Source organism: Poecilia reticulata, linkage group LG2 (assembly GCF_000633615.1).
Source record: "Poecilia reticulata strain Guanapo linkage group LG2, Guppy_female_1.0+MT, whole genome shotgun sequence".
NCBI lineage: Eukaryota > Metazoa > Chordata > Actinopteri > Cyprinodontiformes > Poeciliidae > Poecilia > Poecilia reticulata.
In genome coordinates, this window is record NC_024332.1 from 3,110,602 (window position 1) to 3,182,690 (window position 72,089).

Genomic DNA, 72,089 nt, shown 5'->3' on the forward strand with positions numbered 1-72,089 from the left:
AATAGGCAACTTGGTTGCAAACAGAGATTCCCTAATCCTCAAAAGGTGCATCTAATTAATGAGAAATATGTTTTTAATTCAATTAACTGAATTTTTCTGTAGTATTTTAAGTGACTGGATAAGACTGTTGCGCAACAAGATAAATGATTGCTGTAGGTGAAAGAACAGCGGGGAAAACGCACATCCCTGGTGTTCACCGGATGAACACGGGCATCAGAATGAGAAATTAATTTCTTCCTCTCTTCTTGATCTCCATTTCAATCTGACTGACAGTGACAGAAAAACTCAGAGAAGTGGAGACAGAAAATCGAAGCTATTTACCGRCAGAAAGCCAGACAAACTRAAAATGACTGACGGGCTTGGAGGCGGGAGAGCAGACTTTGTCAGGCCTCTGGAAAGTGTTTAATGGAACCGGACTGGACGGAGATACCGGTCCCATTGGTAGGAGTCCAGACTCTGATAACCAGCCGGTCAGCCTCAACTGAAGAGGAGMGTCAAAAGATGCGAGGGAACGGAAATGGAAAAGGTGGTGCAGATTGGCATTTTTTTTTTTTCCCCCCACAGGAAAATGATGCACCAGTTAGATCGACAGGTGGAGCAGCGATCTAGGAGAATTGTGCTATTGTCATCCTTCGAGCTCTCTCAGGCAGCTTTAAAGATGCAACAGAGCCAACAGTTTAGTGCCAAAAAAAAAAAAAAAACTAGAAATGTCTTCTGGGGAGATAAAGCTACTTAAAGCTTTTATCACACAATTACTTCCATGCGATATGACTTCCGGGCTGAAAATGGCCCTCGCCGAGTAGCTGCACTTCATCTGAGCGCTGATTAAACACTTATCTTGTTAAGGTGTAAAATCAAGCGTAAGTAATGAGATGTTACTTAGAGGGAGAACGCTCTAGATACATAAAGATGTCCATATTTTTTATTTATTTTATTTCAAAACAGTTTAAAGAAGGTTGAACAGGTCCATATCGTTGTCGGGAGTGACTCGTTGCTAAGTAAGCATTAAAAATGCTTTCTAATTTGCGACCTCGTATATTTCGGATTTTAGGACTCTTGGTAAGACCTTGAATTCACCGGACCGAGCATTTCTCTAAGCCAAACTTGGTCATTTTCGAACCTCAGCTTCCCTAAACTGTCCGCTGTGTTCCTCRGCACCGGCATCRTCAGAGGCCTTCCCAGAACAGCTGGCGTCCAAAGTTTGCGGCTGTGACGAWACAACGGGGAAAAAGTTCCAGCGGTATGCAAGGATTTTTGCAAGCCACTGTAAAAAGGCGTCTCGCAAGCATATGGCTAATATAATCATAAATTGGTTGTTTCAAAGCTAAGCAGAAACAAAGGCAATAAGAACAGTGGATCTGCTGACTAGGCCACATTCCAGGCTGCTCATCCATCGGCGACATTTCAGTTGCTTTGTTTTTTTTCTAAATTTATCTTGTTAACAATTAATGATACAGTAAACCTTGATCTAACAGACTGGTCCTGTGAAACTATGCCTCTATCTGCCGGCAAATRTTTTCCCCTCTACTGAAGTTATGTGCTGGCCATTACTTGGCTCTAGAGCTAMAATAGGAAAAGATAGTGGGCATTATAGCCTTTAAGCTTGTTAAGAAGTTGTCATTATCTTATAAACTTATTGGCGCCAAAGTTAAGATATGTAAAWTGCCTTATAGTAAAGTTATGCTAATCCCACTTTTTTTWWAACTTTTTTTTTTAAATAAAACCCTTAATTCCTTGTAATTAAATGTAACCAAAGYAGTTTTAAAAAGGCATTTCACTTTTCACAAAKCATGTAGGAAACTTTTAATTAATAGCCAAAGACTTCGGTTTTGCTCARACTGTATCCCATATGAGTCGTGTATATTTAGTCATCATGACTCAAATTGAGAAAGAAAATGTGTTGGTGACATATCTGCTGTAGGTATTAATGTTGTTATTTTTTAAAATAATAAAATATTGTTTTAATAAAACCACTCACTTCTRGCTTTTTAGCTACTCTCCAGCAAAAAAGAAGATTACTTATTTTTAAGTCTGCCAGTTCTCTCATTCACAATAGAACTTAACCTGCACAATACACACACACGCAAACACACGCACACACACACAAAAAGTGTTTTATGGTTGTGGCACATCAAGGTTGCCTTTTGGCACTTGCCGAATTGCGAGAGACAAAAGCTTGCCAAAATTTTCAGAGGTATGAGCTCCTTTATAAGTCRTTATATTAGATGTAATGAAAGGCTCATTTGGAGAATAGATGGAGGTTCCTGCAGGGCGAATTTGTTTTGGGAATGTGTCTGCTGCAACATCCCCAAAACAATCTATTCTTCAAACGACTGACTTCATAATGTTTTTTTTATTCTGAATACACTGTAAATCCCATTCTTCCYCACTACATCATTACTCACTCAATATCCAGCATTTGTTGTGTGCCGATAAACATACAAATTAAACTGGAGCTCGTTGCAGTGAAAAAAAAAAAGAATAAGAATGCAAATCCGAAGGAATCTGAATGAGTTAAATTCGAATCAGACGAGCTTTTTCTCATAATTAGCCAATTGTGTTTGGAGAGCGAGAAAGTTAAATCTGCTTCTTGCTTTAAATAGGAATGTCTAGAGGCATTTAAAACAATGACTTATCTCCAATACACCGAGCACGTCTGGAAGACTTCCTATTAACATAGGATAACTGTGTGTTTGTTTTGGAAAAGACGCASATTGAAATTTTTTCTAAAGCTTCCCTGTGTCCTTTTAAGTGAAGAAAAAGTTGCATATATTTACAGGTTTCAGCTTATGATGTGACCCTGAACACTTACCTTCGTAATATGTCAATATGGACATGGAGTTGCCCTGTGTTTCATTTAAATCTTGTTTAAGTAAAAAAAAAAAATTGTAAACCACAGGGTGATTTATTTATATCTGAATAAACCTAAAGGAATGCCTGGCTAATAGTTTTATAAGTTTCTGCAGCATTCAGAAAGGTGCCATCTTAGCTGAACATCTGACATAAAAATCAGTCCTAGTCTTAACAGGTGTTTAAAAKTTTGCATATATTATTTCTACACATTTAAAAAAATAATAATTAAACGAATCAAAAAGATTTCTCATATGTTCCAGCAGAAGTGCATTTGATCCAATAACTTTTAATCTGTTATAAATTATGCCACAAAATGCATTACAAAAAACAGTAGCAGTAGTGGATTTACWACATGAGCCGATTCCTTTTGAAAAACAACGGGGGGCTAATCTTGCCTTTAATATCAAAAGAGGCAACTAATTGGGTGTGGACCTCGCCTCCGAGAGAAAGCGCGGACACGTGGAGAAGAACCGGGGACTAGCGTCGGCAATCTGGCAGCGTCGGTCATATCAGATGGCGGGGACGGTCGGCCAAGTAGCCTCCGTTGTCCGCGACATTCACAAATAGCGCAGTGCAATTTCATGAGCCAATTAGGGACAGCGGCGAAGACGAGMTGCCTCCACCCGCTGCGCGGCATTAAAACTTGTGTGTTTTGCTTTCCCTTCTTTCCAACTACAGTTCAACCATCCGTCGCCCTGARGGATCTTTCTGGTCCTTGCAGACATGAGAAACGGCCACATAGATCAAAGTGCGGAGCAGAGCCGGGGGGGRAGATGCATACATGAGGCTGAGCCTTGGGCTGCTTTACAGCAAAGCAGACTGCTATTACATATGGGTCTCCTCTGGCTACTGCAGGCTGGTAACAGCTTGATATATATATGAAAAATACATTTTTTTTAAAGCTTGCATAGGTTTTTAAAGTGCATTGCATCACTTTGAAGTGCAGAATACAACTGGTTACAGAGCTTTGTCGAAGCAAAYGCAAAGCTACATCCATATTGCAACTACAAACTTTTCTTTGTGTGTTTTAGTAGTTAAAGTTTGCCTTTGATAAAAAGCTGCATTTTTGTTCAGCCCCATTTACTCTSAGCCCTCTTAAAGACAATCCASTGCCTTCAAAAGTTACCTAAGTAATGCTGTTTATGCAGTTTAACATTCTTTTGAACTCAAACCTCTTTTTATATAACTTCAGTAGTCAGTGGGTAAAACTAAAATGCCAATATTTCTTAAACCCTCTTCAGTTATCTAGTACATTAATCTATGTAGTTTGCTTAAAATCTAGGTGTTTGACTTGTAATGTTTCAATATACACCACTGGGGGGAAAAGGATAATCCTCGTATTAGTGCGTGACAAAAGAGTGCAAAAGAATTAAAGTACTTTTTTGTTCTTGAATACCAGACGTCCATCAGCTTTCAGTGATCAGCGATCTGCACAAATCCAAAGATCCAAAGTGCTAATTGGTCGTACATCTTCATTTATGAAAAGGTTAATTAGCCTCCCATTATGTGGGTGATGGAAAGCTGTGATGGATGGCGTAATGGCTTTTACTCCAGATGTGTTCTGCTGCCGTTCACTGCAGCTTGCATGATGTATGTCAAGATTTCCCCGTTAATCGACTGGGTAGCGCAGCGCCACCGAGCAGTTTGGAGTCCAAAATACCAAACGGCGCTTTYATTTCCCGCCGCATGTTTCCTCATCGCACGTAACTCCCAGAACAACAAGAGATCTTTAAATCAGGATCTGAGAAAAGCTGTCTTGATCAATGAAAAATGGGAGAAAAAACACTTAAGAGTTAATCTCTTGTGAAAATGACGTAGTGCACAAAATACAGTGGAAATACACAAAAAACATCACAAAGAGCGAACACAGGCATTCAAGGTGTCATCTTGGATCTTAACGCAGCAGTTTATACACAGTCTAAGAAACAGCTTGAAAATCTATGCACCAGGACAAGATGTTTAACCCTTACTACAATATCGTCATAAACTCTGCTTTAAATGCTCCTGGTTTTACTGACACCATGGCAACATATGCAGCCCAGTAATTGGTGCACATTTGACACATTATGGGAAAAGGATAACGGAGAACAAGAACCACGACCGTGTTGAGCATCCATCCAGAAGTGAGCCAATGACAAAGATGAACATCGTCCAGGCAACTGGTCAGAAATTTGCACTTAGTCATGATAGACGTAAAAAAAAAAGTAGCTCTCTAGTGAGGGTATATTAGCAGCTAGTTAGTACTAGCCTGAACTGTCTAAGACCAACTTACATTTAAAAAAAATTGTAAGACATTTTAAGGCCTTAATTTTAGATGCATGTATTTCAGACTTTATAAGGATTCGGGATGTTGGTAACAAAATGAGCCCCGATGAGGCTTGTTCCTGGATGCATCATGATCACATGTAGCGAGGATCTTCTGGTGATCAAAGTTATGCCCCAGCTTTACATTTACATACATATTTGAATGGCAAGTACCTGAATTTGATACATATTCATTATCAATACATCTCATCCAATGTGAAATAGCAGATGAGGGCATCCCTAATCAAAATGATTCATTCAAAGACTAATGCAGCTGTAGAGAGTAAAGTAAAGTATTGCTTCTTTCTTCACTCCCTTTGGGATGGCACACCACTGTAATAAATACAACCTCAGTCAGCCTTGCCCACATGAAGACTTACATATAAATCTGCTGGCCAAGAGGTTGGCAAAAACACAACTCCCTTCCCTCTGATCACCTTAATCCACATGACATGTTTAAAATTTGCAGAGGCGACTTAGATTAATCAAAAATTCTCCCCTCTTACTGCTGGTGTTCGGCAGAAACAGCCCCGCATGCCGTTTTTGTTTTTTTTCCCCTTGCCCACTGTTTAGAGAACCAGGCCATAAACCATACGTGATTGTTGGAATTACAATAATGCAGGCAGTTTGTAATCCCTGCCAGAAGGGGGCTGCTTAATCACAGCAGTGGGGTGAGATATCACCGTCAACAGACATTTGTCTACGATATTTGTAATCTATAGTCTCATTTGGAATCATGATCACTTTAATAACCAGCGCATACAACAAGTACAGACAAGGAGAAGGAGGGTGGTTGGAGGGGAGGGGGGGAGAACACATTTTTCATGCAACACATACTTTTCCCCTGATTAAAATTACCATAACATCCTGGGGGGGCAGTGAGCTCTTTGCCATGTATTATTTATATCAAACAACCTTTAAGCACTTAATAGAACCTTTAGCAAATGCACACACATGCCTAGGTGCAAAAGGAGGAATTAATATGCACGATGTGAGATAGCGCGATTTAATTGTTATTTATTTTACCAGTGCAATTACAAAATAATTAGCATTAGGCCATGGTGTGATTGAGCAAATATCCTGACCTAGACTCTTATCTAGAGATGAGTACGGTAATCAGTGCAAAACAAAACAAAAAACACTTGACTACTTCTGGAAGAGTTCGGAGACCACGTTGGTTGATTGATGATCGGTCATAATGCTAAACGGCACAATAACAGCGTCGTTGTTTATTGCCCTACCTGGTGCTGTTCCTCTCTTAAGGACATCCTAAGGGGCACGGTGCGTCCAACAATAACAAAAATCTTTCTTTTCAAATGGAGCTTGTAGCCTTGAAAGCAGAAAAACAGAAAAATAAATCAATAGCCACACAATCAACCCCAGGTGGCTTCAACATTTATTTGAAGCACAAAAAAACAAAAAACAAAGACAAAAAGAAAAGAAGTTATTTAAGCTGCTTTTTTCTTTCAGTTTGTGATCCAGTGTCTTGTCCTTATTTTGGCTGCTTTACTTCCAATTTGTCCAACCATGACTTAATATCATCTACATGTTTTTTTTTTTTTCACATTACAACCTCAAACTTCAATTGGATAATGAGCAAGTCTTGAGCATGTAGGTATTAAATTCCAGCCTAAATCTGCAAATTTGCACACTTTAAAATGGCCGTTTGAAATACTTTGCTATGTTTTATGTATGAAAATCATGACAAAAATGCTGACTATGATTTTACAGTTAAAAAAGAAGCAATATCTACATTTCATTAATATATATATATAACCATACATGCATTGCACCCACACGAATCGCACTAGACCAACCTTTCTGCTCCCTGTTTTAATAAGCTCCATCTTATCTTGGTTTTTATCGCAAGCAGTCATAATAAAATCTACTGCGAAGTCTACGGCTTAATTGGCGATAATTTATTACTGTATCACTGGTGACTGAATTGGCTTAAATTGTCCATGGGCGAGTTTATGCATAAGTGAAGCCTTAGAGGGATCTTAATCAATTTTCAGAGCTGGAATGATGTTTGACAAAGTATGTGGAAAGTTAAAGAAAGAAAAAAAAAAACATGTACAGTGGAGAAAACTGGAAAGGATTTCTGGAGGGAAAAAAAAATCATCTACAAAAAAAGTATAACAAAGCACCTGAGAGATTTGGCCCTTCAGTTGATTTATCTACTGTCCCCGTCAAAGTCTCTGCAGAGATGACATTAGTGTCGAGAAACGGAGAAAAGACGTATGCCATATTGCACAAGGGTGTGACTAAAACTGGAGTTCTTGCTTTTTGACCAGCCAATCACATATACGCCAAGTTTCTGCAGAACTTCTCGGTCGAAACAGAAGCTTTCCAGGAACAAGTGAGACACATTGGAATGTTTCTGGAATAGTTTTAACCTGCCGGTGCTCCATGTGCTCATCTGATCAGAGTATTCAGAATGAAACACGCACACAAAACCCAACCTCTGCATCCTTTTACTCCCTTCCTCCTGGTTGCTAAATTGCATACCAGATTTTTTTTTTTTTTTTTTTGACGGAGTGACAAATGCATTTTCTAAAAAGAGCCTTCGAATTGTTTTGGTTTCCCAGTACTGGTGTCGTTTTTATATTGCTTTAATTTTGACACCAGGAAGTTCATTTGGTGACAAAAGTGCTGGGACAAACTAATTTGACTTCTCCAAAAGTAAAGCCATTAAGTAGAAAAAACAGAAGTTGAATATGAAATTGAACACAGTTTCAATCTCATCAACAGGAGGACGTACGACAAGAGGTACATAAAATACTTTTATTTCTGATGATAAACATTACCATATTTAACTGCTTTGACCTTCAAGTTTTTCCTGATAACTTCATCAAAGACCTTTAATTCAAATACACAGTGGTAGTCACACAGTTAAAGTTGTTCTCCCTGAAGGCAGTTTAACCTTGAGGTAGTAATTAATCACCCCTAGGAAAATTTAATGACTTAAATAAGAGGTGAGTATCCTCTGAAGTAAAGCATATGTTCCTCCTGGAAGCGCTGTCATCAAATTTAATGGGATGAACGGGAGATGTTTCTTTATCTAATGAATGTGGTCAAAATGAAGTCAGGTTGATAACGGATTCAACTCTGGTCTCTATGGAGATTCAGCAAGTATAAATAAAAACCATCCAGTGAATCCAGATTGCGTGACCCGTTTTAGACTTTCAGTGTGTACTGTGCTGGTTTGTCATTAGGGGCATCTAGGGTGAGTGTGGGAACTCAGTTTGGTATCCCGGTGCCACCATTGACCAGGGCCGGATTTAGAGGGATGAGGGCCAGCAGTTTCGGGTGCCCTGTCTAGAAAAACAGAGACAAAAACAAAAATAAAGATAAAGGTATTTTATTAGGTAGAGCTAAACATCAGCAAGCTTGAAATGTGGAGTTTTTACAGGCACAAAAGTTATTAATGGTGATTGATACATTTCTGTCCAATTTTTGCTTGACTCCAGCCGAGGCTAATTAGCATACTTTCAAACTGAGGCCTTGCTCCTCCTGCCAGCTCTGTTCTCTTTATTTAGCCAGTTAATTTCCCACAGCCAGTCCGAGCCAGCCTCTACCTCAGTCAGTCAGCTTTGGAAGTTGTTCATGCTTTTTTTTCCCCACGGTTTAACTTTTTTTTTTATTTTCCAGCGTGTACAGTACAGCGTGGTAAACTGATGTATTTACTTCTGGTCTGTCATGCAGTGCTAAGTGTGTGATAATGTTGTGCGGAGGGAGTGCATTGTGGTCCGCTGTCGAGTTGCTTGAGGAGAATTCCTCCTATCAGCTTCCGACGCCTCAGAGGAATCCCCATGAAACCCGGTCTATCAGTCCATTCAGGATCTTTGACTCGCTAACTGATGGTGCTGCCTCAACAGAGGGCTGTGAAGAAAATCTTTACTTCACTACAGATTCAAAAAAAAACATCTAAAACCGCAATAAATGAGGAATTTCTCAAGAGCAACGTTCTTAGTCATGTTCCCCACCAAGCAAGAGATGACTGCTGCCAAGTGTGTAAGGTGGTTGGTTTCAAAATGTCGTAATAGAGACATATTTCGTTGTCTCCTCACTTGAAGTCCTTTTGTGCATTGTGTTCGATTCAGACGACGTCTTCTTTTCATACAAAGTCCTACAACGTAATTTTGCTGACTCTCCGCATCTACTCCAATCGTCTTGTTCCACAACTGCAGAGTTGTCGGGACTTGCATCCTTCTAACATCTGTCGAAATACTCAATGTGCATAATGAGAAGGAAAATGGAAAAAGCCCAAATTGTCTAAGTCTGGAACAAAACTTCAGCCTTGAGTGTGATAGAAACACTGGTCCTTTTAAGCTTCATGTCTCCCACAGAAACTCCAACGAAAAAGATAGAGAGAGACTGACAGACAAGGGGGGGAAGTCTAAGTGTTTCATGATGTAGCTGAAGGTGTTGTTGAAGCTGTCCTCAAGGTCCATGACTGAAGTGCAAGGTGAGATTGTTAAGGTGTGACAGGAAAGCTGTTGGTCCAGAAGGGCTTTAGTTCTTTGTGACAGGAGGCATGTGAGGAGACAGTAGAGCGTTCTCCTGAAGGGAACCCGTTTGGGGAAAAAAATAAATTTAGCCACTGGGGTTGAATGAGATTCAATTTGGTTCGCGTAAGCCTTTATAAAAGTACATCCTCAGATTCAAAGTCTACGGCGCCAAATGGATGTTGGCGAGCTTCATATTTTATTTTTGGGAAAAAAAAAACTTGAGATCTATCATGGTTTGGTTTACGGACCAAAGTGCAGAAAACCAACGGGAATGTTTTTTGAAATTTTTAACAAGGGGATAAAAAAAATAACTCATTTGCCCAGAGAAGTAGAGAGAAAATATAACGTAGGAATAGATAAAACACAGAAAACTAACACAAAAGCCCTGCACATAAGGTATTCAACAGCTAAGGAAAGCCTGATCAAAATGCAAGCAAGATCAACAGAAAAAGAATAGATGAGAATGAGTCCAAATAACAAATAAAAAGACCAAAAATGTGAAACCAAGAGAAAGCAAAAACCAAAGCAATTCTGAATCCTGACAAAAACATTTCAGTGGGGGAAAAACTATGTCACACTAGTTAAACTATTCCAACAGAAATGAAAGTGAAACTTTACTTTTGGGGTTGATAACGGTTTCCGTTAACTGCATTTTGAAATTTGTGTTGAACATTTTTCTAATCCACAGGAAGGCAAAAAAGTGTGAGTTTTTCCATTAAATTTATCGTAATTCCCTCTAATTATAGTCTTGCGGCTCGGTTCAGATGGGAGAATGCCGTTGTCAGTCCAACAATCCTAAATTGCAAACAAGCTGTTGCTGTAGTGGCTGTGCTTCAACTGAACCTGCCAAAGTGGAGCTTATATAGTTAGTGGCTTTAAGATTGTTTAGAGTTTTTTCTCTATTTTTATTTTTTTCCTTTTCAGTCAAGAAAAACTCCAAAAAACTTTCAATTATCTCCACAGTTAAGCATTAGAGATGTGAAGATGTAGCAAACCGCAACGGTTTGGAGAGACGAACAAATGATGAAAGTCTTAAAGCAGATTTCTATTTTTATTTATTTATTTTTTTCCCCCCACAGACTCACCGAAACAGGTACTGTAATACAAATGGACAATGGAAACATTTCCTAACCATCCCATCCCCTTCAATTTAATGTTTAATGTCAAGGCCACATATAATTACCGCGAGCTTATCTCGTCATCGCCTTGCAGCGGGGAGCCTTCAAAGCCCGATCAAAATGCATATATGCTTTTGATCCAATATCTCTGCCCCCTTTATCATGTTTCGGCAGGATTATTGGGATCACTGTCTGTCGGAAGCAATCTGAGGACCCAGATGGAAAGCATGACCAGCCAAACTCTGTTTTTCTGCTTGGTTAATCCGACAGCACCTTCTGAGGAGATCCAATTAAATCTCTCCTTCAAAGAATATGTGACTGCCCGGGCATAGAGGAGATGAGATGAGAATGACGGGCGGGGAAGGAAGCAGGGAGGGGGAGAAAGAAAAAGGATACTCCAATGGGAGGGCGATCTTGTGTTTTAATCGTAGTGGATCGCCGTTACCCGGTTGAATCTGGTGCCGTGCACCAGGAAACCGCGTTCTGGACAGTGGGAGATTAAAAGTGCTTTAAGTGTGTTTTTTTTTTATGAACACGGAGGGCAAAAATGAATGCATGGGAGGTACGAGGCCGCGCGGATAAACACATCATATATCTGTTGATTAAGGTGATAAGATAAACACCCTTTTAGATGAGATTTGTCAGCGCCTGTGATTACAGGGCAGAACACAAATTTCACAGTGACACACTGGATTAACACCATAAATTACTGCTTGAGCCTCGGAGAGCGAGGGCCATCTTTTCTCTTGGCGGCGGGGCGATTCATTCGCAGCACATTCATAATGCCAATTATGCGTTTTGTGGCACACTTTCAGTCGTGATGCTTTCTTGGAACGGTTTCGCCGGCAAATTACTCGACTTCTGGAGCGACTCATAACTGGGCCGAATGAAAGTGGGGAAAAAATAAAAAAAATAAAAACTAAGTGAATTGTTTTGGTGTGCTCTCTTGCAAGATTATGGCCTAAACTTCAAAGTTTATTAATATTGTTTTGCAGAAATTGTTTGGTAAAAGTGTCCACATCCATTTAATATTTCTACAGTACTTCATATTTTATTATTATATGGTATGCACAAGCCCACAGTATTGTAAAATTATAAAGAGTAATATGGTGTCCAAATCTATTTTCTATTCATCTTGAGTGAATTAACACTTGGTAGAACCATGATTTTTTTCTGCTGTAGCAGCATCTAGTTTGAGGTTTAACTCAGTAAGTAGCCCTGTTGCTCTTGTTGATCAATTCAGAAATTTGCTTAGACATTGATTATGCAAGTGCTTCTGGTGTGCTGGAGGGAAAATTGCTCCATGTTGTGAAAATGGCTTCACGCAGGGCCTGCAGAAACTAAAACAGTCTTGGTAAATATCCGTTGCCATCAAGACACAAATACTGTCTTTCGACTCAGGTCAAGGGAAGACATAGAGTGGTCCAAATACATGATATATTCATTAAAAAAATGTAAATATCAGATACACATTTGAGTTACTAAGCAACCTTAAAGTCAAAACATTTACCAACTAAACCCTATACTTAAACTACCAACATGCTACTTAAAGCTAAATTGGCTTGGTAGACATCTGATTTAATCAAGTAAATATTGAGTTATTTCATAATTTCAGCAGAATCCTCAGTGTTACTATGAATGATGGGAGATGCAGTCCTCCCAACAAATGTCCAACGCCTTGCTTTTGCATGTCCACAATCCTGCCACATTTGCCATCAGCAAGTCATTACAATGTGAATGCTGAACAAAAAAATAAAATAAAAGCCAGATTTGATCCAAACCGTTTCCTTTTAGATGAAGTTTTTCAATAAATTGCTTCTTATTTTTCCGCTTTAAAGCTTAGCTACTGACAAGCTGTACAATCAAATGCAGGTAAATCTCTGCAAATTGGAATATGTATATTTCATGAGCAGGCAATCATGTGGGTTTTTTTCCACTTTGTTAAGCAGCAATGGTTAACAGTTGACTGCTGTGAGTGTGCGCGTGTGCGTGGTATTTTCCTGTCAAGCTGTGGATGATGAATCAAATTCAGAATGTTTAAGGGGTTTGAGCACAAGGTCAATTACAGCTGGACGCGAGTCTTAAGTTTGCAAATTTGATAAATGCAGATTGATGTATTTGTAATTTTTACTCAATAATTCTAAAACGAGAAGTTGTGTGAAGTTGAATCCGTTCAAAATATGATTTTGCTACAATGTTTAAGGACTTTAAAGCAGCAGAGGTGCTGACTTCCCACATAAGAGTTTAGACCCTATTTTCTCTATCATAGTGGGGGGTGAAGGGGAAAAAAAGCCTCTTAGGGCTTAAAACCGATTTAAAAAAAACTTTTCGTTTTTTTTTTTCTTCTCTCTGCTGGAGTGTACATAGAACTCTTCGCCACACTTAAAGAGATCTTGAACACGAATATAATGGTGTGCCATCACAGTGTGACAGCTGCTTCGAACAATGCAGTGTGACATCCTGCAGAGTGGATAGTCCACCCTGGAAGTGATCCCTGACCAAATCTCCAAATAACCCGTAATTTTCGGTGTGGAGTCTCGAGCATTTGTCCTGGTTATCCGTGGCACCCCGAGACATCTTATGTCTGCCTTCTACTAATGAGAAACACTCAGAAAGTGCTGCTGAAGATGTCTAGCTGTGTGAAAATTACCCCCAGCAAAAACACTGGAAGGCCATACTTGGTGCTTAATATACAGAGCTATGTATGTTAAATTCATTTCCTTAGCAGAGTACACATTACACAGAGGCAGGGAGGATTTCTAATGGTCTTACTGACTTTATGAAGTAGATATTTTACATTGCTTAACTACCGGTACTCTCCTCCTTTGAGCCTTCTTGTTTGCATAAGAAGGCAGCAGAGTGTTGCTATTAAAATCTGTTAAATGATCAAGTCCAAAAATGCTTGCATATGGAATAATTGTCAAATAAAAGCACAAAATCAAGTTTCTGCCTCTAACAAAAGTATCCCAGAGTAATTCTTGAGAATCTAAAGCGTGTATAAGTATTTTTGATTTTCTTCTATTGTAATTGGTTTGTATTCTTTTCTCATTTTCCTCAACTTTGTCAAATAAGTAATTGTCTGAGAAGGTTAACATCTGTTGTCAGTTGATTGGCCTATTTTCTTCCTGGCTTTTTCAGGTGTTTTTAATGCCATTGTTTATTAAGTGTGTTGATAACAGCCTCCGGCTGAAAGGATGTTACCTTTCTTGCCTAAAAAAAAAGAACAAAATCACTTTGATTCCTAGTAAATTTGATTTCTATTGTGTTTTGAGATTTCAACACTGTGGTGATTTCACTTATGTTGCCATTTTCCTCCTTGGTCACTTAAACTATTTAGTTCTGGCAAAAAAAAAAAACAAAAAAAAAAACTTCTTATTTTTATAGACCGCTACAGATCTTACCACCATTTTCAAGAATACAATAATACATAAAATAATAATTACCTGAAAAGAAGGCTTGCTCATCTCATCCCCCTCATCTACATTAAATTGATACAAATTGCCTTTTAAGGTAGATAAAAATACAAACAAATCCCTGATTAGGGCTGTGAATTAAAATGTCGAACTCTGAAAACGTCAACCAGCAACTTAGCAAAAATACAGCAACAAAATTCCACGTCCTCTGTCATGGAAATGCACTTGTTTGATGTCCGTGATAACTTTGATAAGTACATGTCAACACGAGTTAAAGAGGACCTGATTATTCCTTGAAGCACATTACAAATCGGGGTTTGGAAAAACGACACACGAAGCTTCCGGACTTCGTTTTGGTCGCTTCCATCCATTGTGGGCATTAGCTGTCGCTCCTGTTTGGCGTTCATTCAACTCTGCACTCCAGTTTTGCACATGATGTTTGCTGCAGTATGCTGCATCTGTCAGTCTCATTGAAGGGACTGATTGTGTCCTCGGGGGAATGTCGTTTTAATCAGATGCCCGACATTCTGCTTGTGGACGGTTGTTTTTCATTTTCCTTCACGTCCATCGAATGCCATCACCTTTGAAAAGTAAAATGACTAATTGTAGCACTTCAGACATTTTTATCACATATGCTTCGTAAGAGAAAACATGTTTTCTCCCTGATTAAATCGGAGTGAGCGTTAAATGACACACAAGTTGTAAATTGTCCCATCAGAAACCTACAAAACCATGGCAAAAATGTGCAGTTTTGTTTTCCTTTTCCATCATATTTTTTTTTATTTCAATGAAAAAGCTTGTTCACCCCCTTACTATTTATTTGCATTCCGGTTCTCACTGCTCCAGACTTGCTTATAAATGTGTCCCCATTCTACAAATGCGTAGCTTGACCACTTTTGTCCTTTTCGAGTCGGCCTATTTCAGGGATGACCAGCTCCAGTCTTTAAAAGCCAGCGTCCTGCATAAGTTAGACTTTCCCCTGGTTTACCACACCTGAATAAAATGAAAGGCTCAGTACAAGGACTCTGTTGTATCTCCGCAGTATGTCATGAATTTCTGCAGTCGTTACTCAGCCGCGTTGCAGCAGGGACCAATCTAAAACATGCACACACCTGCTGTTGAGGAGCAGAGTCGCTGCTCAGCCTTGTCCACTCAACACATGCTTTGTAACTGTCTGGCAACTAATCGCAAGAAATCATTTAAATGGGGTGTATTACATGTTTTCCAGGCACACAGTGCCATTTATAGCACAAATAAGTTACCATTTCACCTTCTGTTGCCATGAAAATGCTGTATATCAAAAATAACTTTAAAAAAATTTGCTCCACGTCATCATTGTCCTCAGATGGCTATAGAAAGAAACCAAAATACTCAAAGTTGCCTCCGATTTGTTTCCACACCTGTTTCTTCAAGTGTCGTTTTGTCTCGATAATCTTTTAATTCAGCCAAGTCCTTTTTTTTTTTGCACCTCCACCTTGTTCTTTTCTCAAGGCCCTCTCGCTATTGTCGATGGGCGCCCTCACCAGTCATTGCTTGTTATTTTGCAAACCTCAAAAATACTTGACGAGAACAATGAACTGAGCAGAAAAGCTGGCGGTACTTGCCACATATTTTCTAAAATTCTTACCATTTTTATTCCCATAAATTGAGGTCAGGAGACATAATAATTTAACAGCATAACTGTTCAGACTCAAACAGAACTCAGTGTATACAAATATACAACCTTTTGTATATTCTTGACCTTGGTGAAAACGTTTAAATAGCTAACTTCACCGCAGGCTCCACACATAAGCAAAAGCTCTGTCAACACCGATGCGAGTTGTCGTCCTTTGCTAAAATATAGATTAGATGGAATAGAAGGTAGAGATCTAGGCGGCTGCTTTATGTTTAATTATATTCAGCTAAACCTGCAATGAGCTCACAAACAGAAAGCAAAAGGCAATCGAGAGTCTTATAAATGCCGTCATTTTTATGAATTACTGATTCGTAGCGCACTGTTTGGAAATGAAACTAACCTAAATGACCACATGCATCACAGGTAAACAACAGGAACAGCGGATGATCTGTCAGGTGAAATGGAGCAGGGAACACACTTGAAGCATCATCGCGCCGGCTAAGGATGTATGAGTTTTATGCTTGCTCGTGCGAATACTAATTGGAAGCTTGAGAAAGGAGAACATTTAGCAGATCAGTCATGACAAGTTGAGGGGGGAAAAAAAGCAGTACCTGTAATTGTGGGATGAAAAAAAAAAACTATTTTATGATGCAAGTAGACGTTTTACAAAGTGTGCTGTGCATATTTATCAAAATTTAGTCAAGACTTTACAGCAGCCTGTGCTTCTACAAGTTTGGCTAATATAGAGTCTAAAATTCTTGCCTGTCCTTTGCAAAATATCCCAATCTGAAATGGATTGAGAGGAGAGAATCTCCAAACAGAATTTTGTTTTTTCCCCAACATGCGTCAATTTCCCGAAAGAGACTGTGATTTGAAGCCTTCTTTTGTACTGTAGCGCTGGTTTTATGATTAAAAGGCGGTTGTGTCACTAGCTTACTTGTCTCTGCTGCAGAAAAGCTTTTCTGTCACATTCAATCACAATGAAGCAAGAAGTTTGTGGAACATGGAAAAAACAAAATAAGTAAAAAGTTCAAGCACTTGCAACAGGCGATGTGTTTGGTGAGCAGGTAGACGACTCTAAACAGGCCCGGTGTCTCAGTTTGTCTCACTAACTTTCCCGTTGTTGCGGCATGAAAGGAAATCTTTATTCCAGCACGAAAATGCGACGCCGTTTTTCTTCTCCGCCCCAGCTACACCCGTCGCTGCGAGGCTCTCTTCACAACCACTGAAGTGACACTGGAACATTTGCATGACAAAAAAAAAAGGAAACATAGGGTCTTATAGATATTCCTCTACTATCTGAATTTCCCCCTTAGTTCTTTTTTTTTTGTGGGCCCTGCTAACCATGGGACAAATAATTGTAAGGAATCTTGCTCCTTCTTGCTCCTCTTCTTAGCAGTAATGATGCTAAGCCTTTTGAGGTGAAACCAGGCTAGGGAACCAATTAGGGATTCTGAGTTTAGCCGGCTTCAGAGCGGGAAAGGTAGGAGGACCGATGATGTACTTTGTTAGGTAATAACACAGAATTTAGCCTTGCTGACGATCTCAGCCGGAGATGAATTTGGAGGAACTTTGTGTAATATTTGCGGGCGGGAGAACGGAACCTAGTCGTACTAACTACTTAATCCCAGAGATATCAGAACAAGACAATGGGAAAGAACGGGATTTTTGTCGTCTTGAGGTATTTAATCCTCTAAATCAAGTCAAACACGCAGCCTGGACTTCCTCCTCAAAGAACAAAAATCAATTACTGATGCAAAAACATGATCAGGGCGCCTGAAAATCCTTGGAACAAATGGGTCAGCATCTTGCCATGCATGAATAATGATGCGCCGCTTGGACTTTCTGCACTTGTCTTCGCTACCCTGCTGTCTCCTCTTCTTCTTCTTCTTCTCCTCGTCGACTCCCTCGCTGCCGATCGCTTTCTCTCTTCCAGGCGCGCAGAAATGAATGCCTCAGCTGCGAAATTTCCATGAGACTTGTGAAACGAGAGCTCGAAACAAAGACTGCAGCTGTGTTTTTGAAGTGAGGGAAGCCTTTCTCTCTCGGGAACAACTTGTGGAGCTGTCGATTTTTTTATTTATTTTATTCCCCCCCATCGACACCACCCTTCTCCTGTTCCTTCATTGTCGCACCACCGGTTTCTGGTTGGCTCTCTTTGCTGAAAGATTTGCCCTCCTTCCATTTTCACCCATGCTCATTATGTCCGCAATAAGGCCTGTGGCTACACACACAGGAAATATTGATTAAAGCCAAAGCGAAGGAATCAAGAGTACGAGAATGAGTGGCAGGGGGCCGACAATAACCAATTGGACTTAATTTCAAGTGTACGTTGTAGTTGTCGGGCACAATCGGTATTTCTTCCAGAAATTACAACAGAGACAACCAATTGGGATAGGAGAGACCTAATAAAATACCGGAAAAATGCCAGAAACGGCAACAAGTTCTTTCTCTTTTCTTGACAATATTCATCAGTATGATCACCTTTAAAAAGCTACATATTGACACAACCAAATTAAACGCGTATTCAACAAGAACCAGCAGAAAATCAACAGTTATTCCTACAACTCATGCCCTGCCAATAGATTGTGTTTGTGCAGCAAAATTCAATAACTGAAGTTATTGTTTTCCTAATAAGATGAATGCTTAAAGACATTTTACTTAGAGAACGCAAATTCTGTGTTTATACTCGCCTAACTTTTGAAAACCTTTGAAAATAAACTTCTCTAGCGCAGCTCGTTTGACATTTTTTATAGCTTTTTAATAGCTATATTCGGTATGAATTCGATAGCATTCGGTATGCTACTGAATTTGCTCTTAGCCACACAACTGCAGTTTTAAAATAGTGTTACCTTGATAATTAGCAAAGGGCCAACTTACTTTTTTTTCCCCATTGCTTTTGTTTCTATGTGAAGACTGGCAATATTTCTTTCATGACAACCTCCCCCCCAAAAAAAACAAAACAAAAAAATACAGTTCAAGCTATCTTTGTGTCAGCAAGTAAACAAGTACATGGACCATTAGCCAGCTGTGATGTCTGGGAATTCACTTCGTCTGTTTTATATTTAGACCCATCTGATTCAGCAAAGCATAGCTAATCCCCGGTAACATGAGATTAAAGTAGCATACGAGTTGTCCAGTCCTAATTCAATTAACTTGAACAAAAGATGGGAAATCAGCTCATGTGGTGGAGTAATGCTAAGCCGATTTAAAGCCCACAAGACATTTTTGTTTAATGCAACTTCAATGAGATGGACTTTTGTAACATTTTTATCTGTATTGTAAAAAAATATATATTTTTAAACTAAGTCTTGATTTTAGGCATGTCATGTTGATTATTCAGAATACTATGCAACCAATTTGGTGACGAGATCACACTTTTTAACCTCAACGTAACTTAAGGCAGGTTTCTTTTTGCCTTCTATACTAACATGATGCGTTATCCCAACTTATTACTTTTTTTTAAACACTAATTTTACCTATTCAGACTTAACTGTTTATTTTATTGTGGTATAATAACCAAGATGTAGTCATGTTATCTAGTTTTTTAAGTTGTTTTATGTAAAGGCCTTCTAAAAATATGAACCCTTACCAGGCATACTTTAAATTGTTACAAGATTTAAGGTAAGTTAGAAAGTTTCACAATAGCTTTTATCAACTGACTCATTGATTTTCAGATCGATTTCATCTTTTTTTTCTCCTTCATGTCATTCATAGAAAGGTCAGAGGTGACAAATGGTTCTATTCCTGGCAATATCTGTTAGAAATCGATACTGTTCCCTGCTGTTCCTCCACCAAATCAGCATATTGCAGAACGTGCGGCCTTGCTGTGGGGAAGGTGGCGGTGGGGACAGCCAGGCTTGGAGCAGAGGCGGAAGAGAAGTGAAAGATCTTCAAAGCGTCTGCTTTACAAGTCTGATGTGTTCTCGCTAGCTGTGCTAAAATCCTTTGTGTCTCATTAGGCTGCGATTTTTTTGGACCGGGCCTTTGTGCGCCGGACAAATTCTGTTTGAAATGCAAGCAGGGAGATGGATCTCTCGGCTGCCAGCGTACGCTGTGGGCTTCGGCTTTGTTAGGTAAAAAAGGAAAAGGGATCACGTGTCGCCACGATTTTTGTTTATTTATTTAATGTTTTTCATGACAATGATTTATTTTGGACACAAATTTGATAAACCAGAGGTGTGCTGTATTTAACTAGCGAAACAAAAGGACGCACATTTTGTTGTTATTCAGCATAATGAAATATCCATCTTCACTTGTATACAGTCATAAAGTACAACCAGAAACATTTTTGCTGGATTTTCTAAAAACATGCTTAACATGAGTTAAAATATGCAGAAATTAGGCACATTTTGATTTTAATTACTTCTTAATTCATGTCCACTAAATGAACAGTGTTGGTAAGTAACTGGTGTGTTGATATAGAGTGAAGAACTCGAGCTCCAATTAAACTGGTCAGACGTTGTGAACTTACCCTTTAGATCTCCTCATTGTTCATTTGAATCTGGTCTTCTCTAATTGCACAAGGCTGGCTGTGCGTATATTTTCATTCAATATTAAGACTTAAGACACAGTGTGAAGTTTTTCTTCTCTGATTTTCTGAAATCCAACACTACAGCATTTAAGAGTCCAGACTGCACCAAGAATACATCTAAAGTCATCTGTACGAGAAGTTTTTTTTTGGTTGGGTTTAGATCAGAATGAGAAAATTTGCTCATTAAGGAGTTGTTTTGAAATGCAGCAGTCAGTTCAGTTTTGCAAGACTTATCTTTTGAGCAGGAATACAAGTACATGAAAGGGTTACGTTGGAACAAAGAGAAACGCCATCAATTCCTCCAAATTTAACAGCTGACTGAGTAAAGAAGAAACAGAACTGCTAGTCTGCAGATAGTCACAGCTAAAAAGAACAAGAAGGGATTTAAAAAAAACTTGCAAGGATGTAATTAGCTATTCACAGAAAGGACCAAAGCACCCTGAAATGTAATATTTCCAAAGTCAAAACTTTCCCCAACATGTTCTCATGAGGTCTTTGAGCAAATTTGTTCTAAAACAGCAAGTAGTTTTGTTAAAAAAAAAAAGTCAGTATAGCAAAATCCTTAGTTTTTGCCTCAGTACAACCACATCTATTGGGAAAACTTGTTTTTTCCAAATAAAAACATAAAAATAACAATCCAACTTCAGACAAAAACACTGGAAATGTTTGATTTCTTACACATCCCTGAACTAATAGTTGCAAAATCACGACTTGAGAACTTCCCCAAATCAGTCTTCCAAGGAGTCGAGCAAATTCTAGAACCCTGAATTTGTAGATACGAACCAAGACAATTGGACCACATTAAAGTTACCCTGTTTTTTCGCTTTATACAGTGTATCTGATGTCACTGCACCAGTTTCCTACTCTGTTATGTTATCCTTGTTGGTCCAGAACCAAAAAGATGTTTGCTTACTGGTGTGTTTCTGGTTATTGTCTTGAATTTTGTTTCCATTTGGGATAAGTTTTCCTGAGTAGAAAATCTTTTTCTCCGCCAATATCAACTTTCTTAATTCACACCATATGTAACTGCACACACCTCTGTTTCGGCTTGTGATCCAGTCACAAAACGGCAGCATCTAAGCCATGACATTTGGTCTCTTGGTGTTCCATTGATCTACAACGCTCACGAGTAAATTTCAAACCAAACACAGGGATTGATGTCGCTATTGATGTTGGACTGCCGTTATTTAAAACAACTGCATGTTTTCGGGGCCGTTTTCGAGCTTCTACCGAGACTCCACGCTCTTGCCGGATAATGATTTCCATTCTGTTTCGCTTCCTCAACTTTGTTTTAATGAGCCATCTTCAGTTGTGGCCCTGCTTTTCACCTTGCAACCCTCACATCTTTGCAGGTCCTTACAGCACATTTCTCTACAGTATCTCCGGCACACGGTGACTCATTTGCCATCTTCAAATTAAAAAAAAAAAAAAAGTGGATGGAAATCAAAGCTGCGGTGAAACAGCCCAGGCACACGTTGCTACAAAAAAAGAAATCCTCTAAATGCCACACAAATCATTTATCATGAACAAACTTATACACGCTTCACCCAGGCAGCAGGGGAGGGCTGATTTGAAATATAGATGAGGGAGGAAAGGAAGCATGGCATAAAATTTGCATGAGCTTATGAATCAAATATCTGTGGAGGTATTAAGGAGACAGTCGGGGCGATCCTCTCCAACCGGCTGTCTTCATTGGGCGAAAAACGCTTCGGCCGTTCCACACCGACGCTGTACTTTAAGGATACCTGCCGCCGCAATCGGGCACACAACAGAGACGCTGACGACGCTGAATGCTAATGGCGAGCAGAAGAATTCCAGGATGAGATAAATCACTCCAGAAAGACGTCGCGTGACCCGCTCGACTTATGTAAAAAAAAAAAAGGCTTGCGTATGTTTGCCGAGGGCGTTTGCGGTGAGAGTTTATTAAACTAACACGCTGCGCTCACGACCATCCTAATGTTCAGAAGCATTTTTCTCTGCTGTCAGTTCCGTGACAGATGTAAATTAGGCTGGAGACGCTGGAGGGACGTATCTTAGAGCCATTTCACAGAAACATATGGTTTCTAAGAAACCAAGCAAGAAATATCATTAAATTGAGTGAGCAAATTACAATAGATGGAGTCGTCTTTTTTTCTTTTTGTAAAGAGAATCCAAGCATGATTTTGCAAATGGAAATACTTTCTGCGAAAGTGGGTTTCTTTACTGATTTGATTTTTAAAAGACGGGCTTTGTGGTTTGCCAAATTTTTATTTTTTTTGCCTCGCGTGAACTTCCTCTTTTGCTTAGCCTTGATTTATCTGCGATGTGGTAAGTTCATTAGCCGCAATCACTGAGGCTTGTCAGAACCGCACTAAAGTGATTTTGTTAATGACTCTGGAGATGGATCATCCTGATGTATGTAGGCGTCTCGAAAGGAAAACAGGGTAATGTGGCTGCTCTCAAGACTTGGGCCTCCATTGGCTCAGCGAATGCTCTCAGAGAACAGTCAACACCTTCTCATTATAGTGGGAAAATAAACAAAACAACCCACACACACAGAACAGCAACAATCGGCTTGCTTGAACAGCGTCGCTTCGAAGAGAGAAAACAGAATCTCGGAATATTTGACTTCTTACTTCGCTTGGTAGCCGTTTTTTTCTGCTTCGTAACCGAGAGATGTTTGAACTTGAGGTCACAAACGCGGCTGAAGAATCTCCTTCAGGACTTTCGGGTCAGAGCCGAGTTCAAGGCTCCGTCAATTAAGGCCTTCATGGAGAAGTAGCGGAGCGGTATCAGACAATCACACCGAACAAAGTTTGGCAGTTTGCCTGTGGTCATTTCGTGCTGGACGTAACAGAAAGCACAGCGATGCACTTTAGTCTCATCAATCCACAGAATGTTTTGCCAAAATTCTTGTGAATTATCAAGCCATTTTATCAATGTGAGACGGGGCTTTGAAGGGTTTTTGGAATGCATTGCCTCTCTCTATTCTGTATTGTTGAATCATGTCGACCTTAACTCAATCAATCGAATTTTATTTGTATAGCACAATTCAGCAGCAAGGCATTTCAAGGTGCTTTACATAATAAAATAAATAAATAAAAACAGCATGTGACATTGAATAAACAGTAAGAAAGAGAAAGAGATTAAAAAAAAATAATAATTTAAAAGATAAAAACATTCTTTTGTTACGGATTTAAGCGCCTGTCGTCGCCGGACTCCGCCGTCCGTTTAATACGGGTATTATCCACAGGCCCCGTCGCCTAACAGGACAAGGTCTCCAACCTTGCAGCACTTGAGGCCTTCAGTGCTTTAAAATGCTGCTCTGGGTTCTATTTTGACTTCCTGGTTGAAGCATCTGGTTGTGGAGTAATTGTGTTGGGGCCGCCACACCTGGGAAGGTTCATGACTGTTCAATGATTTTTCTATTTGTGGATAATGACACAAGTGCTGACTGGGGAAAAAAAAAAAAAAAAAAAGAACTGGGTCAGTTGTCTTGGACCCTTACTAGAGGGGTGTCCAGCCATCACATAATGGCCAACAGTTTTATTTTATTTTATTTTTTAAACAGGGCTGTTTGTTAGGAGAATCTAGGACGGATATTGAAGTTATATAAAATCTTTACTAAATGCTAGGTGGGCTACCGTCTGGTGAATGGCAGCAGCTGCCCTGCAGATTATTTTTGACAACTCAGCATGTATGACAAAACGGCTACAATTCATTGGATTATTACGATTAGCCTTTTCATATTCATAGCCATCACCTASATGCAAATTGGTTTTTGGATGCCATSTGAAAAAACAAAAAGATAAAAAAGTAAGATTTTTCCTTTATGTTTTTATTAGTTTAACACCATCMCAGTCGACTCCACTTAGAKGATTTAGCTAATTYATGTGTTTTTACCTTGACAGAATATTTTATTCAATAAACTGTTTAGAAAATTATCCTGGGTGGTTTTGGTTTTGAAGGAGAACTACGGCTGCTACGCAGTTCGTTGAGGGGCTTTGCTACAGAGCGCGTCRGCCTCTGMGCTACATTTCTGTAATATTCATATACCAGGGACTCCCACTACACCAGCTTCACCATTAGGCCACCTCATTGATCTCCTCTCTTCATATAATAGGGCCGCAAAAACAGACACAATCCAAATAGCTCCCAAATAGCGCTCCTAAGGAGCTTAGTTCTGCTGCAGCCACCGTTGCTACAATTAAAGCATTATTTAGCCGAAACAGCGATTAGGACGCGCGCAGCTCGACTTGCGGAGCAGCACAGTATGGGATGCTGTCGTTTCCCGTGGCWGCTGGTGTGAAGACGGATCACGTGAAGAAAAAAGTGACAGCATTCTGCAGAATATGTTGATGTTTTGTAATTTTCTAGACAGAAAACAATAGYAATTCATAAACAAAAATGCAGAAATCCTTAAATGTATGCATCTTGGTGAAAGGAAGCAAGCCAATGTTATGGAAAATGTGGAAAGGCTTGGGGCAGTTATTGATTTTTTTTTTATTTTGTAACACTGCAGAGTTTATCAACAGTTTGATTTTCATTTACGGCCTCGTAAAAGTCTCCCTRTTAGGAAACTGATTAAAACTTGACAATAAAGAGACAATTTATGGCATCGTACTCTTCTTCGAAGCACCTTGTAAAGTTGTGGCATGAATAAAATGACCCAAGTGATTCTAAATATTTGCAAAAAATGTTTGTTTCCCCRACAGAAAGACAGAGTGATGTAACGGGTCCTTTGTGTTCCTAAAGGAATATAGGGGGGCAACAGAGATGTATGTTGCWACGAATAATTAATATGCTTAAGGTTTGTTATTTTAACTAAGGTTTGTTATTTTAATTTTGAAAAAAAAATACAAGGCTTATAAAAATAAGATCCCAAATAACTGTAAACATAAAATGCTAATCAACAGGGTTTCTGGAGCTGCCTTATTCTTCGTTAACAATGAACTGAGATTTTTTTTYYCCCCCCACATTTATTTCCATGTATGGCTGACTCTCGGGATAATTCCTGTAGAAAGCGCACTTTCACCAAACTTTCCGTCAAATCGGAGAATGAGACTTTTGCATGGAAGACCAGCTGTCATAGAACAGAGCAAGTGGAGACGTCGACCCGCCGACAGTCCAATTCAGCTGCAGTTTGGGCCAAAAGCATCACCTTGCCTGGAATGTAATTTGTAATTAGATGCACAACAGAAACTCAATAGCGCATGATTGCAGCCCCCCGTTTTAAATGTGTTCAGCTCAGTCGGTTTGACATGTTGGTGGTGGTTCTTCCATTTCACCTCACCACAAGCGTATCAGTTAGGGGTTTTTTATTTTTATTGTTTTGGAACAGTGTGGTATTATGCCACTGCGCCTWATTGAAGGTTCAACCGTCTGAAGGCTAAYGGTAATGATTCAATCTTTTGAGCAAACAGTAGCATGTGGATAGGGTTTTTACAGAGGACTGTTGACATGGATGTGCAGATGTGTGCTGAAAGCTTGTGGTCTGCTGGTCTGCACTGAAGGTGGGCGAATGTGATGAATGTTCATTGATGTTTACTTTGGACTCACCAAAAGCTTATTACTGCTTTTTTTTGTCTATACGGCTCTTAAAAGTATTTGAAATTTTAAGTTGTACTGGGTGAGTGTGGAATTCAGGCATTTTGAGTTAAGGCTTTGAGAATTAAACAGTATGATACATAATTGCAAATCAAAAGATGTGACGCATCGAAGATCCTCTGAAATTCAAAGGTGTACAGTAAAAACTGAGTCCTGTTTACATCACATTTCACTTGTAAAAAAAAATGTTTAAATTGAAAACCCATACACTTAGTTGAGAAATATTTATTTATATTTGAATTAAAAGGCTGAATAAGTTTGGCCCTGACTGGTCATTTCTCAGCTGTGGACTTTATTCTTTTTTTTTTTGTTTTTATCTAATTCATGTTATACTGTCATGAAGTCATGACAGTTTTTACAAATGGGTACAATTAAAACGATAGGGTATGAAAACGTACAAGTCTACAGCTTTAATCAATCTATTTTTAATTGATCCCAAACGTCACCAGGCAAATATTCATAAAACAGCAACTGACTAAAAACTAATTTTCCTTGGCTGATGATTTAATGTGTATTTTTGTCACAATAGCTGGTTATGTTCACATTTTCCTTAATTAAATGGATCAATATCTTCTCTTTCTAGTCATTATTCACAAACATTTTAACCACAATGCTGGGCTGCAGCATCGACTTATTTTTATTTCTGTTGAATCGGAGTGTAGCATTAGCGTAGGGAGGCTTTTTAAGGCTAGCAGAGTTTGAGTGGCTTGAAAACAACATTTTGAACACAATAAAACACAATAAGTCGGTTGGAACATATACCCAAACAAATTACTAACTGTGCTCAGAGTCCCAACAAATGTACACCCCCCAAAAATAAAATAAAATAAAAAGGTCAGTGACGCAAATAGACAAATCAATTTCTGAAAAGGATAAAAAATTTACTCACTTCTCACAGAGGACTGCTCCCATTTCATTTTCTGTCTGATAATTTCATTTTCCATTAGCATCTACGTAGACCCAATTCCTAAAAATAACTGGAGCTTATGCACATTGCATTTATAATTTAAGCAGTTTGCACAGTTTTTCTTTCCTGATCTTAAATGGCAGAAATGGATCATTAACAGCAATTATTTATCATTTCTCCTTAGTGTTTGGTCAAAATATTGCGTGAGTTGCTCTGTCAAATTTAACATCTAAATTTAATCAGGATGTTAAAGAACAACAATGATGCAACGAAAGCCACCTTTCAGAGGAACAACTCTGAATTGACATGGAAAGTTGCATTTTGCCAACATCAGCTGTGTGACACTGCATGCCGAGGTGCGCTTTTTTTTAATTGAGCCGTCAGCGACGCCAAGACCTGGAAGCGCGACGTAAATCCAGCGCGGCGTTTCTCCGACTGGRCATGCTACGGCATGGCAGAGGCTTCCTGTTTGTTTATTCACAGCGTTGTCAGCTTGGAGTCTTCGGAGCACTCTAGCCAAGAAGTGGGAGCAGCCGAGCGTTCAAATGTTTACATCGACGGGGAGCGATACCCAGCTGACTGGCGGAATGTGGGACTAAGCTCAAACTCACACTGTGAAGACGGGTGCTGGGATTCAACTCAAATAGAGACGCTTTCGAGCCGAAATACACACTTAGCAGGATTGTGAGTCAAAATGTGTTCCCACGCCGGTAATAGGTGTGGCAAATGTGGCGTTAACAGCTAGGCGGCTATTTATTCATTTCATAAACAGATGCGTTTCTCACAAGTGTACACTGGAGTCATGGTCAAAACAAAAATCTGAATTTCAASAGCCCCATTAGTGACCTTAGCGGCCCTATTTGTGAGACTGTTTCGAGTACAATTTATCAACCTGATGCGATGGTGTTCTAAACTAATGAAGCCCTTTAAATTAGACGGCAAATGTCTTTGATGCAGGAAAGAAGTCATACAGTAGGGTTAAAAAAAGTGATTTTCTGAAATAATTTTCACTTTCAAACTTGATAAACTTTGCYMCTCTAAGATTGCATCAATGATTCATCCAGAAGATTACAAAAGAAACATCYTAAACCTTACTTGCAGGAAGTTAAAACTATGAATCCTGAAGGAGAATGTGTGTCAACTTAAACTCACCTAAGTAGCAAGACATCAAGCTGGGCAACATCAGCAATTTTCTAGCTAAATGGAAGAAATCTGTAGGAGAGCAAATACTTTTTCACAGTCCTGTCGGGGTGTACATATTCCACTGCTGGGTTTTTGCGTCAAGCTAGCACACCTTAATTTACCAAGACATTATTGGATACTTGCCCCGACGCACCAATCAATAAATGTAYCAAAGTGTGAAGTGTGGACAACATATTTTTTCCTCTGCTCATCAAAAAAAGCAGATTTCCCGTTATGCAATGTAAAGTCAACAAGCCGTGGTAATGTCATCAAGTCAAGCCTCGGTTAAGAAAAATTTGATTTTTTTTCCCCCTTCCATTATGAATACATGTGTTGAATCATAGATTCAATCTCAAAGAAAGAACACAGTAAACACGCACACGCAGCAACGCTGAAGGAGCGCAAGGGCATGTTTAGGACTAGAAACATCAGACRTGACGAATACATTAGCCTACACGGCTGTGGTCACTTTGTGTGTTTAACAGATGGTTTACAATGATTCCTTATCAGGCAAGTAAATTGCAGGGGAGTTGGTACTCTCTTTTTTTTTGTGACAATCCTGCTGCAATTTTCCATTACACAATGCCCGCCAAATARAGCGTCCTTTTCTTATCGCCTAGAGTCCTGGCGAGAGTTTTTAAGATGTTCCCTCTCCTCCATCTAGTTCTTGTTGAGCCGTGAAGATAACAGCCACGCTCCTCCTCCTGACTGCCCCGCTCCCGCTGACACATAATCACAAGCCCCGACAGAAGTGTGTATCTCTAAGAGCAGATTCTCATGCTTATAATAAGAGAGCACGGTACACATGAGGGTTGATGTGCATTTTCCCTTTGATTGTGTCCTGGGCAGCTGCCACAGCACCAAGTTCCATAATGTATTTTCAAAGGGAAGAGGATGAAGACTCGAGCAAACCCAAAGACTGAGATGAAAAGAAAACGCACATCACTGCGCGGAGATGTAGGGTTCTTTTTTTCTTTTACAAGTCATCTCTCACCATGTTCAAAAGTTGGGTAATATTTAGGGCTAAGTTTACACTATAATTAGCTTCCGTTCAATGGGTTTYACAAGGGTTCTCGTGTACAAGACTATCAATAGCGGGTAATTGTGAAATGGGAGATAAAGGGATAAAAAAAATTCTAAAAATTTTACATATAGAAACTGAAAAGCATGGCATACACTACTCTTAAGCACCTAAATGCAATTGCCTTAATCAAATTCTCAAATGTAAGACAAGTCTCCACCTTGACCCACTGTTCAATAAAATCCTTCACTTGGATGAAGGATTCTAAGAAAACACATGTGAAGCCTCATTGGGACTTSCAAGAAACCAGAAAGAAAGAAATGCAACTTAATGTGAATAAAACTTGAGTAAAATTCATCTGCGGCCTTTCTCAGGCACAGATGATTAGGTACATCCTTTTGTCTTTGTCATAGAGCTAGGCGCAGTGAAGCCAGCCCTCCCATATCACCTTTATGTCAAAAGTGCAGAGTCTGCCCTTTTTAGCATGAGGTAATGATGCTCTCCACTTTCAGGCCACGTCTCTGCCAAAGTTTCCCTAGTGAGTTCAAACTCTGGTCAAGCTCAGTTTAAACTCCACACAACTGGCATMGCTGAAACAACCYAATAGCTTCGCCATAGAAAACGCTTCTTCCTACTCTAAGAGTATTTAAATAYTTCATTGAATATTATTATTATTCATATTTGTTTTTTTGGTTATTGCAACAAGGCTTGCTGACCTGATGAAYGGGATTTTTCTTAGATGTTAGCATGAAGCTATTTTGTCCAATGCTGAACTTCTGCAACATTACTTGAAAACCAATATKTGCAGTGATTGACTCATCAGATTTTTGATTTCCTTAGTATGCACTCTAAACCATACCTACAGGGTAGTACTTGAGGAAAATGTCAATGGAACAGTCAAAGTCCAAAWCAAAATTCAACTGAGYGTCAGAACCAGGACTCAAAATGGGCCACTCAAACATCTCCTTCCTTTGAGCTTTTTTAGAGAGAATGGGCAAGGACGTTTAAGARGTACGAATACTTTTCCAAGGAACAGTGAATAGGGGAAGTGTTTTGTTGACGTATTGTTTTTTTCCCCACTCGCATCGCGATGCACAAGGTCCAGACACAGCTCAAGGTAATGCAATAACGCTCTCGGCATGCTCACAAGCACATTTTCCTTATTTCCTATGTATGTATTCCCTTTCAGTCGCCCAAGCTGCCAGGGCTGGCTCATCTTAACAGAATTTCTTATTCCGTTTGTGAAGTGACAGCTAAACTTATAGCAACATTTAACCACTTGGAGAAAACATCAATACAGCATCATTCCCGCTCCTGCCAAGGGCTCCCTGTACCTGCCTTTATATAGATGGAAATGTCAAACAAAGAGGGGAGATTTCCATCTCCATCGGCCTCGGTCGTTCTCTGAACCAGATAAAAAACAACACGAGCAGAAACAAAGTGCTTGTGTTGAAGCGAAGAAACCCGCAGGGGATTTTCTATACTGTCCGGACTCACGTGTGTCTACAAGCAATCTTAGGGGGGAAAAAAATTCCCTTGACAAGATCGTATCAAATTACTCTTCCGCAGATAGGATTACAATCCGGCATGTGCTGAAGCTAACAGCAAGCTAAATAAAATCTCAGCTTGGGCGCGTTTGCTKTCCGATGACCYGTGTCCGCTCTTGGGGGGGCAATCAATTGAAAACTGTTTTATGACTTAATAACCTTTTACTTCCGCTTCATAGATGAAAAGACATGAATCAATGTTGTGCTGTGCCTCAGCTTGTTTTACTGGACTCTAATAAGCTTTGTTATGTTGCGTGACTGGTGGAATCACTTCACCTTGTTGGTCACTTTGCACTGTTGCAATGGGACAAAATTATGAGAGAAAAAAATAATCATTGCACATTTTGCTAAAAAGTTGCAAAGTAAACCTCCCTTTAAAAAAGAAAATGCCAAGACAAAACGGAAATGCATAAACTTTTCATTTGTATTTCAAACAGATTTTTGGCTCACTACAATCGCAACAGAATTTACACAGTGAGATGTTTAAAGATGAGTTATTACATGCAGCATACAATTAACCGAATGTTCAAATGATTCCTAGAAATTCCCTCAAATTTTACCTCTTGGTCCAGTCTCTCAGTGCATAGTGGTTTATGATTTAATCAAATTTTYTTTCTTATGATCCTCAATTAAATAATGAATGGACTCAGAAAACAGCCTCATTTTYCCTGTTTGCCTACAAACAGAGCTTCATGCATCTGCTTCTTGCCAGGACACAAGATTAAAGTTTGATTTGTCAGAATCTCGTATTATCCCTCACACTTAGTGAATGTGCGTGAACATGCTTTCTGAATTGATTGCCTTCACGGCTGGAGTGGGTGAAGCATCCAGAGGCTTRGAGTTGTATTGTGAAGAGACAAGCAGGGATATTGATTAAGTGCCAAGGCAACAACTGGGGATATTTGACTTAAATATTTGGACTATTTAAACTGCATTCAAAGACATTGTGTCATCCTTGGAGATCGACTATTTAGTCTGTTTTGCAGATACACAACCATCAGCTGTCTGTAAAGCAGTCTAATAGTAACAARGGTAAAGCAATAATTTTGCATTTGTGTCTTAAGAGTCACAAGTYCTGGGACTTTTTGCTCAACAACGCTCATAAACGTCCTTTTCCTGACATACACTTCACTTCAGAAACTTGGCAATCATTTTCAAACCACAATTCATAACTCAATATCCTGTGAAATCAAATTTTAAGTCTGCAGAACTGCATTAAGTTTACTGGTTTAGGTCAGTTTAGTCACAAAGACAAAGATCAAATCAGTTATTTGAGTGGCTTGTTCGTTTACTCATGCCTGGTGCACACACCTTTGTTGTTCTGGCTTGTAGAACAGCTCTCTTTTGGTCAGTTGTTTCCTAAAAKGTCTTTGTGAGAAGCAAACCCAGAGAGAGGCATTAATTTACACCGACATAAAATGCTAGTGATGCATTTGACTTCTGATCCAAGACTGAATGTCAGTTGACTTTGTACCATTTAAAGCTCTGGGACCTGCTGTCTCCCAACATAATTTCTCTGAAGTGGTCAGGGTTATGTGAAAAGGAGAAAAAAAAAAAAAAAAAAGAGTAAAACTTATAAAATGTTTATGCTGCTAGGCAGGAAGGAAAACTCCCTTGGTGCTGCCAGTCACCACTGCTGGCTGTTGTTTGAGTTCTTTCCAAGATGGCCAGGCCTCGCTCCGGCTCCCCAGCTGTGTGCAGAGGAGAAACCTACATGTTTCATCTGCCAATGGCGACTCCTGCACCAARCTCTTCTATTTTCGGACACTGCAATTCCGTCAGGTCTACCTTTACATCACATGTAAAGGTAGACCCCATAACGACGATCCCCAAAGYATTGTGTCGGTGGCAAGAATAAAGTTTTAGAAAGTTTCCATTTAAAAATTTAAGTCTGTGGACTTCTAAGGCTAGAAAATGTATTTAAATCAATTGTAACGATTATACTCTGTCTGCAAAACCTCTGACCACTGGCAGCTGTAGTTACCGCTAATGAGAGGCAATTGAATAACCCCTCATTATTTGACCCAGGCGCCAGCGACCATCGGGCCAGTTTCACAGCTCGTCTCTTATGCCCTGTTCAAACATGTCAAATCTCATTTAGTCATGTCACATCGGCCTGCATGACGAACACAGGGGGCTGGGGGGAAACTAGAGGGACCACAACGAAGCTACACATTTCACACCGTTTCATCAGTGTGTCCGTTTCCACCGACACGCTGGCTGGAAAGATGATTCTCTACTTTGTTTAGCTGAAATTGACACAATAGATTACATTAACTTTAAGCAAGGCCGTGTTCTTGCAAGGTATTGCATTTGAGGACGTTGACAATTCTCCTCCTGATATTTAGGGGGATTTTTTCTTTCCATAACATACAATGAAGGAGCACTTTTGAAGTCCACTTTAAATGAAARTGTAKATTCTTTWTTTAGTAGACATTCTATTAAATAATGTATTTAAATAATGTATAAAAATCCATTTGAATGTTGTGTCAAATGCCTATAAGGCCGTAACTTAATCATCTTAATGATAATCTCTCTAAAAGACTTATTTTAAGGTTAGTATTTTGGCATTTAGTGAATAGAAGTACATGTATAAAAGGTGCAATTGAATTAACACACAGATTCAATCTTCCAGGATCAGATTTTAATTTGGATCATAATCCATTAGCTCCAATTAACTTTGGGTCAATAATTCCMATTTTATAACAGAATAACAGAAGAAAATATTTCAAATGAATACTGACCACTTAACTTTTCTTGCCTTTTTGTAAAGAAGCCAGGCAAGCGGCTCAATACACGAAAGCATATTGGCACATTTGTCTTCCTTTTATTAAATACATCTTCCTGCAAAGCTTCTCACAGCTACACAAACACGTCGCGAGTTCCAAGCATGCAAACTTAATAATGCGTGCCGACGCACCTGAATGCAGGATGAACGGAAGAAGCCAAACCGTGTTTGGAGAAATGTGCAAGACCCGACAGGCAGCCGCATTAGGCCAGTACGGGACGTACTGTATCATTGATTAACATTCATCATGCTCAATCTGGCTCAAAGTCCTGGTCGCCCAACCTGCGATGCAAATGCGAAGCAGCCTCCCCTCATCCGCCGCCACACAGCCGTGTTTGCAGACAGGGGTTAATGGGAACAGAGCGCCATGTCATTGTAATGCCATGTACTGAGAAGACCTGCAGCCGGAAAGTTCAGAACAAGTGATGTTTACCCAGCAATACCTCAGCAACATGTCAGAGTGATTTGCCGCTGCTGAAGGTCAGATGGTAGCGAATCAGTGTACGTCTCCCTAAAGGGAAGGCATGCAAATGAACATACAGCTGGGGTCAAAGCCATGTATGGCTCATTAGATTGGCCTACATGTGTTTAAGGAATTGTTTTCTCTTGAGTTATTCTGAAGCATGGTGGAAYGTCCGCTTAGAAGCTTTATGGAAATGCAGATTTCATTTTCCCGCAGGACTTGGCTCCAGTCCACGCTGCCAAATGTACCAATACCTGCTTTAATGAGGCTGGTACCATTGTGCTTGACTGGCCAGCTAAATGGTGAGACACAAACCACTTAAAGTGTCTACAAAGTATTTCTCAGACAAAGATTAGACATGAGAAGTAATGATGAGATGATTGTTTTTGTTTGATATTTTCAGGCGAGTTTTAAGAAACATTTTACACAATGATGCCGAAGTGAGTTGAACGACTATGACATCAAAGGAGCTAAAGAAATGTTGGGCAAGCATTCATTATTTATGCAAAAATAAAATTAATATCGCTGCACGTTTTGTACATTTTARACATCTGTTGCAAATGTTAAAAACAAAAGATACTGAACTTAACCAAGTTCTCCGTCTTCTGATGTTAAAGTCAAATAAAATATGTCAAACTTAAAATACCACTGCAGTTCAAAATCAAAATTCTCTTCTGCATGCTTGACAACGAAATAGATTTGTCAAAAGTCACTGATAAAAAGAACTGATAAAAATAAAAGAAAAATTAAAAAAACATGATCCTTCTTCCCACCTTTTCATTATTTTAAGGGCCGTCCTATTCCCTGTTCTCTACACACGATGACCGTCTACACTGCATTATGTAGTGAATACATACATACCTGCTGACTCCTTTGTTCTTACAGTCCCYTTTTGATCAGTATGTCCCTCTGATGCTTTGGAACCTGTCTGTGGTCCATGGGTTTGAATAACAATAATGAATCTTAGAACAGCTTAAATTTGTTTGGGATTAATTAGAAACACTTCATGACTTCAGTATCAAGYTAAACATGACAAATCAAACTGAAAAKGCTACACAATGATACTAGCTTTACTAGCAATCACTGTAGGACTTAATAATTATAAAAGAAACATGGACRGTGTGTGTGGAGTACTTCATAATGTGGGGACATGTGAATTTAGCTTGGAATTTTAAGTGCTGAACTATAAACATGAATTATTCCGATTCAATTTCAGAAAGCTTAACTTAAACGTAGTTTGGTGAGGGCTAAACTTGCGCACTGCCAGTCTAATTTAACTTGTCATAATGCAACAAACCAATGCAGCCAATGAAAAAAAGAAAAAAAAAGGTTATTAAAAAGTACATATCACACTTCTCTGAGTTGCTCTCAGGTTATGCTATGCACACTCGGCCTTTAATCATCCCAAGCAGCGGTGAGTGCTTGTTAGGCGTCGTTTGTTCTGGGCTTCACCAGCTTCAGCTTAAGGCCTGCTGCTCTTAACGGCTCGTATTCGTTTCCACGTCGCACAACGTCGGCCGTGAAAAGAMAAATCGATTGCGCATTTGGAAGTAGCAGTTCTATGCAGGGGAGTAGCCCATGGATTTACAGACAATTACCTGGAATCGCTGCTTATGTGAAGCACAGGCGTCGCAGTATTGAACCAGTAACAACCGACTAATTGATTTGTGGATATTCACCCCTATGGATTTGACAAGTTACTATATGATGCATGTAAAAAAAAAATAAAAAAATGAATATTTAATAGCTTTGCCTCCTACACTGAACTCATGCTTAACTGAAATGTAGAAAATAATTGCCTGCACTAAAGCCGTCTTTGACTGCATGCACTTATAGGACACATTGGTGAAAAACATCCAATATTTGGTCTTGTGCAAGTCAAAAAACATCTTTAGGCCAATTAATTAAAAAAAAAAAAGTATATACRTTTTTTTTTTCTGCTGCTGCAGATACTGTTAAGACGTTGCATATAAATGGAAAATAAGAGACGGGGCAGGTGGTGCTCATTTCCATCCACACACTCACAGGAGAGGTTATGTAGATCCTCGCACAGAAAACTCGGTGCACACCAGGTTCACGCTGAAAAGTCGGGGTGAAAGGTAGCAGGTGCTAGTTTGCAGTCGGGGAAAACAATAACCCAGACGCATATTGCTTTCYGAGTCAGTGTTCTTWTTTTTTTTTYCCCCTCCTCCTTTTTGGGTTAGTTTTATGAAGAAATAAMAAWWWTWTTTTTTTTTCCAGATRACAGCAGCTTAATTAGTCTCAGAATCTTCCCCCAAAAAATGAAAGATTTTACTACCATTAATCATTAAGATTAAGCAGGCRCACACACATTTTCTGAAATATTGATTAGATAATTTTTACATTTATTTCCTCCGCATAAAAGCAGTTGAATAAACTGCATTTATTCAATATCTACATTGTAGAGTTAATGTATGCGTAAGGAGGGATTGCGTTCCCTGGATTCTTATTTTCCAAAACATCTATTTTGTTTCAGGTATGCAGAAATCCCAATCAATATTGTTTGCGTGTTGTATTATATTAAATAAACAGCACCTTTTCCACGCCTTTCGGACTGTGCTGTAACCTGCGCATCTTTCGACGGTATGAACACAGCCATGCAATTAAAGGAAATGTGTTTCTGCTTTAGTTTCCCTCATCAGGATTTCTCTGAGTTTAATTTGATTTTCTGAAATRGAAWAAAAAAAAGCAGCACCTCAGCCAGTACAAAGATACATTTCGAATAATATACATTTGCGCATCAGAGCTGTACAGAAGAATCTGCTGGTGTTCGATTTTATACCAGACAGATTTGCAGTAGATGCAGATCATTTATGACTATGCAAAAATATTAGGCAGTTTTTTTTTTTTTCTTCCCCCACCCACTTTCCAAAAAGTACTTCCATAGTAGGACGAATGGAAAAAGTCAGGTAAGCTGGGTTAAATGGCCTCTGAAGACTGCCTGACTGATTTAAAACTCAAAGGCCACCTGCCTGGTACCCTTAGGCCTGTAATTGCCATCACTCCACTGACAGCAAGAAAGAAAGAAAGAAAAAACACACACACACACACAAGAGGGGGATTATCTTGTGGCAAAAGGTTCTTGTGTGCAGTGGAAGCACACAGTTGATTGCATTAACGTTCCCATGGAGCCCACCCTTGTGGAGGAATTAAATATAAAAGCTGCGGTCACTGAATGCTGAGCTTTTAGATGGTTCCACTTAAAGGCTACTGTTAATCAGAGGTGAGCAAGTCACATGTCAACACGCGTCGAACGGGAGTAGGTTTCTGATTGGATAACACGTTTTTTTTGTGTTTTGTTGTAGAGCATGCGATGTCTAGAAATGTCTTCTACAAACCACATAAACTACCTACTCGGCATTCTACAAGCAGAATGCCGAGTAAAGCAACAATGTACCAGTTATTCTAGTGATCGAATTAGTCTATATGAAATCTAATAAAAACAAGTCTTCTGCTCGAAGTGCAACTCTGATTTAGGGTGTTTTTACACCTGGTAGTCCGATGGAGTCGGTTCAATTGGAGACCAGAATCGCAAAAGTTGTGGTCCACTTTYACACCGGACCTTCTCAAATGAGCCAAAAGCCTTGGGGAAAAAAAGGCTTTGAAAAAATGTTCCCCATAGAATTTGCTTTTCTGGTCCGCATCAGAGTTCGATTGCGCCTCCCCAAACGAACCAGACTTTCTAGGCAAATAAACCAAAGTTGGAATAAAGCGAACTAAACAAATATTTTATAAGTGAATCCCTCACATATCATGGTCTCTTTAATTGCTCCATTTCTACACCGCTGCATTAACAGCATGGTTCCATCTCTCCCAAATGAGTCCAGTTAATGAAAAGGGTTCTCTTTTCAGGTCTTTGGGTAACCGGTCCCACATGATGGAAATTCAAAGAGCTGGAGTGTTTCTGCTGGCGAGGGTAGGGCCTTTTGTTTGGGACTAAAAGTGGTTTACAATGAAACGAAAACTTCCACGTCTCTTCAGTATCTTTTTTAAACTTTCATTCCGTTGGATTTTATTGCATTTGACCTCAACACATCATCATTGAGAAGTTCTTCGAAGAGGGATCAATTTCAAGTTCGGCGTCGTTCATATTTTGGTTTATTTTATGAATATTCATTTTGTGGATCTTGACATTTAGCAATTAAAAAAAAAATGTGACTGGCATAATCAGGCACCCCACTTGGCAGCTGAATTTTCTGCACTTTAGGTTGCAGACGTAATTGGCTCAAGTTCCTACTACAAAGGTAAATGTTTGCACTCAGAAATGCTTAGTAATAGATAAAAGCAAAACCTTCAAAAAGAAGAAAAAAAAACAAACATTTGACTTGCATTTATTTTTTGGAATCAATTTAGAATTATATAGRTCTCCAGGAAATAAACTACATTCGTATGATTTTCTGTTCCTTCAGTACAATATCTCCAAGTCAAAYTAAATGGAGAACACTGATAAATGTTCCCGATTGAGTTTAGACCAAAGACCAAAAATGTCTAATTAGTAAAAGGTATTGACATACCCATATCACCGCCATAGAAGTGCACAATACACCACTGTTGAGTTACAGATCGATTGGCTCATAATCCCTTTGTTAGCATTCATTTGCTAAAACACGCTGTATGACAAAAATGTGCTTTGATCAACTCCGCCAGCTGCAGCGTGTAAAGCCCAGAAGGGGAAGCGGGGCAGAAAGCAGACTAGTGGATTTGCCGTCGTGCTTCTCCAGCCACGCCTCCCGTCTCTGTGCCTATCTCGCTCATTCAGTCCCACTGGTGGAAATAAACAGCTCTTTTTATATCGGGAAGTCGACGCACAGCTGGTCCGCTGTCACGCTGTGACTGATTTTTTTTTTTTTTTTTGCCTCCGTCGTGCAACTCATTGTCATCAATTATCATCTTGTTCCCAGATGACCATCTCTGCTTCGTGTAGCCTCTGTGGGGTTTTTGTGACGGCAGAAGGCAAAAATCATTGCGAAGCATTCGAAACTCATCCCATTTATATGCAATATTTYTGCCGTTACAATAACATAATTGGATTATCACAAACAAACAAAAAATCACTGTTAATGTCAAAAGGTTATTGTTAAATGGCATCATCTATTTTGCAGGGACTGTCATTTTATTACACAATTAACTATGTTACCTTTAAATATGAAAGCTTTGTGCATATCAAAAGCATGTTAAAAGAAATTTGTGTTTGCATCATAGCTGTAGCTACATGCCTTGAAAAACATTACATTGCAATGGCAAAAAGTAGAGAAAAGTTGCAATCCAGACTCAAAATGTTCTAGTTATTAAGTAAAAGCATGGGATTTTAGATTTACGGGAAATCAGGAAGGATTTCATTTTCCTATCCGTTGTTCGATATTCAGAGTTATCCATAATTCCCTTGATTTTAAGAAGAATCCTCCTTTGGAGTAAAACAGAACAGAAGCAGCCTTCTTTATCTTTATAAGAGTTATGAATCAGGCTTTAAGTGATCAAAAATCTATTTTGACAAGCTGAAAACACTCAGCCGCAGATTGAACTTCCATCAAGTTAGACAGAAATAAAATATATTTCTGTTTTAATTTGGGTGATCCCCATACAAAAAAAAGGTGAGGAGAACCAAGGGGATGCAAAGTAGTGTATGCGACTCCGGCTCTCGGTTCCAACAGGAGGTTCAACATCTAAAATGTACTTCTGTCATTGATTTTTATTGGTCTCAGTGACAGCACCTCTAAATTGTTATCGATTGCACAAACAAAAAGCAAAATAGAAGAAACGAGGTCAGACATTTGTCTTTAGAGACAAGCGGGCATTGGACATTTCGAAGATGTTAATGCTTGTGTTTCAGCAATTGAAGTCAGAGGAGATGTCGATGCAGCATTTTTTKTKTGTGTGTGTGTCTCCATGTGTGGGTCCTTAATTGCAGGTGTGAAAAAAAGTCCCACACTACAAAGTCATTTGGACCAAGACTTCTTAAACAAAAAATAAATCAACTATACTCAAAACGAAGCTGAATAAAAAGTATTTATGGACTTGTTTGAGAACTTTCATAGTGTAAAAAGCAGCTTGTTAGAATTACATAAAGMGGGAGCTGGATGATAAATGGCAGGGTTTCCCCCAGTGTATTATAGGCCTGGCGGCCCGCCATGCTTTACTAGCGCCACCGCCAGGCTAAGCCTTTCTTGTTTTTTTKTTGTTGTTTTYTTAGGAAAATAAAATAAAAATAAAAATCGCCTTTKTTTAAGTCGGATTGCAAGTGTTTCTGTTGCTCCAAGCGTTTCACTATCAGWGCAGATTTATTCCTAAAAGATATGTTTATAGTTTATGCATTTAAAGCCGGACCAATCTCTGCGCGTTGCCTCGCGCGCTGYAGCAGCTGGATGTCTAAAGTTAACCTCAGCCCGGATCCCACGCTCCTCCTTTCACTCGAACTGGACACAGGCTGACCGCTATGGATATTTACATCAACCCCCTGTGAGGAATTATGATTAGTTATGAGGAGTTATTGATTAAGGTAAGAGTTTAAACCCACCGCGTTATGTCAAATTTAGCAGCAATGATAATCTCAATAAACAAATGCTACATTTATATATCTGTGGTCTATGTTAAAATATTAGCATTTATGGGGCCCCTGAAGCTCTGGGGGGCCTAATGGAGCCTCTGACTTAATTTGGATTCAACAGAAGTGGACATAATTGATATTCATTTTAATTACATTTTTTGATTAGTTGTTTTTAAGACTTTTTGTGGACTTATATAGTAGTTTACCGATAATGTTTTCCCATAACATATAATTACCCAGTGATATTTTTACTTTTATTGTCTACTTAACATCTTTTAATACAAAAACACGGTGGACCACCTCGGCGCCCCGACCACCGGGCTTAGCAAGTTCTCTGGGGGGAAACCCTGAATGGAAAAAATGTATTTCTCCTGTAGCAATTTCCAAGATCTGCGGCATATCATTTTTTCAGCATGCAATAATTTTATTTCTTACATCATATTTATTTTTTTCCACAAAGGGTATTTCAGTTACGTAGAGTATTTGTAATTAGGCTGCATGCTACATATGTAATATTTAGAAAGCATGCAAGTGCAATGTCATGAAAATGTGGCCTCAGTTTAACTCAAAAATTAACACCTTATATAGATCCAGTACATAAAGTGCACACAAGTTTTTATTTAGGTTAGTTTTGATAATCCTGGATAACAGCTAAGGAGAAGCAAAATTTAAGGGTCTCAAAAATGATCAGCTTCAATAAATGTTGACTTTAGTCTGAGTGTAACTAACGGAAACCCAGGTTGCTTTAGCAAATCCCACTCAACAATCTCAATTTTGGCACTAATATCTCACCATATAAAAGATCTTCCTGTTTCTGATCTCACTTGAATCTTGAAACTCCAGCCAATCATAGGTCAGTTTATGCCAAGACTTATGGTTTTATACACACCGTAGGCGCTTTATGGAGAAAAGAACACCTGCAAACTTTAAATAATTGAAACAATGTTTTAAATAAAAAGACAATGAAAGACTCTGAAATGACATTTATGTGAAACGCTTCAAGGCTGAGACATCCATAGCTGTTGTGTGCGAGGCACAAACACCGCAGCGATAAAGTGACGGATTCACGGTCAAGAAACCGCTTCATCACGTCAGCCCAAACGACAGATAGTCATCCTGACAAATGCCCGTTTAGCTGACTCGACTCATGACCTTGCTAAATATCAGCGAAATTACAGAGCGCATCATTTTTCTCCCTGGTCAGCGCCTCAAAATGCCATGGCAGCAGAGACCCCAGGTTACCGAAAGCAGAACTCCTGCCTGGCCAGTGCGTTCGTTACGAACCGCATCAGATGGCACGAGTGGCCTCAAGTGCAATTTCAATCTCTGTGTCCTTGCCTCTCAATTGACTCATCCATGAACATCGCGTTTTCTCTGGAGGGGATACAGCTGATGAAACTTTGTGCTCTGCAACAGGAATGCGGACAAGAAAAAAAATATATTTTGAAGACAACTTGCAATCTAACTTTAAAAAAAAGTAAATCTATGATCCAGTCACAGACATCCTGATCCACAATTACATCGCAAAGGGTCAAGTGGCTCTTTAAAAAATTATTTTCAGTTATAGCTAGTAAAAACGTCCGCAAGATTCAATGACGACCAAACCCGTCATTGTTCTCAACAGGCCTACGATGCTGATGGACGCTTTGAGCAAAATAAACCTCTGGTAATCTATCTTGTGTCTGAATAGTCCTCTTACTCATCTCAAGGTTACATTGTGAAATAATAAATGTGCTTTCATTTTAATAAAAAAAAATAAAAAAAACGAGTAAGATCAAGCAGGCGAACCGACCTCGGTGAAGTGTAGCTAAAGACTAATAGATGGAGCAGACTTGAGAACAGTGGACAGTTTATATTTGCCACTGAATAGTCCCTTTTCTCCATAAGTACTAATTTACTTTATGCCATGTTTTTTAGGTTTTTTTTGAGAGAGAGAAACACAATCTTTGACAAGAGAACCGTGTCACCTTGACTTACTTTGAAGAAGAAGATGTTGATGTCTCTCACGTCGCAAGACTCGTCATGTGACAAGTTCCAATTTGGAGCTTTAACAGGTAAAGACACCCCGACTTGTTCAGGCACATCCTAAAAACACGCATTTAGCTCGACACCTGTTGAGAGAGCAATTAAACAGACCGGTGCTGTTTTCACATAAAAAAAAAAAGGCCCAGCTGGTTTAGCCTCGCCAGGATGCTGATGGTGTTTAACATTGTGCTGAATTCCCCATTAAAGCTTAAACATTAATGGGGAGACTGAAGGTGTCACGGAGAAATGCAAAATGTCAAACACAATAATTACTGCCTCGGCGCAGCGGTGACAGGCGGACGTGCTGCGCAGCGGTATGTAAGACGACAGCCGACTTTGACGGCGCTCGGCAGCCAGGGATCGATTCCTGGCAGATCTTGAATTTAATCTCTTCACGTCTTCAACTTTCTGTACAGAGACGGAAAGACGAAAATGAGCTTGAAGATTTCTCCGTGACATACGTCTGAAAGAAAGAAAAAAAAACTGCAAGGATTATTTCAAAAAGACTTTGTTTAGATCACCGTTTCTACACCATCCATTGAGTGAAAACTTCACAGAAGCTAAGCAATTTTAAACATCAATTAAAAATGTTTGATGCCGTATTACTCTAGGTTTCTACAGGGTTTAATCCAGTCTGATGCCACTCTAATCAAAGACATGATAATTATTTTGAAATTACAAAACTTTCTTTACAATCCTCTCAAAACTAAAATCATTGTGAGTTTTCTACCACATTTTTTTTCCTTCCACATAACTTATCAATACAGTTTGTGGATGATTCTCTTCTAAAATAACATTCATGTCAGTAGTCATTCCAACACATTTCTGTATCAAAAATCCTCTTTTAATTACTCCTGTAACTTTCTAAAACTGAATTTTGGGTTTTTATTGGATGAAAAAAAGTCATGAAAAGCAAAGAAATGGCTGAGATTTATTATTGTGTGTAAAATAAACGTGAATAAAGTTCACATTTGAATTTAAAATAAATAAATAACTCAAGGTTGTTCATGGGTGATGAACGGACACTGTCGTCCGAATTCCCAGATTCAATTCAAGACTTCTCTTTAAATAGTTGAGTACTAATGGCAAATCAATAATCAAGCTGAAGCGTGATTAAACATTCCACATTTGACTAATGACGTCGTGCTCCGGGTTGCTCACGGCATCGACACCCTTTTCCCCTCAGAAACACGCTCGGCGGCTTGGCAACACTGACACGCATTCACGTTTACCGGGGAACACACCTGCAATCTTCACCAGCAGGACGGACAGGGCCAGAGGTCCAGCAAATCTGCATATAAACATCTCCATCTATTTTCAATTTAAAGACGCAATCGATTCGGGGCCTGTTGGTATGCGTGGCAAACTGGCAAAGGGGTTTGTGTTTGTTGTTCGGGGCGATGGAGCCAATCAAGTGGCTTTGTACAAACACATTAACACAAATTAAGCAAATTATACAAAAAAAAAAAAATGGTCATACAGCGGTGGTCATTTAGGATATAGGGAAATTACGTGAAGAAATGCAGTAAACAAAGAGTCTCTCCTTTCTTCTGTATGGATAACATTTATCTGGTGTCACTTTAGCGCCAGTGAAGGCGATCAATCCCAATGAGTGGGCAGATTAGCAAAGACTACATCAATGTTTTATGTTTACATGCGTCATTAAGTGTGTTAAACAAGTTGTAAATTATTTAAGGACGTAACCTAAAATATTCATTCTTTAGTCGGACCAACACCTTGCTTTTTTCCCCCCCACAAAAATGTCTCAAGAAATTTTTGCAAACTTAGATGGCTAAAGTAAAAAGAAGAARCAACACATTTATTTCAAACTGTGAAAAAGTAACACAGCCATTGTTAAATCTTGAATTTAACAATTTAAATCTTTAGTTAAATGTGAGTTCAACCTCATTTTAAAACCACAGAGGGAGCCATTAACTATAAATCGAGAATACATTTAATTGTGGTAAATCTTCCTCGGACGGCCCAGACAATTGTAATTACTCCTGAAACGCATCAGAGACACATCAAGRAGGTCACAAATAAAGGAAAACACACTTGCCCAATCACCATTTCTAAGTATTTCTTTGAAAAAACAAAATAGGAGTGCCACTACTGACACACAGATTTTTGACACAGGCACCATTTGGAAGTGGTTTCCATTATTTTAAAAAGATTTCCAAACACTAAAAGCACTTACTAGAGTCCAGAGTTGTGAAACTGTTCCTTTTCCAAAATAAATAAAAAAAAGACCATAACCCGAGAAGATCCAACTTGTCTTACGATTAATGGCTCATGTTGGAGGCCCCTGCTTTCCTATGACAAAGTAATGAACCGGAGACACATGGCTGGTGTTTACTCTGGACGCGCTCGGGGACCTCTGTGCCTGCCTGACAGACGACTTGACCAGAGCAAAACACAGAAGATGACTGTGTGAATGAAGGAAGCACATACAGTGGGAACTAGACACTTAAAAGACAGAAAAATCTGACAGCGCAAAGGCCAGTGCTCCGATTTCCTCCTACACACAGCTCGTTAGTGGCACAGTCTGTATTACTCGACCACTTTTTACATCGAGTTCCTCTAGATAGCTGCTGCAATGAGGCAAGTCAAAACCAAACCATTAACAGATAACGTATCTGACTAATTATTAAAAGTCAAAGGTCTGGTTGTAACCTCTAAACCTGCTTCATAAACATAAAGTTAYAGGACAGAGTTTCTTCTGGGTTTCAATTGAGAGTGCAGAAAGTCCAGTACTTCTATTTGTTTTTTAAAGGAACAATGGAACACTGAAACATATTACAAAATGATGAGCCGCTCCTATAACGTGGGCCTTTGGTGTCCTTTTCTAGCTTTCCTCCCCAACGTCTCCCTTGACACATAGCCCAGAGCAGCCGGTTGCAGCTCCAGCTTGTTGCCCTCTCACCTTTGAACTTCTGTCAGCTAAACTGTCTATTCAACAGGTCGCAGCCCTGCTGCTTTCCAGTAGTGGGTGGATGGCCCTAGAAGACCAACATGGGCCCCAGGCAAGGCAGGGAAGTCTTTTCAACTCAGAAAAATTAATATGTAATAGTAAAGTGGTCTTAGTTAGGTCCWAGCTGGAGGGCTGAGATTTTTTTCCTCTAGTCTATTAAACCATTGCAATTTAGAAGTGCAAATACCCTGATTTTGAAATAATAAAAAAAGCCTATACAAATCAACTGGACACAATGTAAAAAAAAAAAAAAAAAGTAACGCCTCTTATTAAATCATGACAACTGCGGTCAGCTTTACTGACCAAACATCACTGTAAACTTGTCTGTTGACATAAAATAGGCTAAAAATTTCATAGACCACCACATTTGTCCMAGGCTAAACAAATTCAATGACACACAAAGCCATTTCTATGGCTTTAGGTCCCCAATGGTCATAAACCCAGGCACAAAAAAAGAGAATGTGGAGCAGAGGTGAAACTCCAAGTGTGGCTAGCTTATGGGAATTACTTAGTACTTTATCTCAGTATCTTTATGTAATATTAATCCTTTAGAGGATCTGAATTTGAGTATCCTAAAAGGAAAAAAAATTTGTATGTCAATATTCCACTGWTAAATGTAAGAAAAAGATGCCATGTAGGTGTGATATCGTCAATCTCTTGCTTCTCCAGCAACTGATTACGAGAGGTGTTGAAGACACTCAAACTCCAGCTCGTTAAATTCACACTCTTTGCTACTCTTCTGACGCGCTCTGCACCAATCTCCTTCGTCCGAGTCTGACTGGCTTTCAGACCAACTAAAGAAATGGGGCGCATCGCACCAGGAAATGAATCCTGCTGAATGATGAGCTYCAGTGCCCGCTTGAAGTATCACGGAAGGGATGATTGAGTTTGGTCACCAACCTCCTGGACCTTATTGACTCAAACATYCTTGAGCGTGGAACAATGATGGTTCCGCCATTGTAAATGACTTTATTGATTCTTGCTGTACCCCCAGATTTGTCATTGCTCCCGTCCTGCAGAACAAAGCGCCAAAGATGTCTGCTAAACCTTAAGCTTGGTTGAAAATCTCCTGCATTTGATTGCAAGTATTGGTTTGGGATGTGACAATTCCTCCATTTCACAAGCTGCTGTTCCGTTGCAGCGCCATATTGTTGTGAGGCATGTCTACCAGCTGTAAAGAGTAAAATTTTTTATTTGTCGATAGATTTTTTACATGAAAATGTACTTGTAAGATAGTTTTGTGTTACAGCAAAAATACTTGGCAAGATTTCTGCTTTTTCCGTGTTTATTCGGTTTTAGCAACCGCAAATGTATTTAATCCCTTCCATTTCTTGGATAACAACTAATAGGAATGCATATAGGTGAAAGAAAAAAAAGAAATGTAGTGCCATCAATCCGTGAAAATATCAGTGATCTCAAACATGATCTCTGCGTTGTAGAAGAGACGCTGTAGTGAGATATCTCAGCATGACTCCATGTCTTCGCTGTCTCGCACAAAGAAAGCACGTCTCAAAAGAAAAGATTATATATTCGAAGAAACTATAAGGTTGTATAGCTTCAGGGAAGCCTTTTGTTTTCCCCCAATGTAAAGACTGTTCAGCAAAATGGGGGGGCGGGGGGGGAGCTGTTCGGAATTACAATTCAAGTACTATGAAGGTGTCTGCACTTTTAAACCTCTATGTGGAAAAAACCTGATCGAGCTACATCAACAAAAGAAACTCTGAACAATGTGACAAACTTGTACCATCACCGCATCTCCAGTTAAATTAGGGCCGCTAGACCCTCAAAGAAAATCTCAAAAAATAATGAATACAAAATAAATTTTTCAAACGCTCATCTTGTGTACTAAAAACAGCTTTCGAAACCAGACCGGTCATATTCCTCCCTAAACCTAATAAACGGTTTGGCCAACATTTGCAGTAACTGCCGCCATCAAGCATTTGTCAGAACTGCGAATGAGATTCATAATGCACTGCGGGGTAATATTGTGCCTACTGTGGTGGTGGCGTTTTATTATTACAGCCGGATTGGAGGATTTCTGATTTGGTTATCTTCTTCTCAAATACTGTCATGCAGCAGCACCTAAATCAGTTTCAGTTTCAATTCTGGAGTTTGACTAGGCCACCGTAGTTTAAGTTCGACTCCTATTGAGTGATTTATTGATTATACAGGAATGGCAGTAATCGAGCCTAGAGGGGTTTGGCTTGCTAATTGAATCSAGCTTGAATAAAAAGTCCAAAAAAAGTTGATTAATCATCAGTAATTAATAAAACCCCAAGGGGAGCAATTACTGGCTGCTTTGGACTGATGTTTTTCACTAATAAATTAATTAATTTGAAATCAGATTTTTGAAAGTTTAAGTGTACATTTAATGGAAATCTGTTGCTTTTCAAAGGAAATGTATGCATTTTCAATCCCCCAGTGTAGGCATCTTGCTTTCCACTCACTTTTCTTTTTACAGTTTATGTTTCTGAATATGAATACTCAAAGATATAAACAGGAGGAGGGGGGAGGGGCAAAGAAATTTCAGATTGTGTGTAACTGTGTTTTTATTAGTRTAAATATTCATCTGTAGGTGCAATGTTTGCTTAAATTATTACTCTGCATCCTCGCCTATTTTAAAATCCACTAATCCAATAACTGACTTACAATGTTAACACTTTCTTTTTAAATAGCAAATGCATATAATGATTTGTTTGACAGAAAAGCTGAAAAAAAAGCATCTTCCTCAGGGGGTTAAACTGAATTGTTTTGGGTTAAAATGGCTTCTGTAGAAGAATTTCTATGTCCAGTAGTTACAGCTCAGGATTGTCCCATTGCTTTGTTGAATCATCTTGTGATCACTTAACTTAGCATGTACTGTCACGGCTCAAGATCCACGCAACGGAAAAAAAAAAAAAAAAAGAGGATAACTGAATTTGAAATCAATTGTTTGCTCTTTGTTGAATCTTACAGTGAAATTGGTTTTGCCTTGGCAAGTTTGACCCACTTTCATGCTTCATTTTTTAAATTTTTTTATGCTGTGTAACAACAAAGCCTTCAGCAGCAGAAGTCTTGTGAACTCGGATCAGTTTAAACCACTGCTTGTATACTATATGGGCAGTGATAACAAAACCTGCTGTAAGACTTTTCTTATAGTTTTAAGTTGTGTTAGTTTTGTCAGTCTTTGTATTAATTTAAAAAAAAAGAAGCTGTTTTATAAAATGTCCATTACAGATTGTAAGGTTGCATAAAGTTCTTCCATTTGGTGAGTAAACCTATCAGATGAATCCATGCCAACATGATGCAATTCCTTAAAAAAAAAAAGAAGCAGAAAACCTACACATATACTTTTGTCACATTACAAATCACAAACTTGAATGGATTTGAATAGATTAAAATTTTCAGCAAAATGTCAACATAGCTCAAGTGGCGTAAATATATTTGCCATACACTGTAGTGATGTAAAATCCATTAAAGTAACAAAACCTAAGCAAATATAAATAAGAAAACACAACATTTTTGCTATTATTGTACATTATCAAGAGATGCATGCAATGAATCTTTTGTTACATCTCAAAAATATATATTTTTTGCAAATGTTAATTCAAATGTAATGCCTTCGCCAAGGCCTTTGGCAGCCATGAATGAGAAATAAGATCTTTATGACAAACTTCAGCTGTGTCAGCCATGCCTGATTGCTAACAATATCAGGGGGTGGGATATAATTATGGGAATGGCAGCCCCCAACAGACAGCAATCTAAACAAGAAATTTAAATTGAAACTTTAAAATAACACATTCAATTTTGCTTCTCAGGTGCAAGCAAATGCATTTGTTGCTCTGACAGTCTGCAATTTGGAAGAAAAAAATAAAAATCTGCTCATATATGTCTTCATTTCACTGAATGTGTGCGTAACTGAATAACACAGTGAGAGGGGGAGAAGGMAGGAGGAGGGACAAGCCAGTTGTTTAAAAAGTGCAGTTTTTTTTTTTTTAAAGGAAAACTAAGGAGTAACTGTTGATGCAACAAGAGCGTCTTCACGGTGAAGAAATGGGAGCCTCACAAAAATGGCTTTTAGCATCAAAACAAATCACGATATGCTCCAACTAGTGCGTCGCCTCTTTAGTCTTATTTGTTTCCCTGGCAGAGCACAACTATTGGAGCCAGCAAACCATTTTCTACGCATGTTCATTCGGTTCAGAGCTGCTCATGCGTAATGCTCATTTATCATGAATGAACAATGCTGGCCCACCCACCAAACACAGCGGCCTGTAGCCTCACGTGCCAAAAGATCCATTTGTGAGGAACACAATTTGATTTTTTCTTTTTTTCTTTCCCGCCGCCTTAATTATCCACAGAAACTGTTCAAGCTTAGTTCTGCTCACTCAAAAACAAAAAAGCATTATGTATAGTTACCACTTTGACTCGAATTTCAATCAAAAGCAGTCTCAAATTATCTACAGGAAGAAATAAAAGAGAGAAAAACTACCAACATTCAGCACTTACTGTACGTACTCACACATAGTGAGGCTTCACCAGCTGCTCTTATGACCGCCGTACATCACGTCGCAGGACAATTCCCATCTCAAACACTATGTTGAAACACATCATGTGGACGAGCGGGAATCCTTTGAGAAGAATTGCTCCACAGAAACCCTCCCACCGGCAGAACATAACGGCATAAAATCATCTGTAACGAGAGACAGTGAAGGTATTAAGGACCTACCTGAGGGGGGCTGTGRGGTTGAAACGAGCAGCTTGGAAAAAGAGTGTGGAAAGGATTGTTAAAGTGCTTCCATCAGCACAAGAAGTGTTAGGCSAAGGGAACATACTGAAATGTGCCGAGCACACATTCACGTCAAATTTCAAGCAATATGGGAGCGACACAGTGAAGCTGTTAATAAAAATTAATGGTAATGTCCATCTAACCATCTCAAAAAATKTAGTTATGTAGAGGGTTAGCATCAATGTACAGTAATGAATTATTAAGAAAACAAGATGTTCGAAATCATTTTAGTGTGACCAAGAGTTCTCATATTGGTGGTGTCACATAGACAACACGGGTTTGTAAATTATGCATTATATCATTAAGTCTCCCTAACTGGTGTGAAACATTCCAGTCAAGATATGGCCATTTAGTTCTAAGGCGTTCCTAAAGCCGCAAAAGCATTTGAAATGTGTTTCTGCCTCAAATTTAATGTCTTACCASGGCCAAAGTGAAGGAAAATTGGACTGTTGCTCAGTGGTCCAAAGTCCTCAGTTTGTATTTCATTTTAAGTTCCTCAAGTCTGGAAGAAGAGTGGGAAGGCTTGTAATCCATGATGCTTGAAGTCCAATATGAAGTTTCAACAGTCAGGGATGAAAAGGCGGTAAAAATATAATGATACATATAAAAAAAAACCRTTATGTACTCAGATCAATGAAAACCATAAAAGAATAATTTGGAATCTCAAATGCACGGCACATCATCCAGTGARGAACGAGAAACACTCACTTCCTGGTGGATGAGAAACAGGTGTCACTAATCAGGAAATGCAGTGCAGGAACAAGATGTTCTGACAAGTTACAAAATAAAAGAAAATAAAGAGGAGATAAAACCAAGCACAAGAGGACAAGACTAATGTTTGAATATGAGTCTAACACAATGCCCAAAAGCAGAATGCTGGAGAATTTCAACACAAAGGAATGCATTTGTATGGAACTTCATCAGTGATAAAATACCACAAAAAAAACAAAAAAACAAATACAAAAACTAAACAACAACCAAACTACAAACACCTACAAATCGCAACAGGAATCTCTAAAGGATAAATTGTGTAGCKGTGTCAACTATTTTATTTCTTTCTCAAACAAACCGAAGGTATTCACATTGCCTCGGGATAAAGAGCAAAGTTGTGTTCTCCGTGCTTATGCAACGCCATGCTATCCTTGTGTTTGGCCATGCTGAAGCTGGTAGCTTGTCAATCATTCATGAGGACGCTGCTTACTCCATAATACAATGTGCACTGCTATGTGYAGTAAAACTGCAACATGAATTATGGATACTCACAGAGGCAAGGCCTCTTTTCCCTACTCGCATAAGCCTGGCTTAAGTCAGCTTTTGTGTTTTAAATAGAAGTTTAATGTTGGAAACAGAAGCAACTCTGAGATTTATTGTACAGGTACATAAATTCAAATAACATGGATTCTTTATGCTCCAGTTTATGACCCGAGGTTGTTTTCAGCTATTTAATKAAAAGTACTAAACATTTCATTTTTTCTGGCAGTTTGTTTTTTAAGAACAAGAGAAATGTTTGGGTTTTAAGATTATTGTATTTATATGATTTTTGCAGTAATGTTTCCTGGATTAATCATCATTTATCTCATATTACCTTCTTTAAATTCATAGCTGTTGGSTGCTGTGCTCCGGTTTGGATCTGTAATAACCTCCTGATGTCAAACTGTGAATGGCTCWCCTTTRAACAGCGATGCATGGGGCGTCCAAAGCACTTTCATGTCAGTAATTGCAGGATAYATGGGCATGAAATGTCCAGGTTTKCCTGCAGCAATGGTAATGTCAGTGACCAAAAAAMCTTTATGGTCAAAATAAACAATTTTAAAGAAATGTTGAACATTTTTAAGATGACTTTCAACTCCGACTACGACATTGGAGTACAAAGGACATAACTGTCAAAAATGCAAAACTGCAATCAGGTGTGTTATTTTTTAAAGTCAGCAAAATGTATGTGAAATACAAGAATTGAGTTAATTTTTCTTAAACTTTTGTAGTTTCAGTCTAATACAGAAGAAATGTGCACATTACGAGTAGGAATCAGAAATATACAAATAAGTCAATCCGCATACCAAATAGTKCTCCCATATTCACACTATGGGAATGAAAGTTTGAGATAAAATAACAATAGGTAACAATCTTTTAATACTATTGTGGCATGTAAAGGCCTGTTAACAGTCTAATATAATTCAGACATTACATTGCCAGGTTTTTCTGATATAAAAAAAAGTGCCCTTCACTTGCGTATCTTCCAAAAGGGGCAAATTCAAAAACTGTAATACTAATTGTATTCCTTTTAATCTATTCTCTTTCCTGTTTGAGGCATTTTCAAACCCATTTCAAAAATGGGTAAGAATGTTTAGTTTTTCTTTGCAGGGTTTAATATTTTAATGCAAATGTATTGAGTAATATTATTTTGTTCATGTTATGTGGAGGAAAAAATAGAAATCTTTATTTAAATGCTACTATAACCTGAAGTCCCTGGATTTTTTTTCAAACCAGTTAATCAAGGTTTCTCATCAAGAACCTTCTTAAGGATTTATGCATCTTTGAACTACATTTATAATCAACATCAGTCTAAACGCAGGTGAAAAATTTTGGTTGCCGGGTGAATTTGTCACTGCGTATGACCCATTGCTCCCTGCTCCAATTATTTTTCTCCCACTGCTGCTCTGCCTTTTGCATCTCTGTTCAAATTTTAATCATCACTCTTCCAAACTGCCTGTTTTTTAGAACGTTATCAAAAAAAAAGAAAAAGCTTTTTTTCTTTTTTTTTAATGGCAAAAGTCACCCCTCGATCAAGTTGTTTCCACTTCACCATGCAGCTCACCTCAATGAGACACAGCACAGTCCACTGATATTTCACTCYAGGAAGGTATGAAAGAAGGTTGTAAAGTTCAGAGAAGCCATAAAAGATCTTTTTATTTTTCTATTACCGCAATGAAAATGAGTCCATCAGTTTGACTTATTAGAACTTCAGCGTGGAAATAAAACCAAGATGAAATTGGAGTTTCGCTTTGACTTATCCCACTGATGGCAAGAACATATTGCTCCCTCTCCCAGGTTAACTAAAACAATGGCTGAACAGATTTTGGTTGAATTACTCTGGTAATATGCATTTCAGAGATGAATGTATTACAAGCTGTTCTTTTTATGCACATGGTAACCTTAAAAAAATGTGTGTTAGTGAAATACAAATGATAGTTTCTTCAAAAAAAAATATATTTTTTTTAAATCTGGACTGATCTGAATTAATTTTTCCATCCCCTCGACAAGGGATTATTTCTTCTGTTTAGTTAAAACCAACACAAACCTATCAATGTCAATGTCAGAATCCTATTTGGGATGTGTGTGTTCTTGTGAGACTCTTTGGTGTGTTTACCGGATTGCAACTTCCACACCTGGCTTCAATCAACTCATTATTTTCGGAGGACTTAAGGAGCTGCTGGATGATCCTTTTTCACCTAATGTTCTGTCACCCTGGATGTGTGTTTGCCAGCCTTTAGAGGAACGGCGTCAACATTTTGATGCTACAACCTTGTCTTTTTTTTTCTGGAAGCCATTGTCCACTTTTAATCTTCATTGCAGCTCTGCAACCTCTTGCCAACTCTCATCTCATCCTCTCACAAGTCCTCTAGTACCAGGTCTGGATTCCCCAACAAACACCCTACTAGGGGTTGCACCAATTAGTCGACTAGTCGATTCTTTTCTCTGCAATTACTTTTTTCTGGGCCAGTCGACTAGTCGCAATCACGTGACAAAACAGATTTTTCCAAGGAAATGTAAGAAGATGGACTAGGTGAGTTCGCCAGAAAGCTCAAATTGTATAAAAATGTAAATGAACAAAGATAAACTGTAAATTACAGCATAGGGGCGTTAGCGCTGCACCCCGTATACAGAGACTTTAGGCCGCGGTAGTCAGGAGTTTGACTCCCGTTATCCATTCGCTGGGCCCAGGCCTCTCTCCGCTCTCTCTGCCCCGTCAGATTGCTGTCAAATAAACTAGTGCCGAAAAAATCCTAAAAAAAAAAAAAGACTGCCGGAGTAATGTGCGACAATGTGGCATGATGTCGGGGTTTTTTATCCCTCAACTACCCCCAACTGATCAGCATCACCCTGCGTACTGAAGCTTCTAACCTGGCAGCTTTACACTCTTATAAAAATACGGTTTGACAACATCTGGAAACTAAGTCCAAGCTTCATCCTGAGGGTCTGATAGAGGCGATCTCTGCCGCCGTCTGCATGTCGGTTCAGAGAGCCGCTGCTGAGTCAGCAGAGCTTCCTGCCGCGCATCAGGTGGAGGAGCAGCAGGAGGTTTCGTTGAATTCAACTGTAACCAAACGGGATCCGTTCATAATAAGTTTGGCTTGTGATGTTCCAAAAGCACCATTGTGGTTCAGTGTGATAATTTGACTTGTATACGAGTAACTATCCAGAGATCATCAGTATCAGCCGGCCTTTAGGAAAAAAAAAAACGTCAGACCTGACTTTGTGCAACAAACTTTTCTCCGCTGCTCACGAAGAATGATCTGTTTATTGCTCATTTAATTATGCATAATAGACTTGGTAAAAGCGGGAGAAGGGGAGAAGGGTGTAGGGGTTAATATTTGCYGTGAAAATAGCTGATAAAGCCTCCAAGTAGTGGTGAAGGGTTTTGCGCTTGCGTCACTGACGTCACCACGACTAGTCCACATCGACTCAACTATTATCACGATGTAGTCGACCTTAAAAAATATGTACTCGTTCAATCCCTACACCCTACTAGACTGTAACCAGGATTGTTTACCTACCCCCTCCAAGACCCAGTTTCTCCATGCAACAGTAACTGTTATACCCCATTGTTTTCAGTCCTGTTCAGTTTTTCTCTAACGTCCATGTTTCTTCCAGAATGTAGCCAGCCATAAAGTTCCAGGCATCTTGAATCTGTACATCTGGATTAAGCAATCTGAACTTTAATCAATTTTTTTTTTTTTTTTGAGCAAGTTTTATTTAGCTTATGGCTTTACTGATTAAAATAAATGGGTTTCTTTCAGGATGACAACAGTACTCTCCTTGGGAAAGCTGGAAAGGTGGGATTCTTTTGTGTCTTACATCAGTGGTCTGCAAGTCCAGTCCATGAGTCCCACTGTCCTGTGACTTTTGGTGGCATCCCTGCTCCAAAACCCCTGATTCAAATGAATTAAAATGAAGCAAAATGGTAGCTCAACCTTGTGATTCAGGTGAGTTGGAGCAAAAAATGCATCAGTCGACTGGTAATTTAAGTGTGGCGTTGTAGGCCTTTGGTGCATACAACAAACACAGGAAAAAGCACACATTCCTGGCGTCACAACAAAAACTGGACACCATCCGGTGGTTAAGGTGCAGAAAATTAATGTGAAAGTCAGTGGTGTAATGCTTAAATATGTTTGAGTGCATATGGAAGTGTTGAGGTGCAAAGGACAAATTTAAATGTGTATGAGTGGAGCTGAGGCCTGACAGGAGGCAGAGTGAACGCCGAAGGCAACCTTGAAGATGGAAACGGCCAGGTTTAAACACACTGTGCTCCAACTCAACAGATCGGTCACACCTGTAAAAAGGAGGATACGGTCAGACGCCAAGAACACCTGCAACCCTGCTCATATGGCCCAGGGCCGTCTCAGACTTCTTTCAGAYCATGAAGACCATCGGCTACATTCCACGCATCCTGACAATAATCTTCAGTAAGCTCTGTTATGGAGCATGTTCACTTCCTCCTCTCACCTCTGACTTTGCAGAGCTCCTGGTTTCCAGTTCCATCCTGAACCAAAGACATTCACTATTTTTGTAATAAACATTCATTTTGACTGATCTGAGTGCCTGTGGGTCATTAACACGTGACAATTCTTAAATTACTCTACCTAAAGCCTCCAGTTGACCACTCATAACTGACAATGTACTGAGTTATGGTCTTGAACAAGGAGACGGTGCATAGTTTCAAAAGGCTTTCTATGCATGGAGGCATGGCGCACTGCTTTTAAACCTCAAACTTGGGCTCCTTCTGTATGTCAGGAAAATGAAAGAAAATTAGTTTCACATTACACTAATGGTGAAGGACCTTAAGTGAGTCAGTGGAGGTATTTGTCAAGAAAAATGATCACTCTATAGCCAATGTTAGCACTTATTTGATCCACCTGCCAGTTGGCCTATGTCAAAGTGAAACAAATAGCCCAGTGGCATAGGGATTTACCAAAATCCTCCTGGAGGTGTTTTGCTCCTGCAATCACCTAAGCCATGTTCTGATTGGTCTAAATTCACCTGTCAGTTGCTCAGTGTAAATATAACTGATTCACAGCCACAGGTTTGTACAATTTAACAGTGTCCCTAACCTTAGCCTGCCAGTAAAGCTCTGCCTGAGCGGGCACAGTCATGGAAAGGACCCTCTGTCCTTTGTGGTGATTGGGTGCACCACTCCCATCTGGCATTCTTTCATGCCATCAGCTCAACTTGCCAACAGGCAGTGATAAGTTGACGGCTCAGTTTCCCCTCCACACTGGATTGCCTAAGGCGTTTGGTTGCAGATCTCTATTGACACCATTGTGAAATCTGTCGTCCCTTTAACACCTGATTTCTTGGTCGCRTGTTTTCGCATTCCCGTTGCACCTCATCAGTCTTGAGCTGGGTCTTAATGTATTCACAGTGCATTGAATCTGTCAGAATATTTCCCAATGGTTCTTGGATCCATGCATAATTTTACTCAGCTGGCGTTTGTTATTCCTCTGTGTTCTTGAAACCTATTCACAAGGTCATCTCACATGTATCTGTTTATGCTAAAGAAACGTCTGCTGGTGTTGTGTACACAGATTCCATTTAAGTCACAAGAAGAGCAGCAACAATTTGATTACGTCATTTTTGACTGAACATACAAAGCATCAGTCAATTGCTTTGTCACGTAACTTCCAACTTCTATGAATTTTACTTTGTGAGTTTACATGATAGACCAAAATGTTCAAGTAACTCTTTTGCAAAGTTCTAAATTTAAAATGCTTTATCACCAAAAAATAGATTCTTACTGTTCCAAAATGCACGTTGTGCCTAGAAATTGTCCAATAGTCAAAATGAGCTTGTCAAGAGAATATATTTCAGTTTTGTTTAAACATACACAACCTCTCTCTAATTTCTCTTTCATGCTTGATTGACTTCAATAATTTCCTCATGATCTTGACTTTTCTTTTGACCTATAATTAATCTACCTTGCAGTCAGCGTTTTCCCCTCGCCACACAATTCTTCTCATGAATGATAAAGTCTCATTTATTACCGCAGGTACTTAATCGTAGGCCTCATTGGAAACAGCTGGTTGATAAATGGCTTGCATCAAATTAAACAGCAAGTGAACACAGAGGGTATCGTGGATGATTGCTTATCTCCTGGGATATCGGAAATAATGAACATGTAATTTACACAACAATTATTCAAAACGAACGCACCTGTTTTCTGAGGTGAGATCAGTAAATTTGGAAGTGGCGTTTCGTTGCGCAACTTCCAATAACACAAGGTTTCCGAGGTCTGAAAGAGTGAAACTTTTACAGCAAGAATTTAAAAAATAAAAATAAAGGATACACAAATAGTCGACGCTTATTTATCTGTGCAGGGTTGTTGGGGCAGGGGGGCGGGGGGGTTCCTGGTGCCGATCTTCAGTAGCCATTGGGCGAGAAGTTGGGTGCACCCTGGGCAGGTTGGCAAAGACAAATAACCATGACCGCACACAATAATACCTAAGGGTAATTTAGAGCAACTGATTACCCTAACAGTCACATTTTTAGACCCTGGGAGGAAGCCAGATAACCCCGTGAGAACCATGCATATAGAAGAAGATCATGCAAATTTCCAAGCACAAAGACCACAATGGAAAATGGCTTCTTCTATCTGGAAAAGGAAAAATTTCACCAAGGTTCTAAAACATAGCAATGTGTCCTTTTGTACTCTGCCTTCCACACTCACCAAATCTCAATCTAATCAAGCTAAATGGTGGCACCAGAGACGTGCATTATGGATTTGCAGTTGCTAAATCTGCAGCAGAAGTGTAATACTTTGAATTCAATATGTAATAAAAAAGAGTATTTCAGACTCCTTGCTGAATCTATGCCAAAAAATAATTAGGGCAGTTCTGAAGCCCAGAAGGGAGTCCGACTCGGTACTAGAGACATGGCCGGTGAAGTTTCTGTTTACGATTTGGTAAATCCCTCCCCCCATGCTTCCAAACACGATGGCTTCCATCAGAGACATTGAAGATTGACTGTGTAATAGAAAGCCTATTGGTGGCTAGGATTCAATGAACACAATGCACACGTGCACACGCACACACGCGCGTGATGGCATGAATTGCTTCATATAGAACGTTTTCTTCTCGCTACTGGACTTTCCTGCTTGTTTACCCCTGAAGCATGAAGGTAGAAAGGAAAAAAAAGAAATGAGGAAAAAAAAAGAACAGAGGAGGGGAGTTTGCAGAGGACCTTTGCCACGGTTTTGTGTCTTCTGGCATTTGTAATTAGTACCCGGCTGCCGCCTGACACTGAGAAGCAGATGCTGTCGATCCATTTGTCCCAGACTCTCATTTCTTTTTCACTAAGCAGAGTGAATGCCTTCTGCGTGTGCGTTTGTGTGTGTGTTTTATACATATAGACACACGCAGCATGTGTGCATGTCCGTTTGATCAATGGGGTTTTTTTGGTAATTACGGTATGACTGCATGTCTTCGAATCCTCGCTGTTAATTACCGCCCCATTTGTCCTATGTGTGCTCACTCGCTCTTTCCACATCATACCTCACTTTCTTTACATGCTCCATCTGCCACACTCAGACAAATGCATAATGGATCAAACTGTAACCTAAAATCATTGTCACTGGGTCACAACTTGTAGGATGAGTGAACGTTTGCAGTTCATTCAAAACATGTGGTGACTGAGGCTGTGAGTGCTGAAGTTGTGGATCTACAACAACTTATAAAAAAAGAAAATTAAATCCCTGAATATGAGGTACAACGATATAAAATTTCCCTTTGGAGATTAATAAAGTATTTTTGAATTGAATTGAAAAACAAGACTGTTGACCATCAGTATCTAATTTCTGATTCTGTGTTTCTGTAATTAGAACAAATTGAAATGTTTAATCTATTTGGTTGCTTAGAATCGCAGCAGTCCACCTCGGCAAGAAATATGCATGAATAACTGACATGCAGGCTTCATCAAAAAACACGAGCTCTGTCAGAGTCATGGGCTTCATTTTAAGTTAATGTAAAAAATCTTGAGCTATGGTTAACATTATTTTTTCTCTCTATCCTGTGTGGAAAATTCCCCTGGTTCTGTGGCAAGCTGTGATTCTTTCCTTAAAGGAGACATTGAAAGATTCCTTTCTTTTTCTTTCTCCATAGAAAGTACTCCTAGCCCCTGTGCCTATGTGTTCAGCTATGTTGTATTTTTTTGTTCCTGCAAAGAGCCCCAATATATTTATGCTCTTCATTTTTCTTTTCCATAAAAATAAGTCCAGTATTTCGCTTCATGACTCTCGACACTCGTTGATAATAGGGAGTGGTTCCTCTTCCCATTGTCTGGATAAAGATATCACTTGGCTTCAAATCACTCAGTGATTTTTTTAAAAACTTTTTCATACATTCCAAATTTTCAGATTATTTATCAACTGAACTCTCGCCGAAAATGAAACACTGGGCTAATTTTTGCACTTTCAGAGTCAAGTCCATGAAACACTACCGTGGCCTCAACGGTATGCTAATAAAAGACTAGCAAGGTGTAAATTAAAAATGATTTCCCCCATAAGGGATGATGGATGGGATCAATCACTGATGGATACTGTGGACAAGCTTGAGGTAACGGCGTGGTGTAAATCCTCTGCAGGCACAAAACTCACAAGAGAATTCTAGCTAAATTAATTTCTCATGCGAGAGTCTCATTTGTTTCCCTTTAAATATATAGATCATGTGATATAAGAAGAATATTAAAACTGACAAAAATAAGAAGAAGTCACTTCAGTGCTTTAGGTTAGGGTCACGGATGTCCAAGCCAAGATTGACTGACCCGGCGTTACAATTGAGCAAATTTCCAGTCGGGGAGACTTGGGTCTATTAGGGCTGTATGGGCTCTTTCCTCCACTATCTATTTGACAGAGCTATCACTTGAGGTCCATTACTCTCTGTCTGCTCGCTCTTCCAATAATGCCACTGCAACCATTGAGCGGGTTCTTAATGGAAAATGATATGCTTGTTGGCAGCTGGGTGTAGCAGTACTGCAGTGACCCATAACGTGTCATGATAAAATGGAAAGGAGAAGCAGATGGAAGAAAGAACACTGAGGAACCAGAGAGAAAACTGTTGCATGCCCACTGAAATATGATGAGAATATCAAAAAAAAAAAAAAAGAAAATCATCTTATAAGTGATAAAACAGTCGATTCTAGAAAAAAGAAGTTCTGACAGTAGTAGAAACATGAAATAACTTTCAGTAAGGTGGATTTTCTGGTACAGTAGCTCCCAGTTGTCCATTTCCCAAGCTCTGAAATCCATGTTTACTGGATGCTCCTAAAACAGCAGGCAATGGTGCATATAAATTCTATTTCAGGAAATACGAGACCCTAACCGATTACAAGGACAAAATGGTATCCCTTCTGTGCTCGTACACATTTGCAGAGCCTCCAAATTGTTGACTTGTGTGCGTGTGTATGCGTGTGTTTGTGTGTGCACGCGCGCGTGTGGGGTGTGCGCGTGTGTGCTTGCGTGTGCATGTGTAAGGAAAACTCAGGAAGTTAAAAAAAAAAAAAAGGAGGTTGCTAAAAGCAGAGCAAGCCCTGTCACACACTAGGGTGAGTTGGCAAGGCGTGACAACCGGCGCTGAAGGTTTAGCGTTTCTGTAATGCAGTTCAAATAGAGCAAAAAGCTGGCGGTGTCTGAAGAACTTAGCTGTTTGTGCAAACCTGTCAACGTAGAAACTTGGAAGTTTTTGGGGGGTTTTTCTCTCTTTTTGGTCATGTCTGGAAAAGGGGCAAATCTACTGCATTTGTTTTTTTTAACAGTTGTCAAATCCATGTGCCTATTCATTTATGCTAAACCGGCTAATAAATGAAACATTCTTTAATTGCAAGTTAAATAGTGGGTGTTCTAGAAGCCACCAAATAGAAAGTAGAAAAATAATTAAATCCACATATACACTAACTTTAAATGTTGATTTAATTTTCCCGATTAGCTTAGCATCTCTCTAAGTAGGAGTACCCTGGAAGTAACCTAGCTTCTTGCATTTGGAACATGGAACCCCCGATGGAAAGGGCCTGGTTGAGATTAAACCTGTCAATCTTCCAGTTGTTCCCTGGACATCCCTTAAACTTGATGTGCAAAGGTGGCTGGAAATCTCTCACCAGTTAGTCCAAGAGTGAGTTTGCTGATAACAGTTGCTTCTCAAACTATCCACTTTTTTTTCCTGGAGCAAATGTTTTGCATTTGCTCCAGGACTTTGGAAGCATTCTGATCCAAGCGGTATCAATGGCAGCAAAGAATGAGCGTCAAGGGACCTAATTTGGTTTTCTTGATGTTTTGCAAAGAAAACATTGATTTCTGCAACATACACTTTCCATCATATCCAGTCCCCTGTGCRTTGCATGGGACCCCTCTGTCTCGCGTCTAGTTAACTGGATCTAGGGGCAAATGGAGGTGCTTGTAAGAACAGAATCATCAAATACTTTGCATTTTTTYCCTCACGTCTCCAGATGACTAACAACAGGCTCCAGTGTGCAAGCCCCTAATGACAAAAAAGGCAAATATGGCATAAAGTGAACGCAATAAATCATTTTGTTTTCACTTTGTTTCCTCAATTTGGTGGCATAACTCTCATTTCCGACTATTTCTCTATATTTAGATATATAAATGTGTAAATAGAGACCATTTCAGAAAAGTAAAAAAAAAAAAAACAGAAAATAGTGCTGGCTATATCTGAGTAAGGTCACCCTGTGGGGTTTATTGGGTTAAAACCAAGTTAATCTTTCCAGTGCAGAACAGCACATTAATGTCAATGACAAACATTTGCTGAAATTTAGGAAAGCTATTACACAAGTAGAAAATAACGAAGCACTTCTCTCTTTTCCCTCCTAGCATAGTTAATAAAAGTAAGCCATACAAATGTAAGCTCTCTCTGTTACTCTCTCTCTCTCTCTCTCTCTCGACCTCATTCTGGGAGTACATTGAGGCAGATTTATGCACAAATCTTGGGAGTAAAAACATCCAATTACAGATGATTCAGCACTTCCTCAAGCTACATAGAAGTTCACATTCTCCCAAGTAATCATATTTGGTCTGCAAATAATCACCGTCTGTGTGAGGCTTTAGAAATAAGCTGAATAAAAACCACAGGCACATGCAGAGCGGGCTTTATGCCAACCCCCCAAGTTATGCCCCTGGACCCCGGTGAACAGGCTTTACATGACAGAAATAAAATTCAGTGCTAAATCTTGTAAACGCGCAGTGTAATGCGAGTCGTAAAATRAGATTATGGTGCATCGTTTTATTCTCTGGTTTTCATTCAGTTCAGTCAATGWGCAAGCTGAAGCGTGGACCTGGAAGGGTTTAATATAGGTTACAAATATAAAGCATATGTGCTGTYTTCAAATTAGGTTCAATCACCTTTGGTTGCTTCCCTTTAAAACTCGAAAGTGCCGGATCGCATATCTTGTTTTTTGACATATTTAGGTAATCAAAGCAAAACAGTTTGAATTGCAAATGTTTCATTCAGAACTGACCCTCAAGGTAAAAATAAAACCCAACCTGCAGTCAGTGCACTCACCACCTGCAATCTGATTACTAGATGTGAAATGTTGCGATGGGTAAAAAACTGATTTACGAATAAATAAACAGGAACAAATGTAATARATTAACTATGAAGTGAAAAATATGAAATCGTAGAGTTCTAATTGTGAGATAAATATCTGCAAGTTGCAACAACGGAGGGCTKTGCAAAACGTATAAAAAGGTAAATCAACAAGGAATGTGGAAAAAGGAGTCGGCTGAGTGTGAAGATTGTGATAAACTAACATGCAAGTAAAGCAAGGAAGATGTTAAAATGGCAGAGTATAAATTYCAACAAAAGGTTTTAAACACAGATGGAAAAACACAGCAGTCAATGCAAAAATGACTTAAGAAATGTGTCCTTTGCCTTACAGAAATCACATTTTTCATCAATAATCTATTCCTCCATCCCATTAGAAAACCCAAAATGTGGCGTTCAGTGATTCAAAAAATAGTTTTAACTTCACTTGATCTGATAAAACGATGAGTAAATAAAATGGAATTCAATTGTTTTAGAAAATCAAACCAAACTCTCTTTTTTAGGACTGGAGCTATTAGTATATGTTTTTCTTGAAAAAAAAAAAAAAGAAGACAAAATGGAAAATGGATTTATTAGGAATTTGCGATAGATATTTAACATAATGACTATGATTATAACATAATGAATTCAAAACATATAAAAAAAAACTTTTTTTTTTTTTTAGGTGGAATAAAAAAAAAGAAATCATTACTGTCCAAATTTTGTGTTTTGTGGGAAACACAGTTTGAGGTTAAGTTTCTGTTGGAGCTTCAACTCTAAAAACAATGTCCCACCCTAAACATATAGCTTTGAATAAAAGAAAAAGAAAAAAAAAGGAAAGGTGGAGCTGAAGATGAGATGAAGAGTACAAAAAAAATGAAGCATTTAAAGGAGATTCAAAGACATTTTAGACACAGTGTTATTGCTTAATAGTTGAAAGCAAGGTTAAAAATAAGTCAGGTTTTTAGACACTGTTTGAAAATGTMATGGCTGCACAGGTATTCTCAGCGAGATTGCTCCAGAGCCTCAGGCGGTGAGTGCCGAGGGAAGTCGCAAAAGTTTCCACAACTTATAGACATGAACAAAAGGCCGGAGTCAGAAAATCCATAAGGGCCGTCTTGAACATGCTGCCCTTCATGTCCATGAGCGCATTTTTTTAAATTCAGAAGTCATTCTTCTCCTTTCGATTAGAAACATCATTCATTCTTTGAGGCTGTTCTCTTATTGTTTACTTGGCCTCAAAAAATACTAAGAAAAGCCAAGACCGTGATTTCTGTAAAGAAATAAAATGCCAAAGTGCTTGACACAACTGGTATGAAAAAAAGAAGACATTGGAAATGTCCCCAAMGCCGGTCCCTTTTCACTGTGAAGATTGTAAGAAGTTCAAASCAAGCAGGGAATCTTATTTGTGCGTCCCGTCAATCAGAATTTCATCATGAGCTGAATTAATTGCGGCTATCAGATGGTTGAATAGCCTGAAAGATTAAAAACAATAAATATCCCTGTTGTTGARCTCATGTGAGAATTTATTCAACAATTTGGCAGCAAAGAGGATTTTTGAAATCAAAATGTTGTTTATTTTGTGGATTCATGTTTTGATTAAAGGATGATTACTTGCAAATAATTAATGACATACCCCGCAATTAACTTGATTAAAACGCTTTTAATTGAGTTCCACCACTAATAATAAAAAAAATAATAATAATAAATAAATGCTTTCATATTCAAGAAATTGTGAAAATTTATATATTTTATATACAAATTTGTCAATTTTTGGACTAGATAGAAGTAAAAATCATGACCAGCCAGATTTATTACTACCAAATTGTGGTAATAGACATAAATTTATGCGATTATCAGAGAAGCGCAAGGCTACTGTTTTTACCTCATAAACGCCGGATGTGCCACAGTGAGAAGCCAACTTTACGTGTGTGTGTGTGTGCGTGTGCGTGCGTGCGTGTGTGTGTGTGTGTGTGTGTGTGTGTGTGTGTGTGCGTGTGAGTGACTGTGGCTCGCGCTCCAGTTGAAAAGATAAACAATATGTCCACATGCCAACAATATGACAATTAGCTGTTCATGCAATCCCAAATAGCGGACGGCCAATACGTCAGTATCGATAAATGCGGAGACGGAGACGTAATAAGATTTTTGGAATAAACAAATTCCAACAGCGCCATATCCTCATCGTGCAAAACATCCACTCTGAGTCAGATGTGAGCATCTTAATGACATTAAGTGCTACAGACAGTTTTCTTCACGAGGAAGTGTCTGACTCACTTTGTCTGAATGCTGATGAGACAGCATTGGGGGCGTCCAAGTTGCATGCTGATCGGGATAGAAAGGGACTTATTCATATGCAGCCCAGATAGCGACTTTAGTCAAACAAAGTGCATCTACCCCTCCCGCCCCCCTCAACCATCCCAACCTCCCTGCAGTCTTCTAATGACTTGGGGATTTGTAGATAGAAACAAACAAAGAAGAGGGCTCCATGATGGACTTGTAATTGTATTTCCACTGCCGAAAACTGTGTTTGTTTACACTGTTCTTATCTGGGCTTATTAAAAATTCACAATCAATATTATCAAGCATTAGGAGACAACACAGAGCGCATGTCAAGTTAAATTAGCATGCAACTGCTGTTTAACCAAGACGAATAGAAAAAAAAAGTATCTTTATTTCCAGATGTAGACACTAATGCTATCAAAAATATCTGATTTGTTTATGTTTGTATTTTTTTTATCTCTTGTAGATGGATAATTTCTGTCACTGTTCAAGCTTTGCCGATGCTTTAAATGTACAAAGTGCAGCATCAGAATTCAGTCTGGGGCGTATTTATAATAAAATCACAAGGAAAAGCAGACATATTTCATCTGCGAGATTTATTGGCATAATTCTATCGATCCCGACAAGGGAAAGTACTTTATCACAGGGTATGCCACTAAAATGCGATTCTATATTCAGAACCAAACACAATCAGGACTCTGTCCACGTGGGCATTACAGAATAATCGGTGACATGCAGTAAATAATGATCCGAGGGCTGTCCATGCTAAGGCAGACTAGCTTGCATTATTCTGTGAAGACCTACACTTAGTTTCCARCAAAAATTACATTAAAAAATGCAGATACTGTCAAATGAAATTTATGGTCCTTTTTGAGATTTTTTTTTTTTTTCTGTAGATAAAACAATCTTAAACAAAAGCTTAAGATGTCTCGAAAAATTTCGTCACATGAAAACAACAGCTTAACACAGACCAAGGTTTAACCTAATAAAGATTATTTTCTTAATCTGATGTTTAATGTCTGTTTTCCTCAATGTTTCTAACTTTTGTTTACTTATCCGCACCACAACAGGTCAGCGCATGTGCTGTCAAAAGATAAATGATGTTCCCCTCGCGGACATCCCCCGCTACCAAGTATGGGTAACCAAGCAAATAACATCATTCTGTAGCCTTACCCCTCTCTGAATCAGTCAATTAACTCAAAGGCACTCACGTACCTGTCTACATAATTGTGTCCCCAGTGCTTAATTATCTGCAAGAATTGTAAGAAGATGAAGCCTGAATCTGTCAGAAGAGGGAATGAAGGGGTTGGGATGGGAGGGGTCGTACGATACCGCTGTGGTTTGTTGGTGATACAAAACTGATAGATAAGGAAGGTTCAAAATATTAATTTGCAAGAAGAAATCAATCCAGTGTGTCAGTGATGCTGCTAATCAGAGAATTTAAGATTAGTACGTCTCCCGATGCAGCCAGGTAGCAAGATCATCATGATTATAGGACTTTTCTTCTTACACCAAGGACAGTCATAAGAGTGTCATCAATTTTCAGGTGTTGCTAAAAATTGCCAATTAGATTTGTTGTAAACTATTTTATTGTAGCCTGGATGCACAATTAGGGTCATCCTGCCACAAGATGAACCTCTCCTGTCACAGATCTTCTGTAGACTCTAACTGATTTTCATCCACGTATAGAGCTTCACTCATTTTCCTATCAGTTCTATAAAGCTATCTTGGCCATTCTAATGAAATGATACCCAGAGCACGATTCCGCCTCCACCACGTTTGGTCAGAGGGATAGATGGAGAGTTTTTAGAGGCACAAGAGTGAGTCAGAAAGTTTTATCTGACCACAGTCTGTTCTTAACATGGGACATTGTTTACATGCTATTCCTTCTTTACAGTTTAAGTGAACACAGATCACATGAGAAATTCCTCACGGCTCTAGTCTCGTGCCACGTTTGTCCTACTGCATCGATTACACACATCTTTAGATGTTTGAACACATGACCACAGTTCCTCGCAGTCAATAAAAGTGTGTGCTTATTATATAAGAGTTCATGGGTCAAAATATATTTAAAGGTATTGCAGCAGCTACATACGCTCAGATTTGTAGTACCTAAAAGACATTGTTAGAGATCAGCACTCAACAATATTGCACTGCCATCAGTTGACGACTAAACGAGAGCAAAATTTATGTGCATTTCACTTTTTTCCCCATACATTTCTGTCTGCTCTACTTGATGCTGGTGTACCACATGAAATGCTAAGAATATATATTACTCTCGTCTATGTAGATGACAAAATGTGGGAACATTTAAGGAGCATTGGTATTTTTGCAAAGCACTACATGCCAATTAACATGCATCTTACACAACCTTGGAATCTCTTTATTTTTTTATTTTTTTTGCTGTTGTCTTTAATGCTTTACCATCTCACCAGCCCACAGTATACATTGTCACAACAACTGATGTCATGCTATAATACTTACAAGAAGTTATGCCTGCAGTTAGCAAGAATTCCCATTAAACATACCTTAAGATTGTCGTAGTGGGGAACTGCTCCAACATTTGACATAAGTCTCAATCGTCCAACACATTAAACAGTGTACATTATGTTTGAACAGTTAATGCAATGTGGAGAAACTGCAGTGAGTCCCCCACACAGGGTTTATAATGAGATAATACGGAGATGTATGCTGACATCTGATTTCTAGTTATTCACGTTCGCAAACCGAAATGAACATGAACGACACCCTGTAGTGAAACTGGGGCTCACGTTTAACCACTTCTCCAGGGTTTATTATGGTAAAAAAAAAAACACACAAAAAAAACCGATCAAATCTTCCGAACTTAACTCAATTTACAGCAGAATGGTATGGGATAGTGCCAAGAGCTTGGTAAATATCTCCCTGTGTGGCCATACCAACGCAGCTACTTAACGGACAAGATATACGAATACATAACTGCATTGCTTCAGGCTTTAAACATGCAATAATTCATTGTTTGTCCTCATGAGACCAATTTGCATGAGGCCTCTGTATATATTCCGTAGCCTTGAACCAGAACTAATCCTACAGGGAAGAAAAACTTTCCATTTTCCCTTCAGGTACATATTATTTTACTCTGTTTGCTGCTGGTTTTCTCCCCAGAAATGGTCAAGTGTTTTCATTAAAGCCTTAGATGCAGTCTCCTCCCTCAAGTAAACTTTTCACCTTGCCTCAGTATCATCTGGTGGAAGATCAAAAGAGATGGGCGTAGTTAATGAGAGACGCCGGGTGCTGTTGCTGCAAGTCCATGAACTAAATGGTAATCACCACCAAGATCAGATTTGATCAAAAGTAGAAACCGCTATTTATTACCTTTTGTGCTATAATTGTGCTATACATTGTCCACATTGTTTGTGACTTTTAGGACTGAACAGATCAATAAGTCACTCTTTATTTGGGTCACAAGAAGACATAAAAATCCACCTAAAACACCTCAAGTTTCAGACAGAAGGTCATGTCCTGGTTGCAGCAGGGTAAAGTTTTCCCTCCACTGCTCACCACTCAGCCTTGTGTTGACGACATTATTTCACTTAAGCTTTTTTTTTTTCCTGGTGATTAGAATGTTCTCCACGGTGCTGATAATTAGCCCGTTAATTGCCTCCACTTTCAGAAATGCATTTGAGCATTGAATTGATATTCCACCCAAATGAATCCTCGCCAGTTTTAGTCTCCAGTTCTCCAGCTGAAGGAGAAAATCCACAGCCATCGGACGCCGTGGGAGACGCAGACAATTTTGTGTGAAACTTCACTTTTGGAGTCGGTCATTTCACATCTTAAAACATTTTATTGAAACAAAGCATCCAAAAACACCACACAATCTCGTTTTTCCTAAGAGACGTTCTCCACGTGTACTGTACGTTTCTTCCTGGTTCAATTTACAATGCACCAATAAAGGTTACCCCCCTCCAGGTCTGCCACAGCTCAGTGTTTTGACAGTTTGAGGCTGAAAACCCCATCAGGACTTGCAGTTCCATGCATGAGAACTTTCCTGTTAAGGCTCCCACTGAGGAAAATGGGCCTTTCCCCTTAATTTACTGCCAGAGTCAAAGAAGAGTCCATTGATGCATTCTGAACTAACAACTGCAATCAGAGGCGTATTCCTCTGCCCTTCCTATTCTGTATCGCTTTATTTTTCTTTTATTTAGAACTCATGTTCCATTCAGTACTCTACAATGTCTTTCACTTCTTTGGGTGAAATAGATGAATCAGGGATTTTGATGCCAATGGCAGCTACTTGTTATCCACTCAGAAAAGCATTAGAAAAAAGGGAGAAACAACTCGAAGGTTTACACAACCAGTCAATTATAACATTGAAAGTGCATCCATTGGTTTTAAATGTAATTTGTCCAAATATCATTTTTATGCCATGTAACTTTCTGAATCTTCTCTGTCATTGTCTTTTGAATTGGGAGTCTAAGGATTTACATTTGTCTCTTATTATGGTTTCTTGTACGTGTAAGATCAGATCTAAGATTAAAAGAAAATATATAAAAATACAAACATGCCAAACCCTTTCACTTGTAATACATGCACATAAACATTTTTGTATGCAGAATAAGGAAATTATGTATATTAGCAGGGAAGTGGGTGGAAATGGAAATGACATACACCTTATTGTTGGAAATAAGAATGTAAATAGAAAACAAAATAGTGATGTTGGATACACAAAAAAAGCAACAATAAACTATTCTGAAAAAAATACATCCAGTTTCTGACTACACTGCTATTTTTAAACCTTCAGTTGCCCACCTGCTTTTTTTTTTCTTTTTCAAAAGTATTAATATCGAAGTTGTTTTATTAAAGGGTTTTGTTTATCAGGCAATAATTCTTAATTTCCAGGTCAGATCTCGGTACTCTGGTGGGCCGCTCTGTGTGTGTCTGGGTTGTCTTGTGTTCAAGGTAATCCTTTGTGCTCTCCATGTTTCACATTCAAACTATCACAATGGCTCTTTGGAAATAATCTTCACTTTGAAGGTACAAAGAGCTCGTATCTGCTGCCAATGTCAGACCTAACAGTTTGTTTTCCTACAATCAAAAAAGAGCTCTGATTCTATTTGTGTTTATTTCACACTGTGATGAGGAGATTTCAAAGACATACAACATAATTATCCAGTCATCTAACCAAATATTACCCACAATTGAGGTTTTACCACCTTGTAAACCAGAAAACAGTTTCATTTATTTCATCAAGGATTATCAATTTCATGTCAAAATGTTAAAAATAATACAAGAATTGTTGACACTTTATTTGAATTCATTCCTTTCCTTAATAATATTTTTGTATAATTCACCCATTCAACTTTATGAATTGGGTCAGATATTTAGACTATCTTTGAAAAAGCCATTATACACTCCTTGGGTTTTGTTCCACAGAACTGTCATAACTGGAAATTGTACCCAAGGTTGAGTCAGACTTCCAGAAGTCTCAAACGGATTTCTTGTTGTTCTTTTGAATTTTCCTTGAAGCCACAAATTGATTTAGTATCAAATTTACCATCAGGATTCTATCAAATTTAATATAATCCAGTTCAACTGGATACAACTCAGCTCCATGTCAAATGAAGGCAGTCGGATTCTGCCAGCCGCTTGTTTCTGTTCTCTCCTCCCCGCTACTGTACCCTCATTATGTGGGTGAATCGTACTCTGTGTTGTATTTCGCTGGATTAGCCCACGTATCAGCATGTGATGCACAGCGCATCCAGGCGAGCAAGAAATAATGTGCAATCTCAAAGTCACACATTGCACGGTTGTTTGTCCGAAGGCAGCGACCCCGATAGCGTGCAATCACAGAGACAGCTGTGCAAAGTTTTTTCCCAGAGTCCTCCTGTGCTCTAATCTCACCTCCGCCGTCTCCCATCTCTCCCATGTCCACTCGGAGAGAAGGCCACATACTCAGCGGCTCCGTCTCCACGGCAACGCGCAATTATCGCAGACATCAACAACTCGCGCCGAATAATTTTATCTGCGAACCGCATGGGCACGGCTGCGAAAGCAACCCCCTCAACGCACACACACACACACACGCACACACACAAACCTCATGCTCTATCTTTCACATTTAGATAATGTGCTCATCAGCTCCGATTTTCAGCAGCCAGTGTAAATATAACATGCAGGCATCCGGCTGCTGCTCGTGTGTGAGCGGTTGACGCGATCATCAATGAGGCGTCTTCTCTGAATTTTCCCTGCTGCTCATATATAAGGGCAAATTGCATGTCTGGTTGAGTTTATCTTAAATAAATTTCATACATCAAAGGCTGTTTGCAGCAAAAGTTGCGCGGAAAGCCAGACGGTGGCGAGGATGGGAAAATTCACTTTGACTCGACACATGTGCCACTGAATCACCACCACCTGATGATCAAGCATGACGAGAACTGAGAGGGAGTTGATCTTCTAATATACATATTGTCAATATAAAAATTAATAAAGCAAAGGATGGTTTTGGGCAGTTTTTTTTGTAAATGTCTCATGAATCAACGCATCCTGCGTCTTCCAGCTTCCCGAGCTGCATCCTCTTTTGAATGTTTTAGACGTGTTCTGTGGGGGAAAAAATCTACAAAAAAGCGGATTTCCCAGAAATAAGATTCAAAAGAGACGAAACTGGCGAATACACAAACATTTAACCAGGAACAGGTGTGGCTCCACAACAACCACTCTAAACATACAGCCGAAGCTAAAAATCAAGTTGTTTGGATTGAGGTGTATTCATATGGTTGAATGGCCCAGTCAAATCGAGAGATATGGCAAAACTTGTTAAAACATGTTGCTCTCCATAGACTTAGAGCTGAGGCCA

General features: G+C 39.1%; 2 long non-coding RNA genes across 3 annotated transcripts; one reads left to right on the plus strand and one right to left on the minus strand.

Annotated features, from left to right (window-relative positions):
• Positions 1-7,979: 7,979 nt before the first annotated feature.
• LOC103475979 (uncharacterized) lies at positions 7,980-50,879 on the minus strand. 2 transcript variants are annotated; one of them, XR_535384.1, is made up of 3 exons: positions 50,592-50,879; positions 49,905-50,075; positions 7,980-8,475 (listed from the first exon to the last, which is right to left on the minus strand). It is a non-coding gene; the product is annotated as an uncharacterized LOC103475979 (long non-coding RNA). The 2 variants fall into 2 exon arrangements; XR_535385.1 differs by having other exon boundaries at positions 49,892-50,075.
• A 4,315-nt stretch (positions 50,880-55,194) lies between these two features.
• LOC103475986 (uncharacterized) lies at positions 55,195-55,982 on the plus strand. Its single transcript, XR_535386.1, has 2 exons — positions 55,195-55,375; positions 55,712-55,982. It is a non-coding gene; the product is annotated as an uncharacterized LOC103475986 (long non-coding RNA).
• Positions 55,983-72,089: the final 16,107 nt, after the last annotated feature.